Source organism: Marmota monax, unplaced genomic scaffold (assembly GCF_021218885.2).
Source record: "Marmota monax isolate L192 unplaced genomic scaffold, Marmota_monax_Labrador192_F-V1.1 WCK01_AAM20220418_F8-fsc00548, whole genome shotgun sequence".
Taxonomy (NCBI): domain Eukaryota; kingdom Metazoa; phylum Chordata; class Mammalia; order Rodentia; family Sciuridae; genus Marmota; species Marmota monax.
Window position 1 is genome coordinate 43,187 of NW_026692888.1, and position 60,948 is coordinate 104,134.

Below are 60,948 nucleotides of genomic sequence, written 5' to 3' on the forward strand. Positions count from 1 at the left end.
TTCCATTATTTTCTGGATTCCATTCTTTCTGTTGAAAAGCAACCATAACTCTTATTCTTTTTTGAAAATAAGGCACTTTTTCCTCTCATCAGTTGAAAGCTTTTCCCTTTATCTTTGGTTTCCAGCAAGTTATTCTTACTATTTAAAGGCTTATTTTTATTTGCCTATGTTAGGAATAAAGTTGAGTTTCTTGAACCTATGTTTTGTCTTTAATTGGTTTTAGAAAGTTCTCTGTTATTATGTTTCCTTTCCTGCATCCTTTATCACTTCTTTTTAGAACAATTTTAATTATATTAGACCATTTGATAATGACCCACATATGTCTAAGCTCATTTCCTTCTACTTTATTTTAATTTATGCAAATATATTATAGTGATTGATGTCATCTAAAATTGGGGTTAATGTCTTAGTGAGATTAATGTATACATGTTATTTGTTTCATTATGTAATATGAGCCAGGTAATATTCTAAGTTAGATGGTAATGAATTCTCCCTAAAGGGAAAAAAAACATAATTGAGGGAATGAATAGGTATGGCTAGTCTCATATATACTATTTAAACTGAGACTTTAATTACAAGAAAAATTCAATTATTCAAAATCTACAGCAAACCACTCCAGTCAGCAAGAACAGTAAGTGCAATTCCTAAAGCAGAGACCAACTTTGCATGTGAGAGCAACAAATAGGGGGACAGTATAGCTAAATTAATTGGGATACAAAAAGAAGTCTATGTCATGAATGAGTAAAACCATAGAAAAAGACATAGTGAAGGAAGTTACTTGGATTACTCTGTTATTTTCTGAAAATTCCTGGCCACAGCTGACTGAAAGGGACACTGTGGTAATTGCTGACTTTTCTCCACTGAAACCAGAACTTTTGGTTTGAGAGATGAAAAGGGAAGAAGGCCATCATTCATTAAAGAAAACAAGTCATAAAAATATATTAAAATAGAGCATAAGACACAGGCAAGTCAATTATTTCTTGTAAAGAATTATATTTAAATTAATGTTCTGTGAGTTTTAAGGAAAAGATTAACTTGAATTTATTGTTTTACTTCGTTGGAGTGGTTACTGTTACATTAAGTAGAAAAGGCCTATTGGGCCAAAAAACCATTGATTTGCACATGATCTAATCTGTAATAAGACCATCACTCATAATTTCCATGGAAGAAGATTTGATCTGAAAATTACTTATGCTACTAATAGAAGTGAAAAAAAAAATTTAAGAGTGCCCTATTCCCATATGCAGTGGGTTGGAATAAAACACCCCTCAACCTCTTCCAGTGCATTCATCCTGACCTCAGAAGGTGCAACATTGAAGATGACACTTCCTGGGTAAACTTTGGCATCATTTAGATTGACTAATCAGAAGCATTCTGGTGAGAGTTGAACATGATTAGATATTCTTTCAGCTGAAATGGTACCTTATTTTTCTGTGTTGGAATGAGGAGAGATCCTCATATCTGATAACTCACTTTAGGGATGTAAAGAGGCAATACACAGGCAAGTCCCCCTCACCAGGGCAAATTGATCAGAGCAGTTCACTAAATGGAGGGGCTTCCCCATGTGGCTGTCCCAACCAGTGTGGTTCCATGGTTAGAGAAGAGGGAGTGGCTTCTTCAGTGGCCTTATTCAGCTCCTTCTATTCCCCTGGTAATTCTATGAGCTATATTAAGCCTGTAATAAACTCTTATCTTCCTAAAATCAGCTACAAAATTTTACTCTGCCATTGTTCTTTTATCAATATTCCATGTCTATCAGTTGAATAGAAGAAAAAAATCCTTGATGGCAATTCAGCTCCCTCTTCTGCAGTACCTATGACTTTGAACTCCTTTGTTGACACTATATTAAAAACGTGGTTTTGGGGGTTTTGTCTGTATCAGTGAATGAAAGACTTCAGCAACATTGAAGAATTATCCATCCTTGGAGTTCACATAAAATTTAAATTAAATAATGAAAAGAATATTGTAGAGAACCCCCTCTTTTTAACATGCTTTCTCTGATTAATAGAAATTAGAAAACAATCATTTTTCTCTTGCCTTTGGCATAATCAAGAGAAAGCCTTAGAATAAGAACTTCAAAATAGACTGATTTTGAATGAAACAAAAATCGCAGCTACAGCAACACCCTCTTGGTAGTTTACTGAATGTGTCTCCCAACATTACAGAGAGTTAGAAAAGGAGACAAAGCTAAAATAGCAGAATAGGAAGAAACAAAACTATCTTTTAACAGTACAAATGTGATACAGGAAATGCAAACAATTCTAAAGATGGCTCATGAAATTTATTTTTATAAGAGTTTAGCAAAATTATTGACTTCAAATCTTATATGATGAAGCATTCTATTTCTGTTGAAAACACAGTATTGAAGATTTTATTTTTTCTTCCTACCAGGGATTAAACTCAGCGGCACTTAACTGCTGAGCCACATCCCCAGCCCTTTTTATATTTTATTTTACGACAGAGTCTCACTAAGTTATTTAGGGCTTGGCTAAATTGCTGAGGACGGCTTTGAACTCGCCATCCTCCTGCCTCAGCCTCCCTAGCCGCTGGGATTACAGGAGTATTGAGGATTTTTTTAGATAAGGTTATTGCAGAATCAGTTCTGGCAGAGAGGGTGGTGAGAAACTGAGCAATACCTGCTCCTGGGGCCCTCTGCCCCAGGCTGGCAGATGAGCTGAGTGCCTGAGACAGGCCTTGGCCTCTGCCCTGCAGACCCCAGAGCTCGGCAGCGCCTGCGCACTGGCTGACCCAGGCTGTAAAGTACCCCCTGGCTGGAGGACCTGAGGGTGGGAGCGACTTCTCAGACAGGGACCCTGAGTGCTGCCTGGTCTGCTGCCCCAATCCTGTCATCCCAGGCAGAACCGCCACTGAGGACCTGATGCCTTTGGGTGGCAGCGGGTGGGGCTTGGCGAGAAGAACAGAGGTCCCCCAGTGCGGTGGAGGCCAGTGAGGACTTCGAGGGCCAAGAAGGCGAGCAGACGCCGAAAGTTCGGCCACGCCTTGGACAGCAGAGAGCACAGACCAGGGCCCCCTGAGACCCCGCACTGCCGGCTCCTGGCGACACCACCTTGTAGGACAAGGCAGAGGTCTTAACGCCCTGGAAGGTGATTGAGGCACCGGTGACCAGGGTGGACCCATTAGGCCTGGCGCTCCGTGTTCCTCCTACACAGAGAATCTGCAGAGCAACAGGCCGCAGGTGACCCACTGGAAATGACACCGCCCTGCGGGAAGATTCCATGGCCATTTGTAGAAGCCTGTGTGTACAATATGAAAGGCCGCTCTCAACTCCCCACCTTTAAAGCTAGTGCTACGTCTGGCCCTTGTAAATGTAAAGAGGTTGCCCACGTGTGATAGAGGTAAACTGTGAGGTCTGTAAATGCCCGTTTTAAAATCTCAGAAATGTCTTCTGGAAGGGACTTTGAAATGGATTTGTTAGACCAGCTGTAGGAGGGACACTTGTCCACGTTTGTCCAGTGGGTTAGAGGACGTGGAGAAGCCTTTAACAGCGAGACGGGGGAGGTCCCAGGCCAGATGGGTTTTCTGTAAAAGACGTTTTTCATAAAATAACAATTGTTTTCTGTGCATTTTATTCCTCATTACTGTATATATAGTTGAAAATGCTAAGTACTTGTTTTGAAATATCTAGACTTTCTAGAGGTTCTAAAGTGCCTGATATATGTTAAAAGTAGAAATGGTAAAATGTAGCACATTTTGTAAATTTTCTTTTGAAATGATTTTGGGGGAAATAGCCAAACCCCCTGTTGAGTAGTGCTGATTGTGAGCTGCTCCTCAGGAGCACCATGCCAGTTTGGCAAGGGTTGTTTCTGTGTCTGTGGGTTTTGTTTTACTTTGCTCTTTATGTAGCGTATATAAAGGACAAATGAGTCCTAATCTAGTCATTTCTAGATGTTAAAGAGGTTGCCAGTATATGACAAAAGTAGAATCCATAAACAAATTGTGTATATTTTGTGTTAAAATTCCTAGGAAAGATTGTCTTCTAAAAATTTGAGCATTACCGCCCACTGGGTCAATGAAGGGGCAGAATGCTCACATTTTGAAGACATTTTCAAATTGGAAATATTTTTACATGTGTGCAGTTTATTCAAGACTATTGTGTACACAGTGAACAAATTGAATTCTTACTTGAAATTCCTAGTCTGTCTGGATGTTTAAAAGTGCCCACTGTATGTTACCTATATAGGTAGTAAAACATCACTTTGTAAATATCTTTTTTTGCTAAAACTCATATGAAATATTGTCTTTTGGGAATGGAACTGCACAACCACCTCTGTGAGCAGGATAGTACTATCTGAGTGATGTGGAGGAGGGCGGGAACAATTGCAAAGGGTAATATGATAATATGTTCATACTTAGACATGTTCAGACATCAGTTTTCAGCATGTTTTGTGCATTTTGTTTTGCTATGTATCTAGTGACTATGATGGACAAATGAGAACTAATTTTGCAACATCTAGTCTCTAGATGTTAAAGAGTATATGATCAAGTAGTTAGTAAAATTAGCACATTTTGTACATTTTCTATTGAAATTTATAGGAAAGCTTGTTCTCTATAAATATAAACTTTTGGATATGAATTTGTTCAACCAGCTCAAAGCATTACATATGCTTCTACTTGTCTACTGGACTGAAAGTAGAGAAAAAAAGTGAGAATGGAAAAGTTCAAGGACAAAACATAAGAAGATACCTCTGATTATAACCATTGTTACATGTGCAATTTTATTTACCAGTTCTGGGTGCATCATGGACAGGTTCTTATGTGGAATATCTAGTCCTATTTATAAGTGCTTGATGAACTTAGAAGTAGTAGGATGAATCTTTTTGTAAAGAGCTTTTAAAAACTGATGGGAAATACTGTGTTTGGAATTGTTAAACTTCACTGTCTGTACTTGTTCACTGGGTTAAGGGAGGCAGGAGGGAAGTTGCAAAAGGTGTTTTGTTAGAGTGTGCTAGACAATTTTAGCTTACCCATTGCCCTGCAATGTGCATTTCATTTAACTTTGCTGTTCTGTATATATTGTGTATATACTGGACAAAGGAGTCTTAATTTTATATTATTTAGCCTTTAGATATTAAAGAGGTTGCCAATGTATAACAAACGTAGAGTTAGTAAACTAACACATTTTGTACACTTTATGTTAAAATTTATAGAAAGGCAGTCTTCTGAAAAGATCTTTCAGAAGTGAAATTGTAATATCACATTATATGACACTCAGATATGACACATGTGACATAGGAAACAGAAGTTGAAGAAATGAAGGATTCTAGGCCAGAATGATCCTACTTAGAAGACATTTTCAGACATAACCATTGTTACATGTGTGTAGTTTATTCAACAGTACTGTGTACATAGTGGACAAATTTAAGACCTTATTTGAAATATGTAGGATTCCTAGATGTTTAGAAGTGCACAACGGATGTTAAAAGTAGAGGTAGTGAATGAAATATTTTGTAGATTAAAAAAATTATTGCATATTCCAAAACAGGAAAATATAAAAACACAAAAGTTAACACTGAAAAATAAAAAATAAAATCCTGCTGAATGGAGATATCCCACCATCACTACCAGTATATGTGTCAATGTGACAAAATAGCCAAGACAATTTTGCCATCATGAGTGAGGGAAGGAGACACTACAGCCATCAAAGTGTATGATAAAAAATGTATACAGAGAGAAAAGTAAAAGTATTCCAGGAATAGGCTAACCCACGAAACAGAGGTCTTCATGGGTAACCAGCAAGTATTTACTAAGCACTTACTGAATACCAAAGGACACAGCATTTCAAAAGTATGTGATCTGATTATTTAAACATAAATAATGCAGAACTCGCAGAACCTGGGCTACTCCTGATCTCCTTTTAGAAAAACCCAAGTATCAGGACATCCTGGGGATCCATACTGTAAATATTTACCATCAGACTTACATGGGCAGAACAAATCTCAAATGTATCAATACCTGCCCCAACTTTGACAACTTTATTTTCCCTGAAGACCTCTCCGAAGTAGATAGTAGCAGCAGACATATGTTGGAAATGAGTGTGGGGATGTTCTATTATATAATTCCAGAAGTTACTGCATTTATATCCCAGTGGCTTCCCTCCTCCTCATCTGGTAATAGGTCGCATAAATAAGCAATGGGGACTGGCTTCACCCAGAATATCAATACCACTTTTTGCTGAGTAAAAGTGATTTTATTATTATTATGCTATTACTTCCTCATGTTTTGAAGGTAAATGAGCTTATCCTTTCACCATCATTTACAGGGTCAATAAGAACCACCCAAAGCAAATAAAGATAAATTCATATAACCAGAGAGCTTGGATTTGGAGGTTGATATGATTTGAAATTCTCTTTCTATAATGGCATAAATGAAACTTCAGTTTTATGTAAACTACATATTATACTTGAAGCATCATGGGTGTGGGGACTGAAGATCAAACCCAGGACCTCATGTATGCTAGGAAAGGGCTTTACCACTGAGCTATTCCCTTGACAATAAACTTTTAATGGGACAAAAAGAAACAGAGAAGGAGACTTCATATATAGAGGGAATGACAGTTGATATTACTATTATTGTATTATCATTATTACTGTTATCTATCCAGCCTTGATTTGTTTTTCATAATTTTCTCTTTTTGAGGAAAAAAAATCTGCCTTTCTGCCACAGAAATTGATTCAAAACTAAGGCCTGACTTAGAGTCTATATCCCATGGCTAAAATGATTGGTTGAGAAATTGGAATGTCACTCTATCAGGGATTTCTCCAGATGGTTAAACTGGAGTTGACATGTTTGATCTCTTGCTATTCAGGTGATAGGCTGAAAGTTTGAGATGTTCCTCTACATACCCATATTTCCAGAGGAGAAAATAAGAACTATCAGGAAAAGCAGTACTCAGACAAACACAGAGAGCACTAGGAAGAGGGAAAGAAACACACACAAAGACAGATAAAGAAAGGCAGCGAGATAAACACAAAGAGAGAATGCAGACAAGGAGAAAAATACTGGACTATAGAAGGACAGAAAGAAATGACGTGTGCACCATGAGCACAGTCCAATTGGTGGATTGAGAAAGAAAAGAAAAAAGAGGTAGACAGCTAGACATTCTAATGCAGGGAATAAATAAAAGATATGTGAGAGAGAAGTTCATGGAGGAACACGAATGGAAGAAAGTTAGAAAAACCATATAATATATGAACAGAGAGAGGATCCTTCAGATAGACAGAGATAGAGAAAAATAGATGATAGTAAGAGACAGCCAGGCACAGTGGTGCATGCCTGTAATCACAGTGGCTCAGGAGGCTGAGGCAGGAGATTGTGAGTTCAAAGCCAGCCTCAACAACAGTGAGGCCCTAAGCAATTCAGTGCGACCCTGTCTCTAAATAAAATACAAAACAGGTCTGCAGATGTGGCTCAGTGGTTGAGTGCCCCTTATCAAAACTAGATAGAGAGACAGACAGATGAAGAGCTACAGAGTAGAAATAGAAGAACACTGAGAGAAGAGAGTAAAGACAGGAGGAAAAGGTCAGAGAGAAAGGAAGGAGCTAATAGAAAAAGGAGAAAAGAATATCATATTAGTCCTTGATCTAAGCATTTTTCAGAAGCCAAATTCATTTATGAACTTTTAAATTACATGTCAAAAATTAATGTTTTCCTTAAGATGGTATTAGTGGAGTTTCCATCACATGCAATCAACATATTACTTTCTAATAAAACTCCCACTGGCAAGTATATAATCTGGTAGTTCAGACGCAACCCACAATCATTGTCTTTTGCCTCCATGTACATAGTCAACAAGGCCAGGAGACATTTGTGTGGCGAGGTTGGTTAACTTATAGTGTTAGGTGTTATTAGGCAACATGATGGCACAAAACAATTCCAATAGCTCAAATATATAAAACGCATCAGGCTGCAGCAGAAGCCAGGAAAGACTGCTGCACACAACCCCACTTCCAAGCCCCCGGATAGTGGACAATTGAATGTTTTCATACCTTTTCACATTCTTATATGGCACCTGAATTAGACCAGGTATGGGGACCCATGACTTCCCCTAGTCTCCTCTCTTTGGGGCTTCACTGAACTAGCCCTCTAGAATGTGGTCCTATCTGTGTCAGTATCTCCCACCACCACTTTTACTCAATCAGAATCAGAAACACAAGGGACTCACAAATCTATTTAATTTTGAAAAAATATATATTGAAAGATAAAGGAGTTTGACATTAAAATTGTGGGAAGTCTGCAGACAGAGGACAAGATCAGAAATGTGTTGAAAATACTCATGGCACAAACAGATGTGGCCGGCAGCACAGGGAGCGGAGCTCCCAACGTCGGGTGGAAAGCAGTTACAGAAATTCAGGAAAGACCAGAACAAGAAGAGGGCCAGGGGCCTGGGGTTTTGGCTCAGTGGTACAGCCATTGACTAGCATGTGTGAGGCACTGGGTTTGATTCTAAGCACCACATACAAGTAAATGAATAAAATAAAGATCCATCACAACTAAAAATTGTGTGTGTGTGTGTGTGTGTGCGTATGCAAAAGAAGAGGGCCTGGCATCTGCGCTCAGACTCTGTGGGACTCAGGTCTTGATGGGGACATGGCTGGCAAAAGTGGATTCCTCACAAGCCTGAGAGAAGGGAGGCTAGGAACTGGGCACAAGTGTGAAGAGCACAGTAGACCATGGAAGAGAGGTAACAGGAAGAAACATGTTGGAATAAATGCATGAGCCCTGAAGGAGAGAGAAAAAAATAAGTCATAAGTTAAATCCCTAGAGAAAGTCAGCCCCCCTGCCCAATACCCCTGGGGTCTCTCTGCAACTCAGAACACTAAGGGTGATTTTTGTACAACCACCCATTCCTCACCATCTCTCCTGGTATCTGATTAAAGAGGATACCGTCCTAAAGTAAAAAAAGCTTCCACAGAGGCATGTGGAAGAAGGCTCCACTTCCATCACCAGTCTAAGTGCTTTGGTGAAGCACAGGTCACGTAATTAACTGGACAGGTAAGAATTGTAACCTCCTGTCATCTCACCTAACATCCAGCTCAGCAGCACTCTGTAATCTGGGGGTCTGGGAGCATCATACAAGCCTCACTCAGTGCCAAAGGTTGGGGATTCTTCTGGAGAACAATTCCTGAAATTTCCTGCAGAGACCATGTGTAATGTTCCAAAATTTTCCTCCAACCAAACTCACATGAGAAAGAGTGTGGCATGAAGTCAAGAACAAAATAACTGAAGTGTATTAGGGTGTCCAGTCAAACCCAGCCAACATCTTTATCTATCTTACATGTGTCACATTTCTGGGCAAGAGGAGTAGGGCTCTGTCTTGTGGGTGGAACTTTGGGTTGTTCCATCATCAGCAAGAACAAAAAGAGAAAGGGTCAGAAAAGCTCCTTAACCTGGGCAAAGGAAGAGTTGCTTCTCTTCCTTTTTCCCAAGTTCCAAAAGAAAATTCAAAGAATTTTCCTGATTACTCTCTCTCCCACTCTAGTCCATGTGCACCCTTTCACTGTCATCAAGTGGCATCACCCCAAAGTCACTGAGTCAGTTACTGAAGGTAGTGAGCAAAGACACTGCATCTTTAAGGAAGTCACATGTTAACAACTGCTTGGCATAGGTAAGGATGGACTGTCTTCTAAAAATCTCTGTCTAAATATCACCCTCCACACTGTCCTCTCTGATGAAGCAAACTTCACTTGGGACAAGGAGAACTCATGGCCTCCCTAATTTCTGCAATCTACTTCTATACCTACTTTGGCTCCCCCTTTTTACTGTGATAAGAAAAGTTACAACAGAAACACTTAGTCCTAGCGCCAGTCTACAACATTTCCTCTAAAGGTGACTTACCTTTCTTATTCCAAAAGTGGACAACAAGGCCCAAGCCAAGAAAAATCAGTCCAGGCACAAAACTCCCAATTCCACTCAGCATCTTGTTCTGGGCAGATTCTGACAGTGCCCCTGGGAAGTAGAAGCTTGTGCATCAGTGACTGTCCCCACATCCCACAGAGTCCTCATCAGAAAGCCTGGAGTCCAACCCAAGATATAAGAGACACAGGTGCCCCACTACCAAACAGAGGAGGGTCAAGGGCATGCAGAGACCCCAGGAGAACAGTGGATGGAAGAGGGTTTGGGGGAGTGTGAGTCCCCAGGGTAGGTCCATCTGAAAATCCAGAGACTATCCCATCTGCAAACACCAGCCTTAACGTTAAAGCCCAGAATTTCACCACTGCAGAAGATATACTGCCCAGCTGAACCTCAGCCTGGAGATCAGGTTACATAAAGCAATAATATCTTGGAGCGAAAAGAGGTCAGTACTCAGCATCTGAATTTTGACTTGAGATCTCAGGCCTCCATGACTCTAGGCACAGAAATGACACCAGGAGTTGCGTAGGAGAGAAGGTATGAATGTGTCCAACAGCAGAGGAAAGGAGGGACCCCAAGCTCACAAGACCCAATGTCCTCCCTGCTCCCTGGTATCAATGAAGTGGCCCTTACACCATTCTATAGTGATGGGGCTCTGGAGGCTGGGGTGCTCCAAGTGGCAAGTGTAGACATCTCCAGGCTGGGGTGTTACTTCCAACATCACAAGAATCTTGTAGGTCCAATCTCCATTCTGAATAAGTGGTGTGGACACAACTCCAGAAGTCTCTTCCTCTTTATTCCGGAACCATCTGACTTTAACTTGTTGAGGATAAAAATTTGTCACTGAGCAGATCAGCAAATTGTGGTGGTTTAGGGGCTCTGTCCTGGCTGGAGAGATGGTGACTATAGGCTCCACCAGGATGAATGACAGCAAAAAATAAAGTCAGAGAATGAGGCAGCGAAGAGGCTCTCGCCATGGGCTTAAGTTCCTCCTTTGAAACGATAGTGGAGAAAACATACCAAAGGTTTCACCCATTTGTGGAAGATTTTTTTTTAAAAAGTTGATCACATAGAAATAGAGAATAGAATAGAAATCAATACAGCTAGGAAAGGAGGGTGAATAATGGGAATCAAACATACCTTGAGGGGAGCACTTATAATGTTATACAGCTCCACAAAGGATACTCTACAATAATTAATTACACACTTTGTAAAAACTAGAGCATAAGAGTTTGGATTGCCAATAGACACAAATGATAATATTTCAGAAAATGGAAATGTTGATCTCCCCAGTCTGATTATGATCATTGTGTTGAATTACAACACTGTACCTCATAAATAAGTACCAATAATATATGTTGATTTTTAAAAGAAAAACATAATTAAAATGTATCTTTTATAAATATGTATGGTAGCAATGAATATACCATCATGGTCCTTTAAGATATTCAGACTAATGATGTCCTAGTTTTCTTGCTTTAAGTACAGTCTGTGATTTTCACAGAATGCAATTAACTAACAATGCTCTCCTCCTCTGTATTTCCCCACTATGTTGTGCTACTTCATCATGGGCTCAAAATCATTGCTATCAACCAACCATGGACTAAACTGTGAATCAAAATAAACCTGTCCTTTATTTAAGTTAATTATCTCACGCACTTTATTACAGTAACTCAAAACTGACTAATACACTATTCCAATGCTCTCCTGCCAAGTCTTTCAACAGATTTTCCTTGAATTCAAATGCCCTCCCAAGCTTACCAAAATACTAGGAATCCCAAAAGTTGCCTTCCCCACAGGCCTTCCACACTATTTCAGAGGTGAGCGCACTTTGATTAGTCCTAAACTCACCTCTCAGCTGAACAGTGAAGAAAGCTGTCTGGTAATAGTTGTGTCTGCACAAGGTGTCTACATGGGCCTGATACTCAGCCAGGAGGTCCTTCTGGGCATTGCAGCTCTTGGCACTTGACTGCCTCAGCTCTGTTACAACCACAAACACCCCCACATCACTGTCAAAGCTCAGGATCTCCTCCTTGTTGTAGATTTGTCTGGCCATGAGCCTCACTCGCTGAGTCCCATTGGTGAAGTAGCAGGTGCCCTTAAACTGGTACACAAAATCCTCTGCAGGAGAACCAGGCCATGTTAGATTTAGCCCAGGCTTGCATTCCAACCAACCCTGTGTTTGGTTTAGGGAGACACAGGGGGTAAAGTGACATCACAACACAGACCAGTGACTAAACAAAATCTGCTCTCAGCCCTCAGAATTTTATTCCCAGGATGAATGAAGTGATTTCTCTACCTCAAATCCTGCATTGATCATTTATTGGAGAAAATAAAAAATGTCAAACAAGGAAGATAATGAAATAATGTTTGGAATACAGAAACAATATTGCCAACATTTTCATATACTGTATCTGTAAATATCAAAAATCCAAAATAATCCACTAACTAAAAGAATTTAAAGTAAGGGAGAGTTCAGCAAATGGCTGGATACAAGATCCATTTTCAAATATTCTACATGTACATGAGTAACAAATGTGAAGTCAAATGTTAATTACATCATTTATAATGACATAAAAAATTATGAAGAAGTTTTATACTTATATACAAGAATTCTAAAAGGGAAATAATGAAATTTATGAGATACACCAAAAGGGTCCTAAATAAACACAAAAATACACCTGTACATGAATTGGAAGACTGAATATTATAAAGAAGACATTATCTCAAATGGTCTTATGGATTCTGTGGGTATAATTTAAAATTCCTACCAATTTGTGATTACTCAAAATTTACAAGCTGATTCTAAAATGCAATAAAGGTTCATAAGGCAAAGATGGTGATTAAACATCATATTTTTGGCACAGACATAAACAAATAAATGGCATAATGTATTCCAAAATAAGTTTCATGAATCTATTTAGACTAAATTTACAACAAGGGTGGCACAATAGGTGGTCAGTGAGGAATGAATACTTTTGTTAATAAATGATGTTCTAATAAATGGGAATACATCAGAAGGAGCAGAAGAAATTGGGCATACTTCTTGCACCATATGTAACATAGACCTAAGTATGAATGAAATGCTACAAATCTGTTAGGAGATAAAACTAGAGAATATTTTCATGATGTTGGAGTTTGATAGATTTCTTAAATCATTAAAAGCACTAAAGATAAATAAAAAGTTTGATAAATTCAATTCATTAAAATTAACAGCTTCTGCTCATCAAGACACGTCATTAAAAGACTTACACAGGGCCAAAAGTACAAATATTTGAAAAACACATACTAATGATGGGCTTGATTTGAAATATATTTTTTATCTTTTTGAAATAAATGAGAAAAAGATAAATATGGAAAAGTATAGAAGTTCCCATAACACTATACACTCACCAGACAGGGAAACATTAAATAGTCTAAGACACTAAAAGCTGTCAAGAATTGGATTTTCTTATGAATAGCTCATGAGACAACTAATGTGAATAACAGTTGGACTTTCTCTTGTCAAGCTGAAGATAGGCAGACGTTGCAATTGAAGTATCTATTTCAGTCTAGAGAAATGCAGACCCAAAGGTTTCAGGATTCCCGGATACATTTTCTTTTAAGTAAGACCAGCTCAAACTTCCATCCACATAAGAACAGGTTAAGCACATTGCTCTGCCCTCATAAAATGGAATGTACTACCCAACAAGGAAAATGGATGAATGTTGCATCAGAGATTTGTGGCAAGTCTTCTCAGACATAATATTGAGAAAGGAAGCAAGACAGAGCACAGCATTTATAGAACATTTGGAGAAGAAAATATTAATCTATATTGTTTAAGGAAACATTCATATATATGCTAACAGAACAATGAGCAAAATATTAGGATTAAAAGAGTCACAATGGAACTTATTTCTGGAATGTAAAAATGGGTACCTTTGGAAAGGAGTATACAGAAGTCATTTGGAGAATTGGTAATATTCACATATGTTCAACTTGATTAGTGGTTATTTGGATATTTCCTTGGAATTTTTGTTATGTGTGTGTGTTATGATGTCTGTTGTGTTATTTTCCTAATAATTAGATAAAAATACACTATAATAATACATACCCCGGAGTCATCAATTTGTATCTGTGTGTGTGTTTTAGAAAGACCAAGTGAGACAGTTGATGTAACACTATCACTACAGGCTTGGGATTTAATGGGTGCAAAATAAATATCAATTTTGGAGTTTTTTTTCACCATTGTCATAGCCCCCATACACCATCAATACTGAATAAAGGCCCTAATTAACCCAGAATTAGTAACTGCTTGTCCTTATCCCATTCTTCCTCCCAAGTCCCACAGTGTCATCTCCATGACCCCACTGCTTATCTCCAAGGCATGGGTGATTAATAGTGCTCTACAGGTATTGAAGCTCCAGAGACTATAGCTCTGGTCTGAATTTGTCTGATCCCAAGCCCCAAAATAGATGAATACTATTGGGCCCAGAAAATCCCCAGAGTGGCCAGTTCTTTTAACTTACCTGATGCTTCTCAAGTACCTCATTTGCATTTTGTACTGTGTCTGGTATAGAAATGAACTTTGTCTTTTTCTTCAAATTCTGAGATCCCAAAGTCCTTTAGAGATATTAGCCTCCCTTCCACTGCAGAGGTTGAAAAAAAAGGAATCTAGCAAAACTCTAAGAAGGAGAAATCAGGACTCTTGTAAGAGTCCTTCCAAATTCTACCTGTGGATTGTTGAAAATACAACACACCAAGCTTAAGCTCCAGAGCCCCCAAGAAATTATTTCCAAATCTGGGCTATGAATAGCAGCTGTCCTGCACTTACTTGGGGAATCTCTTCTGTTAGCCATGGGAGTCCTCAGCACCATGAGAACCACCATCAGTCATATGATCTGCCCAGATTGAGTCAGGAGGATATAGACAACCTAAACAGACCAATATCAATTGAGGAAATAGAAGAAACCATCAAAAGACTACCAACTAAGAAAAGCCCAGGACTGGAGGGGTATACAGCAGAATTTTACGAAACCTTTAAAGAGGAACTAATACCAATACTTTTCAAGCTATTTCAGGAAATAGAAAAAGAGGGAGAACTTCCAAATTCATTCTACGACGCCAACATCACCCTGATTCCTAAACCAGACAAAGACACTTCAAAGAAAGAAAACTACAGACCAATATCTCTAATGAACCTAGATGCAAAAATCCTCAATAAAATTCTGGTGAATCGGATACAAAAATATATCAAAAAAAATTGTGCACCATGATCAAGTAGGATTCATCCCTGGGATGCAAGGCTGGTTCAATACACGGAAATCAATAAATGTTATTCACCACATCAATAGACTTAAAAATAAGAACCATATGATCATCTTGATAGATGCAGAAAAAGCATTCGACAAAGTACAGCATCCTTTTATGTTCAAAACTCTAGAAAAACTAGGGATAACAGGAACATACCTCAATATTGTAAAAGCAATCTATGCTAAGCCTTAGACTAGCATCATTCTGAATGGAGAAAAATTGAAGACATTCCCTCTAAAATCTGGAACAAGACAGGGATGCCCTCTCTCACCACTTCTGTTCAACATAGTTCTCGAAACACTGGCCAGAGCAATTAGACACATGAAAGAAATTAAAGGCATAAAAATAGGAAAAGAAGAACTTAAATTATCACTATTTGCAGGTGGCATGATTCTATACCTAGCAGACCCAAAAGGCTCTACAAAGAAACTATTAGAGCTAATAAATGAATTCAGCAAAGTGGCAGGATATAAAATCAACACGCATAAATCAAAGGCATTCCTGTATATCAGCGACAAATCCTCTGAAATGGAAATGAGGACAACCACTCCATTCACAATATCCACACAAAAAAATAAAATACTTGGGAATCAACCTAACAAAAGAGGTAAAAGACTTATACAATGAAAACTACAGAACCCTAAAGAGAGAAATTGAAGAAGATCTTAGAAGATAGAAAAATATACCCTGTTCATGGATAGGCAGAACTAACATCATCAAAATGGCGATATTACCAAAAGTTCTCTATAGGTTTAATGCAATGCCAATCAAAATCCCAACGGCATTTCTTGTAGAAATAGAGAAAGCAATCATGAAATTCATATGGAAAAATAAAAGACCCAGAATAGCAAAAACAATGCTAAGCAGGAAGTGTGAATCAGGCGGTATAGCGATACCAGACTTCAAACTATACTACAGAGCAATAGTAACAAAAACAGCATGGTACTGGTACCAAAACAGGCGGGTAGACCAATGGTACAGAATAGAGGACACAGAAACCAATCCACAAAACTACAACTATCTTATATTTGATAAAGGGGCTAAAAGCATGCAATGGAGGAAGGATAACATCTTCAACAAATGGTGCTGGGAAAACTGGAAATCCATACGCAAAATGAAACTGAATCCCTTTCTCTCGCCATGCACAAAAGTTAACTCAAAACGGATCAAGGAGCTTGATATCAAATAAGAGACATGGCGTCTGATAGAAGAAAAAGTTGGCTCCGATCTACATACTGTGGGGTCGGGCTCCAAATTCCTCAATAGAACACCCATAGCACAAGAGTTAATAACTAGAATCAACAAATGGGACTTACTCAAACTAAAAAGTTTTTTCTCAGCAAAAGATACAATAAGAGAGGTAAATAGAGAGCCTACATCCTGGGAACAAATCTTTACTCCTCACACTTCAGATAGAGCCCTAATATCCAGAGTATACAAAGAACTCAAAAAATTAGACAATAAGAGAACAAATAACCCAATCAACAAATGGGCCAAGGACCTGAACAGACACTTCTCAGAGGAGGACATACAATCAATCAACCAGTACATGAAAAAAAAATGCTCACCATCTCTAGCAGTCAGAGAAATGCAAATCAAAACCACCCTAACATACCATCTCACTCCAGTAAGATTGGCAGCCATTATGAAGTCAAACAACAACAAGTGCTGGCGAGGATGTGGGGAAAAGGGTACATTTGTACATTGCTGGTGGGACTGCAAATTGGTGCAGCCAATTTGGAAAGCAGTATGGAGATTTCTTGGAAAGCTGGGAATGGAACCACCATTTGACCCAGCTATTCCCCTTCTCGGTCTATTCCCTAAAGACCTAAAAAGAGCATGCTACAGGAACACTGCTACATCGATGTTCATAGCAGCACAATTCACAATAGCAAGACTGTGGAACCAACCTAGATGCCCTTCAATAGACGAATGGATTAAAAATGTGGCATTTATACACAATGGAGTATTACTCTGCATTAAAAAATAACAAAATCATAGAATTTGCAGGGAAATGGATGGCATTAGAGAAGATTATGCTAAGTGAAGCTAGTCAATCCCTAAAAAACAAATGCCAAATGTCTTCTTTGATATAAGGAGAGTAACTAAGAACAGAGTAGGGACAAAGAGCATGAGAAGAAGATTAACATTAAACAGGGATGAGAGGTGGGAGGGAAAGGGAGAGAGAAGGGAAATTGCATGGAAATGGAAGGAGACCCTCAGGGTTATACAAAATTACATACAAGAGGAAGTGAGGGGAAAGGGAAAAATAATACAAGGGGGAGAAATGAATTACAGTAGAGGGGGTAGAGAGAGAAGAGGGGAGGGGAGGGGAGGGGAGGGGGCATAGTAGAGGATGGGAAAGGCAGCAGAACACAACAGACACTAGTATGGCAATATGTGAATCAATGGATGTGTAACTGATGTGATTCTGCAATCTGTATATGGGGTAAAAATGGGAGTTCACAACCCACTTGAATCAAAGTGTGAAATATGATATATCAAGAACTATGTAATGTTTTGAACAAGCAACAATAAAAATTAAAAAAAAAATAAAGTTTAAAAAAAAAAAACAACAATTCCAGCTTTTCTCCAAGTGTTCCTGGGGATTATCGAATGCTGAGAGCCACAGCCGAGTCGGAATGGCCCCTGGCATTTTGCCAATAGTATTGGTTGACAGGCAAGCCACTAAGATGATTTTGGATTGATTCAATTGTATATTAGACCTTTACTGTCCACCTCAGCCCGCTACTTTGGAGTTCTCGAGGGGATTCCTGGAGAGTTCCCATTGGTTGAGGAAGTGCCGGAGGAGGGATTTCCGGTTGATAGTTCCTGGAGGAGCCGCTTGGGTGGTTTCAGAGAGTTCCTGGGGAGTGTGTGTGGAGTGTGCTGGTGGAGTTCAAAAATAAAGTTTGTTCCTGCTTCAGTAGCTCGTGATTTGTGCCCAGCCAGACTGCGGCAATCGCAGTCATCTTTTCAAACTTGGAACAGAAGCAATTTAACAAAAGCACTTGGCATTCAGCACAACTGCTACCAATTGACCTGACATTTCACTTCACAGAGATGGAAAGTAGGAAATCTCCTATGAATTTATTTTCGGACAGTTCCTAAGGAAGAAATAATCAACCCTATGACTTAAGTCCTCATTTGTCTCTAGGTAAACATTTTTAATGGAAGTTCTCAACTCAAAAAATATCCATTGTTAAATACACCACCAGTAAACATCACATCGTGTACAACCTCAACAGTGGGATCCTAATTAGAATAAGTTATATTCCATGTATGTATAATATGTCAAAATATACTCTGCTGTCAGGTATATCTAAAAAGAACAAATTAAAAATTAAAAACTAAATATATAAAAAATAAAACAAAATAATTGTAGAAACATTATCCATTGATCATCTACTTAGTGTCTAGTGGTAGATCATCTTCAAATATTACTGAACTTTGTAAAATGTTGAAGATATGTTGGGAAGACTTAGAACCAAGAACAGGACTCAAGGCAAGTCTTCTTGTGATATTTATTTAAATTTTGTTTCTGATGTTTGGGGTTTGATGGTGGCTAAGGATGCCAGAGGGCAGGAAGAAGTGGAATACTATTCCTTGGGACATAAAATTATTATCTAAGAGCTCTTCATTTTTCCTTCTGACTTAACACTACAAGAACTAAGATACAATATGAAAGGAAACAGATTATAAAGAAAATATATTTGTATCACGGTTGAAGAATTTATTGATTTTTTGACTCAGTCATTGTACCTTTAACAGGTAGACACTTTCTCTTTGACACCATCGGTGTTCAGACAAAATAAAATTTTATAGATATGACATATTAATTGCAGATCCTGGCAAAGAGCTAGAACCCCAAACAAAGCCATGTTATGCATTTTTAAAGGGGACAAAACAGAGACTGTGATGAGAAAATAGTTGAGAAAAGTTCCCTGGGTTATTTAATCAACTGAGTTATTTATCAACACATGTATTTTACAATGCATTCAGAGGAGGCCCTTCAGGAAATAGCTGCACAAGGATGACTTGACCCCTCTGAGACTATTGATACCCCAGTTCCAGCAGCAACCAGAGATGAAATAGATAAACAGGAAGTAGGTCAGGTTAAGCTGAAAGTTAATAGGAGTTTTTCAAATTCTAAATCTAATCCAAGAAGAATAGACATGAAATTATTATTACAGTTATAACAATTCTTCCTAATAGTATAAACAATAATAAGTATCATTTTTCAATCTTAATATATGCCTGACATGGCACATTTAAAATATCTTGACACAAGTAACCTGAACAGACTCTAGGGTGATTATTATTATCTAAATTTTCAGATAAGGAAACATGCTTCAGTCTGAGTAACTTGCCCAACATCACAGTTTATCATTTGTCTTAAAGATGTGCCTTTGATCATCAGTCTTAAACTTCAGGCAAATACTTTAGTCATTTATATTAATAATGTTTGAGCAAAATATTGAAACAATGAAATCACATAATTTCAAATAACACAGCTTGTGTAAATCCATCAAATACATCACCAAGAACAAGCCTGAGGCCTATCAATGGAACTGGAAGAGTGACAGTGACCACAATACACTATAATTGTCCTGCAAATAACAACAAATTTTAATTTCTGATAATATTAATATCAAATATGAATTTAATTAATGATAGTTATTAACTGATTTAAGTGCTTTCAAAGCCAAGTGCACCCACCTGTCCTCCCAGCCACTTAAGAGGCTGAAGAAAATGGCTTGAGCCCAGAAGTTCAGGACCAGCCTGGGCAGCATAGGGAAGAAAATAAGTGCTTATACAGTACTGATAATGTTTGAAAATAAGAAAAACATTCATATTTTAACCCCCTCTGGTGCACTCTCCTAATGAATTACTGAGTAATTACTTTAAATTTATTTAAGCAAATAAAATCTTCATGTCAGTCTTTGAATTAATTAATTTGGCAAATTTATACATGCTTTATATATCTCATATGGCAAAGAACTGGAAATCCACTGAGGATAACAGAGAACGCTCATTAATCAGACATGTTCCTTTACCCTATTGTATCTGGATAAATTTGGGGTTTACATAAGGAAATCTTGTCCATAGTCTGCTTTGGTTTTGCCCCCTCCCTATTACCTATAGCATTCTGATTTTCTGTTTGTTTCAAACTTGAAATGTTCAAAAATCAGTCGAAAGCATTCAATATGGATTTAATAACAATGTACTGAATGCCTAAAATATGTTTCTCTACCTGCTGAAAATATAGATAAAGTAGTTCCTCTGCTGTGTATGTATTCCATTGGGATATGCATGCTACAATATTTTTCAAATAAAATATTTGTCCTCCCATTACCACTCTACCAGGGGTTACAAAGTAACATAGAAGAAAAACTGGCATGGTCCATGCCTCATGGAGCTTAGATTTGAACAGATGTGACAAATAGGTATCTTTAAATTGTGTTAAGATCGCAGAGAAGAGCATTAGAAGCAAGAGAGGTCTCCGTCGCCATCTGTTGGCCAAAATGCACCATTGCGTCCCGGAGCAATGACTGGGAAGTTGCAGAGCAGAGCAGGACTCAAGTGCAAGATTCGGCTTCTGAATTTTTTTTTTTTTTTAAGATGTTGGCGATCCAAGCCAGGCATGCTCGGCAAGAACTTCGTGTGTTTAAAGAAAAAGGAGAGTGTGGTTGGAACAGAGTAAGTTGGTTGGATAATTGTAGGGAACAAGGTGGGAGAGGCAAGCAAAAAAAAAAAAAAAAGAAAGAAAGAAAGAAAGAAAAAATTATGTAAGGCATGTAACTCCCATTAGGAGTTTCCATTTCTTCCTAATGGTAATTAGATCAAATATCTACCCTAAAACATGGCTGTCACATTTCATAAAAGTCATAAAGAAATATGGAAATTTTCACAGCATTTTTTTTCTGATTTTGTTGTTGTTGTTTCTTCTAAGAAAAACTATGTATTTTTTTTCTAGTTTTCCCCCCATTTTCTCCATTTTTTTCTGTTTGTTTTTTTTTTTTTGGGGGGGGGGGTTATCTGTTTGTTTTGATTAAACCTGGGGGCACTTTATCACTGAACCACATCCGATTCCCATTTATTTATTTATTTATTTGTTTATTTTTGAGACAAGGTATTGTTAAGTTGCTGCAGATCTCACTAAGTTGCTGAGGCTGGCCTCGAACTTGAGATCTTCTAGCCTCAAATCCATAAATTGCTGGAATTATAGATGTGTGCGACTGCACCTGGCTATATTCTCAATAACAAGGAGATAGCACCCAAGAGTAAAAACTGAAGAGAAGTAAACCAGGGGGAAAGAAATCAGGAATAAAAAATCACCATGCATTTCCCTTTCAAGGTCCTGATCTCCACAGCATTCATGTCTCCCAAACTGAATCACATCATCAAGAAATTTCCTCTATGTAGTGTCCATTCTGTTCCTCAAATCACATGCTCAAAACATTTCCTGAACCAGAGACAAATGGAAAATTCTGACCCCGACCCCACCTTTTCCTATAGAATATGCAAAACATATTTTGTCAGAGAAGATAAATGATGGTCATCCCTCAGATTGGTAGGATTCATACTCTAAGAGTTAAGAAAACCCTTAAGGAATCAACCAAATTCTGTTACATGCACGTATGAATATATCACAATGAATTCCACCTTTATGACAAATTGTAATGCAAGAAAAAAGAAGAAGAAGAAAAACCTTTGGACATGGACACACACACACACACACACACACGCACGCACACACACACACAAACTTCCGGGTTAAAGATAAACATTCAGATAAGATGTAAAACCTGAATTCTTCATCTGGGGAAGACGACAGCAAAGGATAAAGGGCTCTTATGAATATGGTCAAGATGGAGGAAAGGAAAAATATATAATTCAGGTGAGACCTTTCCAAAAACAAACAAACAAACAAAAAATACCCTGTGCAGTTCTCTGCTCGCTAACTGCTCTAAGGAAGGATGAAGTCTTTCATTCAATAATTAGGACTAAAAGAGTCTAAATGGAAATACGATGGGTGTATACAAACTGGTGGAAAGAGAACCAAATCAGAAATCAAAAGCCCTGAGCTCTAGACCTGGCCCTGCCACTAAGTGCCTGAAGGAACCCAGATAAGCAATATAGAGGAGCATGGCCTCAATTTTTCTACTTCACTCTTTCATTCAACAAATATTTATTCAGTGGGACCGCACTAAGTGATGATAATACATTAGTGGAGAAGATGTCGGGGGTCGGGGTGCGGGAGCGGAATTCCGGGGTGGAGCTCACCTCTAGCTGGGATCACAGTAGGATCTACAGGATGCGCGGACTGACCCAGATCGTCCACTTGTCCTCCAGCCTGACGCCCTACAATTGGGTCCCCCGGAAGCAGGAGGGCTTCAGGGTCTGGTCTGGAAAGCTGCCCATCACCCCTTCTCCTGTGCCTGGTTTTCCATATCCCACCGTCGCCGCTGTCAGAACCTCGCAGATTGATGTAATGTGAGAAAGAATAGAGAGGCAAAGGCTGCGTGGGGAGAGCCCCTGCGAATAGTCGGGTTTCCACGGGGATTTCCGCCGCTGCAGAAGGAAACAACTTAAACTTCGGTCTCTGTCGCCATCTATTGGCCAAAGTGCACCATTGCATCCCGGAGCAATGACTGGGAAGGTTGCACAGCAGAGCAGGACTCAAGTGCAAGACTAGGCTTCTGAACTTTTTTTTTTTTTTTTTTTTTTTTTTTTTTTTTTAAGATGTTGGCGATCCAAGCCAGGCATGCTCGCCAAATACCCTGCCACCGAGCTACACCTCTAGCCCAAGTTTCTAAGCTTCTTTCATCAGGAATTTTATTCAATATTTCATCTAGCATCTTGACTGTGCCCTTCATTATGACAAGGAAAACCGTCTTCTCTATGCCATGTAAGGATACTAGAGATGAGATCTTTATACGCCCCCAAACACCACCCACAGAAGACCTGCTACTGTCTCTCCTCCACCTTACCTTCCCCCTCCCCCGGCACATTCTGGGTCAGAAACCTAACAGGTCCCCACATCTCCCTGGGATAATGATGAAAATGAAAACTTCTTATGAAATAAACTGACAGAGTGCAGCTTCAAGCCGAATCCTGAACGACATCTTTGCTCTCAGACGCAGTTTACAGAATCTTATTCTATCTGGTGATGTATTAAACACCAGGATGACAGGAAAAGATAGAGGACTCTAATGAATGTGGTCAAGATGGAAGAAAGGAAACATACATAACTCAAGTGAGACCTTTCCAAAAACAAAAGAAAATACCCTCATCAGTTCTCTGCTGAATAACTGCTCTAAGAGAAGATGAATGGGCAGTTTACAGAATAGTTATTATGTTTAATACTGAATATGTATTTAATACTAATAGTATTAAACATTTGGATAAGATGTAAGAGCCCTCCTGTTTTGCATGGACCTAATCACCAGGCATAAGGGCTAGAAAGGCCAATGTAGATGACCTAGGTCCACCCACACATTATTCAGATTGTGATGTAAATCAATCACTGCTGAAGAGCAAGAAACCTGGTCTTGGAGACCAGGAATTCCTATCACTGTCAATCCACCAAAATCATGCCTCAAAACTGTTACTGGTGGGATGTCCAGATGAGGCCCAGGTTCTTGGCTTCCCAATCAAACAAGTAACCAAGAAACACAGAAATGACAGAGCATAGATTTATTGAAAGTGAAAGGGAAAGTAACACTCCTAAAATAGAGCAGAATGGGTCAAGCTAGAGCACGACCCAAGGTCTCAATGTCTGGTGAGTTTCTCTTACATGCTGAGCTGTGCCTTGGTCCCCTCTCTGCACAGGATGATTGAAGAATATGTCCTGCTGGTTCCCAGTGTTTACTGTATTTGTACCTAATTAGAGTACAGAACCTGTGATGGGAGTTGCCATGGGCAATAAGCCTCCAGAGCAGAGATTGTCATGGTAATGGGACTTATTGCCATAGGGCAGCCATACTGGACTCCAACCCACATTTTTCTTGTACCTTCCACTATGTTAACACCCCTAAACTCCTACCTCATTTTCCCCTGAGAGGCATGATCCCAAAATTCTTTTGGGGTGGCTGAGGAGCTGGAGGTCTCACCTCCTGTAGTTGATTCAGGCACATTGGGGTCCTTCTCCCTGCCTAATTGGGGACCATGACCCTCTCACCCTATCTGTCAAAAAGAGACAGCGGGGCATTTGGGTCCATTTGTGGGATTCCTTTGAAGCCCTGCTGCAGCACCAGCTGGAGTTTGACAGCCTCTAGATGAGAAGAGATCAACCGTGACAGTAGGTTTAACAGGAAGGGTCCAAGCAACAGAGCTAGAAGGAGCATCAGAAAGGATCCTACCAAGTCCTTGGCCCATTTGTTGATTGGGTTGTTTGTTCTCTTATTGTCTAATTTTTTGAGTTCTTTGTATACTCTGGATATTAGGGCTCTATCTGAAGTGTGAGGAGTAAAGATTTGTTCCCAGGATGTAGGCTCCCTATTTACCTCTCTTATTGTTTCTCTTGCTGAGAAAAAACTTTTCAGTTTGAGTAAGTCCCATTTGTTGATTCTTGTTATTAACTCTTGTGCTATGGGTGTCCTACTGAGGAATTTGGAGCCCGACCCCACAATATGTAGATCGGAGCCAACTTTTTCTTCTATCAGACGCAGAGTCTCTGATTTGATATCAAGATCCTTGATCCATTTTGAGTTAACTTTTGTGCATGGCGAGAGAAGGGGATTCAGTTTCATTTTGTTGCATATGGATTTCCAGTTTTCCCAGCACCATTTGTTGAAGATGCTATCCTTCCTCCATTGCATGCTTTTAGCCCCTTTATCAAATATAAGATAGTTGTAACTTTGTGGATTGGTCTCTGTGTCCTCTATTCTGTACCATTGGTCCACCTGCCTGTTTTGGTACCAGTACCATGCTGTTTTTGTTACTATTGCTCTGTAGTATAGTTTGAAGTCTGGTATCACTATACCACCTGATTCACACTTCCTGCTTAGCATTGTTTTTGCTATTCTGGGTCTTTTATTTTTCCATATGAATTTCATGATTGCTTTCTCTATTTCTACAAGAAATGCCGTTGGGATTTTGATTGGCATTGCATTAAACCTATAGAGAACTTTTGGTAATATCGCCATTTTGATGATGTTAGTTCTGCCTATCCATGAACAGGGTATATTTTTCCATCTTCTAAGATCTTCTTCTACTTCTCTCTTTAGGGTTCTGTAGTTTTCATTGTATAAATCTTTCACGTCTTTTGTTAGGTTGATTCCCAAGTATTTTTTTTTTGAGGATATTGTGAATGGAGTGGTTTTCCTCATTTCCGTTTCAGAAGTTTTGTCACTGATATACAGAAATGCCTTTGATTTATGCGTGTTGATTTTATATCCTGCCACTTTGCTGAATTCATTTATTAGTTCTAGTAGTTTTTTTGTAGACCCTTTTGGGTCTTCTAGGTATAGAATCATGTCATTTGCAAATAGTGATAATTTAAGTTCTTCTTTTCCTATTTTTATGCCTTTAATTTCTTTCATCTGTCTAATTGCTCTGGCCAGTGTTTCGAGAACTATATTGAATAGAAGTGGTGAGAGAGGGCATCCCTGTCTTGTTCCAGATTTTAGAGGGAATGCCTTCAATTTTTCTCCATTCAGAATGATGCTAGCCTGAGGTTTAGCATAGATAGCTTTTACAATGTCGAGGTAAGTTCCTGTTATCCCTAGTTTTTCTAATGTTTTGAACATAAAAGGATGCTGTACTTTGTCGAATGCTTTTTCTGCGTCTATCGAGATGATCATATGGTTCTTATCTTTAAGTCTATTGATGTGGTAAATAACATTTATTGATTTCCGTATATTGAACCATCCTTGCATCCCAGGGATGAATCCCACTTGATCATGGTGCACAATTTTTTTGATGTGCCTTTGTATCTGATTCGCCAGAATTTTATTGAGGATTTTTGCATCTATGTTCATCGGAGATATTGGCCTGTAGTTTTCTTTCTTTGAGGTGTCTTTTTCTGGTTTCGGAATCAGGGTGATGTTGGCCTCATAGGATGAATTTGGAAGAGCTCCCTCTTTTTCTATTTCCTGAAATAACTTGAAAAGTATTGGTATTAATTCCCCTTCTCAGAGGAGGACATACAATCAGTCATCAAGTACATGAAAAAATGCTCACCATCTCTAGCAGTCAGAGAAATGCAAATCAAAACCACCCTAAGATACCATCTCACTCCAGTAAGATTGGCAGCCATTATGAAGTTAAACAACAACAAGTGCTGGCGAGGATGTGGGGAAAAGGGTACTCTTATACATTGCTGGTGGGACTGCAAATTGGTGCGGCCAATTTGGAAAGCAGTATGGAGATTCCTGGGAAATCTGGGAATGGAACCACCATTTGACCCAGCTATTGCCCTTCTCAGACAATTCCCTGAAGACCTTAAAAGAGCGTACTACAGGGATACTGCCACATCGATGTTCATAGCAGCACAATTCACAATAGCTAGACTGTGGAACCAACCCAGATGCCCTTCAATAGATGAATGGATTAAAAAAATGTGGCATTTATACACTATGGAGTATTACGCAGCACTAAAAAATGACAAAATCATGGAATTTGCAGGGAAATGGATGGCACTAGAGCAGATTATGATTAGTGAAGCTAGCCAATCCCTAAAAAACAAATACCAAATGTCTTCTTTGATATAATGAGAGCAACTAAGAACAGAGCAGGGAGGAAGAGCATGAGGAAAAGATTAACATTAAACAGAGACATGAGGTGGGAGGGAAAGGGAGAGAAAAGGGAAATTGCATGGAAATGGAGGGAGACCCTCATTGCTATACAAAATTACATATAAGAGGTTGTGAGGGGAATGGGAAAATAAACAAGGAGAGAAATAAATTACAGTAGATGTGGTAGAGAGAGAAGATGGGAGGGGAGGGGAGGGGGGATAGTAGAGGATAGGAAAGGTAGCAGAATACAACAGTTACTAATATGGCGTTATGTAAAAATGTGGATGTGTAACCGATGTGATTCTGCAATCTCTATTTGAGGTAAAAATGGGAGTTCATAACCCACTTGAATCCAATGTATGAAATATGATATGTCAAGAGCTTTGTAATGTTTTGAACAACCAATAAAAAAAAAAAGAAATTCCATAACAAATTTCTACTCTGCCGCCCAAAAGAAAAAAAAAAAAGAATCCCACCAAGGATGGCACCAAAACACCCAGCTATAATTTTGACCATGATCCTTATGAATCTGATGGTTGCTGCCTAATCCAGGAGTGACAGTCTGCTAATTTCTTTGTTACATCTCTAACTATACCAGATTGGTTTATATAAAATTGCCATCTTTCTTCCAGGAAGAGACATAGTCTCTTAGTAGTAAATAGATCTGATTATCTCCATTTTAATTATTAACTTTTGATTGTCAATGAAAATGAATGCTGATGTTTCAAGCCATCTTTTTCTGACAAAGAAAAACCTTAAAAGCACTGGACACAATACTTTAAACAGTTTATAGAAACCAACACTCTTGACTGGCTGACCACCTAGAAAAACATGTGGATTAGTAATTTTTAAGACATTTTTACTTTTATATTTCTGGGTAATTTATATTGACCTTTTGTTAAAGGTTTATTTAAGTCATTAGAACTAAAAATCATTTGAATCAATTTTTTAAAAATTTATCTATAAACCAGATTATATGTCTATAAGCTAGTTTGGGTACCATATAAATGATGCATAGACACACCATGTGTGTAGACGTAGTATATAATACACAGGTATGCACAAATCTACATGAAATCAAAGAGGAAATAGGGATTGCATAGCTTTTTGCCATGTATATGCTCCCCACAGGTAAGAGACAAAAGAACTACAGGTATTTATTACACATTTTCTATCACATTTAACCCTTCAGAAATTAAAACAAAACCTGTTACAAATGTCCTCAGTGTGACAGTGATCAATATATTGTAGAATAAAGGGCATAGACCTGGAGGAGCCCTGCACAGGCGGAGATGGCTGGGACAGGGTCCATCAATCACACCTGGACACTGAATCAATGGTTCAGATGGCCACTTGTCCAGCCATGAGGTAGATCTATGTCAATACCATCACTGTTTATTCTCTGTTTTAGAACCATGTGAAGGGGTCCTACAGGGGTCTTTCCTTTTCTGGTGTATTTGAGAATTCACCTTTGAATAATTAGCCTCTGAATAAAGACAGAAGTATAACACATAGGACTAAAAAATTTCAGTTACATTAAAACAAGACTAATTAGAACAAAAATATATTAATTTGGGTACATCAAATAAAGGTGAATTTACCAAAAAAAAATGAGTTTAAGCAAAGACATAAAAAATAACATGCCTGTAATTACACTAGTAAAGAGACACATGGAACATCCATCAGACCAGGGTTCTATTTGAGTTAGAGTCATCCAAATACTTAAAGACTGTAGAAGCCCATGAAGTCCCAGGAGAGGGTGGACCTCAGAAAAAGGTTCTCAAGAAAAAGAAAACTTGCACAGGTGGAATTTTTCCATTTTTATTCCCTGTACAATCATCATTTAGGGAAGAACTTAATGAGACAGCAGAGTCCTAGAGTACAAGTAAAGAGAAAACAGCCATTTAGGTCCCACAGAAGCTTAAATTGAGAAGTGACACTTTTCCCCCTCTGGTCTCAAACCAGTTTTTCTTATGTAGCTGACACTCCAGATGCAAGCCTTGGAGGGACAGAGTATCAGGCAGGCAGCTAAGGAGTAAGGAAAGCTGTTGTTTAAACATGAGAGACAAACAGGCATTAAGTAGGGCATCTTGACCAGAGATGGAGGGCACCCCTGTGACCCTGGAGAGTCCCATGATGTTCTGTGTTCTGGAGATACAGATAAGTAGATAAAAGGAATAGAAGTCCTTCTACTAATGGGCACCATGATCCAAAATGTCATAATTGCTGGGCTTAAGTTTCTACGGCGTGTCACCCTTGCCAAGAATCTCTTAACTTCCAGTGAAATCTTTGTTTCCCCCAAAAGGCTGAGGTGAAGGCCTCAATGCTTATACCTAAGGGCTGCAGCATCTGAGCTTCAATCAAGAGATCTTTAGATTTTTACCAGAGTGTTCTCTAGCCAAAACCCCATCAATATCTCAAGATTTCTCCTCTTTGGCTGTGGTTGTGACTCAGTGGTAGAGCACTTGTCTCACATGTATGAGGCACTGGGTTTTATATTCAGCACCACATAAAAATAACCAAATAAAGTGAAGAAGGAAGAAGAAGAAGAAGAAGAAGAAGAAGAAGAAGAAGAAGAAGAAGACTTTTCCTCTAGTCACCAAGAATCTGGGGTGGAATATAGAGGTTCAGAAAAGGCTAAACAGAGAAAGTGGCCAGAAAAGAATTGGGGTAACCAATGAGAAGCAGATTGAGAACCCCAAATATTACAGAGCAAAAGACCATCGCAAAACTGAGGCAGTTGTGAAGGTCCCACTACTTGTACGCTGTGGACTCAGGATGTTTGAGGAGGAAGGGGCTGGCGAGCTAGTTCCTCTGATGGGGAGTGTGGAGGGGGTTGTTGGTGTTCCCCTGAGAGACATGGGGGTGACTCAGCAAAGAGTCATCTATGGGATGGTCAAGATGGTGGATTAGAGGAAGGCTGCATTCCTTGTTGCTCTGTGATTGGCATTCACACAACAGGAATACTGCTCTTCAGTCAGATTGGTGAAAGAAGGATTTCAATAAAATTCAATATTATACAGTCAGAGTGTCTCAGACCCAGAAATTTGGTTACATTAAGCAGAAGGTGTCATATGTTGGAGTTACACTTGTTGTGACAGTGGTACTGATAGTGGTACTGGTTCACCACAGAGGGAGGAATAACAAAGAAAGAAAGTCAATGGACAGATTTGGTGTGGGAAACATGTATCTAATAACTTAGAATTATATAGTAATATATAATTACATATAATGAATCATTGTCATCATATTTCTTTTTCTAGGAAATATTCTCTGAAATGCTCTCATGAATCTGCATACACACTAGAAGTCATAGATAACCTAAATGGCTCTATACCTTTTAGCAAAATGAAATTCATAGTAGAAATTTGTAATACCACATCAACTGGTAATCAGATACAAACCCCATGAGGTATATCCATACTATGCAATAATATTCAGCAATAAAAAGTAATGAAATACTGGGACATGTATAAACCTCAAAACATTATGGTAGGGCTGGATGTAGCTCAGTAGTAGAGTGCTTGCCTAGCATTGTGCAAGAATTTGGGTTCAACCCCCAGCACTGTGCATGTATGTGTGAGCATGCATGCATGTGCGTGTGCATGAATGTGCACACACACAAACACAAACACAATATGCTAAATGAAAGAAGCCAAACAGAATAGACCACAGACTATATATTTCCATTTATATGAAATGTCAAGTGAAACAAATCCATAGAATTCAAATGAAGATTTGTGTTTGCCTCACTATGGAAGTGGGGGCAGGGCAATGAGCATGAGCAATTTCTTAGGGTAATGGAATTATTCTGTAATTGTACTGTGATGATAGTTTCATACATGTATACATTTATTTGAATTTTATATTGTTCACATAAGAAAGTAGAAAACTTTGGACTAACATTTCTCATGAATCCACAACATATCAGCAAATCAAATTTAAACATTATGATGAAGTTAGTTTTATCCTAGACTATACATTTTAATAAATATTTAATATCAATACTAATTTACTATATTAATCAGATAAGGAGAATAACCACAGGACCATCTCCTTGAAGAAAAGGCATTACATAAACTCAAAACCTAATCTTGATCCAATTTCTTAGCCAACCAGGAGTAAAATGCTGCTTCTTCAGATGAAGGGCATCTCTAAAAAATCTACAGCTAACAATGTATTTTGTCATGAAAGTGCTTTTTATTTAAGATATGGTGATATTTTTATTTAAGATATGCTGTCAGATTTGTGTTGCTGTGAAAAAACACCTGAGATTAATCAACTTAAACAAGGACAGGTTTATTTTGGATCACTGTTTCAGAGGTGTCAGTGCCTAGTTACTTGGCCCCATTGCTTTGGGCCTGTGGGGGCACAGTACCTCAGCACAAGCATGTGGCAGGAAGTCCCTTCACCACATGATTCCAGGAAACAAAGAGAAAGAGGAGGGGACCAAGGTCTCTGTCACTTCTCCAAGGGCACACCCCTAATAAACTAGCCTCTTTACATGGGATCCCACTATTAAAGGTTTCATCCATTAGACTGTCACCAATTCTTTGGCATATTGGGCCTTTGGGGGACATTCAGGATCCAAACCATAACTCATGGGCCAGTGTGTTGACTCCCATCTCTTCTATTACACACTGTAACTCAACATCTCAGCCAGAATCTTGAGGCAAGAGATAGAAATAAAAGGAATATAGATTGAAAAGACTATGTTTCAATTTATAGATTATGAAGTGTCTTAATTTGCAGATGATATGATTGTATACATAGAAAATACTAAGGCAAAGAAAGTTCCTTGAACTAATAAATGAATTTAGAACATGGTAAGGTCTGAAGTCAGTTGTATTGGCATGCCCTGGCATTGTAATATTTTAGGGGGAAAACCCTAAATTCCATTTATAATAACATTGAAATAAAACATTTAGATACTCATTCTTAAAAACCAGGCAATTGTTTTAGTCAGTTTTTTTTTATTGCTGACTAAAGTATCTGACAAGATCAATATCACATGATGAAAAGGTTATTTGGCAGCTCACAGTTTCAGAGATCTCAGAACACAAAGGGCTGACTCCATTCCTCAGGACTTGAGGTGAGGCAGCACATCATGGCAGAGGGTGCAATAGAGGAACTGGCTCAGGACATCACATCAGGAAGCAGAGAGAGAGAGAGCAAGAGAACTCTGCTTAACAAAGATAAAATATATACCCCAAACACACACTCCCAGGGACCCATCTCTGCCAGCCACACCCTATGTGTCTACAGTTACCATCTGGTTAATCCCTATCAGGATTAATTCATTTGTTAGATTAAGACTCTCATAACCCAATTATTTCACCTCTAAACCTTCTTGCATTGTCTCACATGTGAGATTTTGGGGACATCTAATATTTAAACCATAACAGCAACATGTTACACTAAAATCTATAAGCCATCATCAAGAGAAAATAAATAAGAACTAAATAAAAGTGCCATAGACAAGGATTTTAGTAGTTGATATTGACAAGTTATCAGTTCTCTCCAAATTGATCTATTGATTCAATGTATTTCCAATTGAAATCAAGATGCCTATTTTTTAGAAACTAGCAAACTGAAGTCTATAATCAGTATGCAAGTGAAAAAAAAACTTTGAATTGTCAAGATATTTTTTCACTTTGAAAATGCACACTATTTTCAAGATTTACTTCTGCATTCAAGTAATAAAACAAAGGCCTGGCTCAGGATAGTCTACATCACTAGCATAGAATAAAGATGCACAACTAGAAATGTACATCCAAGCTGATGGAAAGGGACTCAAGGAACCCAAAGGGAGAGGATCATCCTTTTAACAAACAGAGGCGACCAATGAGACCCAAAGAGAAAAACAACACCATGTAAGAAAACCATGTGAAATGAATCACAGACCTGAACATAGAAGATATAATTATCAAGCTCCTAAAACAGAGCTATCCAATAAAACTATAATTTGAACCACAACTATGAGACCTAGATGCAATCTTAAGTTTGCTAGTACATTTTAAAAGAAAAAAATAATAGATGAAATTATTATTTTATTAAAATTAATACATTCAAAATACAATTTCTACTTGAAACCAATAGAACACAGTAAGTTCTAAAGTCAGTTGTATTAGCATGCCCTGGCATTGTAATATTTTGGGGGGGAAATATTACAAATTTAAACAAGATATTGTGCATTGTTCTCATACTTAGCCATTATTAGTGTTGCTATTTGGAGAATCTTAGGGCTACAAAGATCTCTATTTTATATCATGCCAGGTGGTAACTATTCTCCCACTCCAAGGTGGCATTTGCTGATCATGTAAGATTCAATTACACCTCAAATTCAGTAGGCAATCTTCAACAAATGATCTGGGGAAATTGGAAATCCATATGTAGCAAAATGACATTAGGCCCCTATCTCTCACCCTTAAGAAACTCAAAGTGGATTAAGGACCTGGCATTAGACCATAGACCCTGCACCTACTAGAAGAAAAAGAAAGCCCAACTCTCCTCCATGTCAGCTTAGGAATTGAATTCCACAACAAGACTCCTAAAGTGCAAGAAGAAAATCAAGAATCAATAAATGGGATGGTATGAAACTAAAAAGCTTCTTCCCAGTAAAGGAAACAATCAAGAATGTGAAGAGAGAGCCTATAGAATGGGAAAAAGTCTTAACCACCTGTACCTCAGATAGGGCATTAATTTCCAGGATATACAAAGAACTAAAAAAGCTTAACACCAAATAACCAACTACCCCAATCAATAAATGGGGAAAGGATCTGAACAGATACTTCACAGAAGAAGAAACACAATTGGTAAATATATATATATATATATATATATATATATATATATATATATATGAAGAAAAAATGTTCAACATCTCTAGCAGTTAGAGAAATGCAAATTAAAACTACACTGAGATTTTATCTGACTCCAGTCAGAATGGCCATTATCAAAATTACAAGAAATAAGAAATGTTTTTGAGGATGTGGGGGAGAAGTTACACTCATACATTGTTAATAGGACTGCAAATTGATGCAACCACTCTGGAAAGCTGTATGGAAACTCCTCAGAAAACTTGGAATGAAACCACCATTTGATGCAGTCATCTCACTCCTTGGTCTATACCAAAAGGACTTAAAATCAGCATACTAAGTGACACAGCCACATCAATGTTTATAGCAGCTCAATTCACAAGAGCTAAGCTATGGAACCAACCTAAGTGCCCTTCAACAGATGGATGGATAAAGAAAATGTGGTACATATACACAATGGATACTACCCAGCCATAAATAAGAATTAAATTATGGTATTTGCTGGTAAGCAGATGGAACTGGAGACTATAATGCCAAGTAAAATAAGCCAATTTCCAAAATCCAAAGGCTGAATGTTCTCTAGGATATGCAGATGCTAACTCACAATATGTGGGAGTGGGAAGGAGTTCATTGGATTAGACAAAGGGGAATGAAGGGTAGGGAGGGGGCATAGGAATAGGAAAGACAGTAGAATGAATGGGACATTACTTTTCTACATTCTTATATGACTACAAACCAGGGTAACTTCACATCATGTATAACCACAAAAATGGGAAGTTATACCCCACATATGTATGTTATGTCAAAATAGACTCTATTGTCATGTATAACTAGAAAGAACAAAAAAACCTCTGTAGGCAAGAGAAGACCACAGAGATGGAGTTGGGTGTGAACCCCTCCTCAGCTTGCTCCCTCCTCTCCCAACCTTCCTCCAAATACCAGGAACTTCAGTGTCCCCAAACTTCAGGACTTCAGGAAGACTTCATGAGGCACAATAGAGAAGCTGTCATGGAATCCAAAATATTCTGCCCAGAATCACAGATAGGAAGTCCTTCCTGAAGTCTGCCCATTATAGGATTTTTACACAGAGAACCAGGACACTAGACTTTCAGCAGGAAGCAGCGTTTATTAGTGCTGGCACTGGCCCAGAGCATTTGCACCCAAAGGCTGAGCTCTGAGCGCAGTGAAGAGTTGCCTTATATGCCTTCTGTTAGCTCCCCCTTCACGTGTTAGCCTGTTTGTCTCCCCATGTGGTGACAAACATTCTAGAGTGTTCTATGGAGTCACAAGTGAGCTGTACCAGCATTGCACATGCACACATAAATACTGATTGTGTCACATCGTCTTCCCTTTGTCCTGGGAGGGATCACTCCTATTCCTGCTGCAGCCTGTTGGTGCTCAGTACAGCCCAGAATGTGCAGGCAGTAACCAAATGTCACCTCTCAGGAAACCCTACTCTGAGGACAATAATTAAAATAATTACAACCATCTCCCTTATCCCTACTTTGTTCTTTTTCTCTAAATCACTCTACTTTCTGATGCTCCTTTTACTGCAGTCACTTCATTATTTATTAACCCCATCTGAAGGTTAGCTCCTTGAGGAGAATGAATTTTGCCTGACTTTGGTTTAATGTATTGTAAGAGCCAGGCACAGAACAGAAGAACACTTTTTAATGAATCAGTATATCCAAGGAAAAGATCTCCTGGGAGCCCAGGAAAGGCAGGTAGTTTTCCTGGATGTGACTGGGGGTCTTCTTTGTGCATGTGTGAATGACAGGGACTACTCACTACTTTATTCCCAACTGGAACCCCTCACTCAGCAGCCCTACAGCACCCTCCACACTGTGGACATTGCACAAAGAAGTTCATGACCAGGGAGGAGTTCTGACCACTAACTGTGTTGACAGCCTCTTGGATTCAGGAAGAGGATCCTAACCAGGCACAGGATGACCCAGCAGCCTAAGCTCAAGAATTCACTGCTGCTTCCCATCTCGCAGTCCTGCCCCAATTGCAGACTGTGGATCCCTCAGGAGACTCCCCAGAACAAAACCTCCAAACTCTGGGGGCACATGGCAGGGATCAAAATAAACTCAAATCCACAGGACCATTAATTTGGAGAAATGGTGAGGATAAGGTGTTAGGCTTGAGGAAAGTAGCAACAGGTCTTTTTCTGCTTAGGTCCTAAAAAAAAAGAGATAGGATGTTTGTGTCCTGGACTCTCGCAGTTGTTTAGAGATGGTCCTCTAGGCTCCAAGAGGGTGCCTGATCTGGTGTCTTGGAGAAGGGTCCACCCTTGACATCTAGAGGATGGTAGTTGGACACCTGAACTTGAAGGTCTGGAGAAGTAGAGAGTGACCATCTAAGTATCCAGGGGAGATAACAGGTGGACACCTGGGCTCCTACTCTTCACAGGTCTTACAGTAGCCCCCTGTGGTCTTCAGCTACTGCCACACCTATTCTTGACCTTCTGTCTCCATGGCTACCAGCTGTGTAGCCAACTGCCAGCCCATAGCCCCCTGTTCCTGCAGCAGCTCCTACTAAACCAAGACATCCAGGTAGCCAAGGCTTGTTGCAGGATGACTGGGGTGGGCTTAGAAAAGACCATGATATTGGAGAATAATAAGTGGGACCCTCAGAATCCGAGAATCAGGGACGAGAGCCTGGCACTTCACTTTGAGGCACAGGCCTTCTCTTCCCTCCTTTCCTTGATGCTGCCTGCCACCCCAGCATTCGTGAGTGTGGCTCTGGAAGTGGGGGATCCCCTTAGTCAATTATCCTCTTGCATCTGCTTCTTTTCACATTTCTTCCCTGTGTGTGTGTGAATTACTCTATGCATGTAACACAGAAGACTGTCCAAAACATACAGTGGCCTACTGATGACGGACAGCTAATACCTGTGTAATGACCAGCCTAGTAAAAAATGGAGCCCTCCTTCAGCACCCCAGCCAGAAGACCCTGAACCTCTCCTCAAACAGACCTATGCTCCCTCACAGTGTTCCCTAGGTTGGCCCTTCCCAGGGCTTTTTTTTTTTTTTTTTTTTGGTCTGATTCATTCTCCTCACTTCTTGGGCCTTCGTTTCCTTAATGTCCCACTTTCCTCCCCATGTTCACCTCTTCAGGAGGCTCCCTCACCACCCTAGGCCAACACTTCAGTGGCTCCTCTCACTCCTGCCCCATCAGTGTCACAGTAAATGGGGAGCTGAAGCTCCAGGCCTCCATTCTTGTGCCCCATTAAAGAAAATTTAGAGTCAGACATGAAAAAGAAAAGCAAGAGAATTTTATTATAAGTGAAAGTAAGGCTCAAGCAAAGAATGCTCTCAAGGGAGAAAGAGAGTGAGTCATCCATCTCTCTGCAGAGAACACAAAGGGAACTTGATACTACTTCCAAACACATTAAGTTTGATGTTTACCAGGAGAACAGTGGTCCACCTTCTGCCATCTTCATTAATCTGAGCAATGTATTGTTTTACCCTAGTTGATCCTCTTGGTAACTGTCATGGTGACCATCCCATTTAGGGGGACTTCATCCACAAGTGAATTCTATGTTAATATAGGAGATGGGGTCCACAACCAGGCAAACTGTACCTTAGTGCACCTGTGCTACTAAAGTCTCTTCTGATATACATTGAGAATCCTGTGGCTATGAATCCTAACTTTACAATGATCCTGCAAGATTCTGTCAGGAACTCCCCATAGATCTTTCCTTCTGGACTTATTTCTTAATTTGTCCCTTTGCTTCCCCCTGTTTATTCTCAGGGTTAGTACACCTTTTTTATGAGTTACTCATTTATATATTAGGTTTTTGTTTTGTTTTTGTTATCAGACATTAAACCTAGGGGTGCTTAACCATTGAGCCACATCCCCAGCCCATTTTTTAGTTTTTATTTTGAGACAAGGTCTCACAAAGTTGCTTAGGGCTTCCATAAATTGCTGAAGCTGGCTTTGAACTTTCCATTCTCCTGCTTCCCCTTGTTGCTGGGATTACAGGCATGTACCACCACTCTGGCAGTTCATTAGTATTAAAGGCAGTTTAAAGAAAATCACATGACCCTATGTCTCACAGGGGGAAAATTGCCACTTATGCAGTCAAGGGGAGAAATAAAGAATGTTCATGCACTTCTGCCCCTTTCAATGTTTTATTCACTCAAATTACTCAATACAATTTCACTCTATGGATTCTTAATCAAGACAATGACAATCCTTAATGTTAGGCACTGCAATAGACATAATCAATTCACAGTAAACAATTCTATATTGATTCTAAATACTGCAAAACACATTTAATCATGACAGGCTAATGACAGACATTTCCTCTGCATGCTAAATTCAAAAGTCTTAAGCCTTAGGCTTTATGTCCAGCATATGCACACTCACTCAGACCGTGGTGACTAGGTCCAGAATCAAGGCAGGCTTTTCCTGACATGGAGTAGATGACCTGTTGAGGAGAGAGGTCATAAGGAGGAGTTGTAGCTCTCACCAAGGTCCAGACAAGGCAGAAGAGTTTGAGAGTGGTGAAGATCATGCAGAGGCTCAGGAAACAATGAAAGTGATGGGATGTCAGGCCCTCATCAGGCTCTCCAGCTGGAGTGCATCCTTGTTTGGGCTGGCTGAATCCGTGTTCATTTGCTCTATCATTTACACTAAATTTGGGGGCTTTTGACACCCCTTTCAATCTTTATCAGCTACCACCAGATTTCTTGGTGACATCATTTACCCTGGGGTCAAAAACATCTGGTCTGCTGGTCTCCACCCTGATCTTTTTACCTTTCCCTCTTATCAGGCCAGGACAGCCTGCCAGGGGCTTCACTCTCTTTATAAGGTGAGGGAAGTAACTTGTTTGAGGCCACACTGGAGGGCTCTGTGGGTATGCCTAGTGAGACTGCAGGTTAAACTGGAGTTTTTAAAATGGAATTGCTTAGGCTCAGGCCTAAGGCCATCCTAACACCCTTCTACCTTATTGTTTTGTATTCCACTGCTCATTACTAATTACCACCTAACACTAGGGTTAAAAAATCTGGCCCAGTAAAGGAGGACCCTTGAGCCTGGAACAAGTCTCAGGGATTCAGTGGTACAAGGCTCCATTCAGGAAACTGAGGACATGCATTTTGTTCATGGGGTTCATCCATAACCTGAAAACTTGCCTTTTATGCCATAGAGACCTGGAGGCGCCCTGGGACAAGAGTTCACTGTAGATCAACTGGGAGGAAATATATTTTATCTTATATTTTCAGTAACAGTTGGAAATCCCAAACCTGACAGGATGAAAGCGCCAACTTGTGCACACAGCCCGGTACAATTGCTTCAAGCCTAGGAAGACCCAGGACTCCCAAATGAGCACAAAAAATGGCAGTTCAGATCTTTAGTGCTCAGCCACATGGCCACACAGAGGCGCTGCTGTGCTGCCCTGCGAGGCTGCCAGAGCTTTCTTGAGAGGACCAGGCTGTGGAAGGACTAGGGCAGAGATGGCTGATCTAGAGATTCCTCTTTATTCTGGTTTTGTTTGTTTGTTTGTTTGTTTGTTTTTCTGCTCCAGCTTCTACATAGGAAAGAAAATTTTGCTCATTGACTTTCTGAGTCTGGTGTGTTTCACTTGGCATGATATTCTCCAGTTCTATTGGCTTATTAACAAATGACATTATTTCATTCTTCTTTATGGCAGGGTAAACCCCCACTGTGTACATATAGCACATTTTATATACATTCATCTGTTGACAGACATCTAGATCTGTAGTATAACATGGTTATTGTGAATTGTGCTGCTGTAAACATTGTTGTGCATATCTCAATAGAGTATGTTGATTTTAGTTCTTTTGAACAAATATCAAGCAGTGGGATAGCTGGTCATATGGTGGTGCCATTCCTAGCTTTTTGAGGCATATCCATACTGATTTCAAAAGTGGCTGTATTAGTTTGCAGGCCCACCAACAATGAACATTTACCCCCATGTCCTCCCCAGCATTTATTATTTGTGTTCATGATGATTGCTCTTCTAACAGTAGTGAGAGATAAACTCAGTTTTGATTTGCATTTCTCTGATATAGATAGATAGATATAGATATATGTATATATGTATATATGAAATGCCATTTACATTTCTTCTTGAGAAATGTCTGTTTAGTTCTTTTGTTCATTTATTGGCTGGGTTACTTGCTTTTCTTCTAGCAGGTATTTAAAGTTTTTTATACATCCTGGATATTAACCCCTTGTCAGATAGAATCCATCAAAGGTTTTCTCCAATTCTTCAGGCTCTCTCTTCATGCTCTTAATTGTTTCCTTTGCTGTGCAGATTTTTTTTATTTGATGTCCACTTATTGATCCCTGGTTTTATTTCTTGAGCTGTAGGAGTATTATTAAGGAAGCTGATGCCTGAGCTGACATGTTGGAGTGTTGACCTGTTTTCTTCTAGCAGTTGCAATGCTTCTGGTCTAATTCCTAAGTCTTTCATCTGCTTCCAGTTAATTTTTGTGCAGGGTGAGTGATAGGGATCTAGTTTCATTCCTCTACATATGGATATCCAGTTTTCCAGGTACCATTTGTTTAAAAGCTATGTTTTCTCTAATTTGTCTTTTTGCCACCATTGTCAAGGATCGGATGACTGGATCTCTGTAGGTCAGTCTCTATACCTTCTATTCTATTCCACTGGCCTTCATGTATGTTTTTATGCTAATACCAAGCTGGTTTTGTTACGACAGTTCTGCACTATAATTTTAAATTGGGTATTTTAATGCCTCCAGCATTGCTCTGATTAATAGCTAATAATTGCTTTGGTTATTCTGGGTCTTCTCTTCTTCCATATGAAATTTAGGACTGTTGCCGCAGTGTGGCTGGGCAAAGTAACCAGGAGGTGACAAGCAACTTGAAGGTTGAAGTGGGAACTACTTTATTAAGAGTGAACACAGCGGGAACTGAGTGAGAACTCAAAGTAAGTTAGGTAGCGGAACCGCTTTATTGTGGGACAGCAGAGGTATATATACCTAACTGATTACACACAGCTTGACTCAATTAACATCATCTAGATACAGCAGTCAGCCAATAAGGAATCCTCACCATCTTAATGGCTCCCTTGCGTTGCTTCGCAAACCACTCCTCCGGGCAAACTGCCAGGCGCCATCTTGACTTGATTTGCATCCCCAACAGACTGGTTTTTTTTTTTCTTTGAGAACATCATTAGTATTTTGATGGGGATTGCAGAGAATCTGTAGATCACATTTGGTAATGTGGGTATTTTGACAAAATTAATTCTGCCAATCCAAAAACATGGGAGGTCTTTCCATTTTCTAGTGTCTTTAATTTCTTTCTTCAGTGTTTTATAATTTTCACTGTACACATCTCTCATCTCATTGTTTAGATGTATTCCTAGTTTTTTTTTATTTGTTTGAGGCTATAATGAATGAAATTTTTCTGATTTCTTTCTCAGCAGCATCATTATTCGTGTCTAGGATAGCTTGACTTTTGCTAGTTGATCTTGTATGTAGCTACTTTGCTGAATTTATCAGCTCTAAAAGTGTGGGTTTTTTCCTTGGGTGTGGGAGGCCATTTCTTGCATGTGATTTGAGTTACCTCCCTGGCTGGGCCAGAGGCACTTAGGCACATCTTGTGTCCAGAGCTTTCCCCACCCTTCTCAGGTCCAAGGCCTCGTCCTAGTGGAGGCATGTCTGGCCACTGACCTGAAGACCCAATCGTCGCCCCCGACCTTGGGATTCTGCCCCCCTAAATCTTCATTGGATGGGATTTTCCCCAGAATTTTTTGTTCCCCAATAAAAGTCCACTCCCTGGCATGTTCTCTCTCTCGCTAGCCTCTTCAGTAAACCTCAGTACCATAATAGGTGGCTGGATGCTGGAGCTAAGAGGAGCCATCCTGGAGCTAGTTTAAAGGTAATTAGAGTCTTATCTCTTTAATTCAAAACTCCCTACAGATTTCTCACGTTTCGAATCTTCATTCATGAAGCCAGAGCTGGTCTCAGGCTAAATTGGAGTCTACTAAGTATAGAATAATGTCATCAGCAAACAGGGATATTGAATCCTTTTCTATTTTTATCTCTTTAATTTTCATCTCTTGCCTGATTGCTCTGGCTAGAGTTTCAAGTACTGTATTGAATAGGAGTGGTGAGAGTGAACATCTGTGTCTTATTTCTGTTTTTAAAGAAAATACTTTCAATTTTTTTCCACTTAGTATGACATCAGCTTTGGGTTTGATATATATAGCATTTGCAATGTTGACACAAGTTTCTTCTATTCCTAGTTTCTTCAGTGTTTTTAACATGAATAGGTACTGAATTTTGCTAAAGGGTTTTTTTTAATAGTTAGTGAGATGTTTATGTAATGTTTTTTTTCTAATTCTATTTATGTGATATATTGCATTTACCAATTTTCATATATTGAGCCAATCTTGCATCTCTGGATGGAACTGATCTTCTTAATGTGTTTTTGAATGTAAATTGCTAATATTTTATGAAGGATTTTTACATCTATGTTCATCAGGCATACTGATCTATAATTTTGTTTCCTTGATGTGTCTTTATCTGCTTTGGTATCAGGGTGATATTGGCTTCATAGAATCAGAACACCTTTCTTGTCATTACCTAATGTATGACTCTAATGTATATTTGATACAGAAAAATTATGAAATCTTAACCATAATAAGCTACAAGTTAAAATAATCCATATGCCTAGACCAGAAAAACTTGTTGCATTTCATTCTAGTCTGGTATACTCTACCTCCTGCAGACTGAATGCTGCACATTTCTCCTTCTCTCCTCTGTTTCCCTCAGATGATGAACACAAGCTTCAGTGACCCCCTGCACTGCTCTCTCCAAATGCCATTTTCTAGATCAGTTGGCTCTCTGCCCCCAAAAATGCATTTGTCACTTTTTCCTGCCTTCTTGCATCCCATTACTACATCCCCATTCCTCACCCCTAGAGGATGAAATTCTTTCTCTTTTCACATGAGAAAAAAGTAGGACTCAGGTAAGGACTGCCTCAGAATCCCCTCAGAGCCTGCACATTTGAAACTGTCCCACCAGTGATGGTGGATGGTCTGTACTCTACACCTGGGAACGAGGTTGGCCCCTCACTCCCCTGCACCTTCACTTTCCACTCTCTGGGGCTTACTCATTCCTGCATTAATCATATTGCAACATCTCCCATTAAAACCAACATAATTAACTTCATTATTTTAAACAAAATCGCTCCTTAAAAAATCACCACCTGACCCTATGTCTCCCTCTCATTACTGCCTCATTTCTCTGATACACCTTATAGAGTGACATCTGAGTTCTTTCTCTCATGTTGTCTTTTTAAATATTGATTTTTTCCTAGTAGAATCATGGCAGCATTTCCAAGTTCAAATGTTTCTACAAGGTTTGCTATAAAGACAAATGGCCCCAGTCTTCCATGTAGCCCCCATTTCCTAATCCCCAGAAGTAGCCTGCTTTACTGTTTTGCCTGGTGCTGTCATTGCTACCTCTGTGCCTAAATAGAATGCAAATAAGACTCATCTTTAATTTTTCAGTTTCAAGTTGCACTCTTAGTGGACAGCTTCCATTCACAGGCACCATTCTCTCAACAATCATTCTATCATTTTGATTAGATCGATGTTATTTATATTGACTATGCAAGTGTTATTCACAACTAGACTTGTAGCTTTCATTACTTTGTTGCCTTGAACTGAATTTAACTTCCCTGCAGTCAATAAAAATGTTCTTCCTTCATTTGTTTAGTTTCTATTGTTCTCACTCCTGGAACATTCTCAAACTCTCCCCTAGAGTCTCTTCTATGGTTTGAATATGTGCTCCAAAGTTCACATGTTGGAAACTTGATATTCAAATGTGGTGGTGTGGGGAGATGGGGCCTAATGGGAGGTGGGTATGAGGGTCCCGCTGTCATAAATAGATCAGTCAGTACTGTTACCTTGGAAGTAGGTTGGTCCCTCCTTACCACTCTTGCTCTCTCTCTTGCCCTTACACCTTATAATATGAGTATACAGCAGGAGGGCCCTAGCCAGATACCAGTGCCTTAACCTTTGACTTCCCAACCTTACTAATGGTGAGAAAATAAATTTTTATTCTTTAAAATTTACTCAATATGTGGTGTTCTCATGTAGCAGCCCAACAGACTAAGACAGTCTCCATGAATATATTCAGGTATATCTAGGATTCCTCTAATTCGATCTTTGTTAAGACACCAGTCCTAAAACTCTCAGTCCTGACAGACCTGGACTGGATGCCTTCACAACTGGATAGAGGCTGACTCCCTGGATCTCCTTCACCTCAGGGGGAACACACTTGGCCTCCATCTCTTGTGCTGGCTCCTTTTAACTACGTTTCACATATCCCCTTTTCTTGGTTTTCCTCCATTATTTTTGTTTCTCACTTCAGTTGGCCATATCCTAGAGAAATATAGAAAAGAAAATATTGAAACCCTAAAAATCTGAAATATCTTTAGGACACCCTAGCTCTTAGTCCAACTTTAACTTAGTACAGAATTCTGTGTTAAAAATATTTTTACATTGAATGCATATGATATTGCTTCAACATTTTCTAGCTTTCCAAAGCTGCTTTTCCTGCCTCTTGAAAGGTTCAGGGTTTTTTCTTTTCTACCTGCTTTCTGAAATTTCATTGCAATGTATCTTTGCATGGGTAAGTTTTCGTTTGTTATCAGGCAGTTCAAATGTAATTTGGGGGGATTGTAAACACTGAGTCATTTTCTTAAGATTTGAAAATCATTGTTTACTCTTTACTATTTTGGAATTGATATTGTTCAATTGTTGGAAATCCTTTATTGACAGGCTTGTTCTCTTATAAAGTCTTCCTTACCACTATTTTACTAGGTGTAAGACTTCTTTTCTGGTACTAATTTAGTTGTCCAAATCATCTATAGACTTATTCATTTCTGTGACCAGTTTTAAATTTTTAACAACTTATTTTTGTTTTTTTCTGCATATAATTATGTATAATTCCACTACTTGTTCACAAATACCATATCTTTCTACATGTTGAAGCAATTATCTAGAGTAGTGGCAGTGAATCAAGGGAAGAGGATGGAACCAGTTGGGGTCTCTCCACAGTTTACTCAGAGCAGCAATTCTCAAAGTGTGATTTGTGGAACCCCCAGAGGTGTTTAGACTATTGCACAGGATCCATATTATCAAAAATTATTTTTATAATATCACTAAAACATTGTTTAAAATAAAGTAAAACTCAGAAAATTGGAAGTTATGGTACCAAACTGCAATAGTAGTTATTGTGTTCTTGAACACTTTTAACTGTAGAAGGGAAAACATTCCAGTTCACTTAAATATGTCCTGAAGTATTAAAATCGTTAAATTTATTAAATTGCCATTCACGGTGCACGTTATAAATATACTTATTTGATAGAATGGAAATACACATAAAACACATCTGCTACATTCAACCATAGGGAGTTTGCATCAACAAAAGCCATTTGTTGAGTTGTACTGGCCTCAACTTTATGGAATACCATTCGTGCTTAAAAGAATGAACGACAGGGGAAGTATTACTTACACTTCAATATTCAGCCAATATTCTAAAAAATTACCTCAACATGTCCCTTTGAGATAATCCACTGACATCAATATATTCAATAATAACATGTATGCTCTCAAGAGGAAAAGAGAATCTGAGCAAACCTGCATCCACCACTATCAACCTGTAGACATCCAAGTACTTGCAACACTTTCTGGGGAAATTTGTGGTTATATCAAAATAATCAACATAAGACCTATTGGTTAATTTCACTTAAATCTGTTAACACTAGAAGGTCTATATAGCTTGGTCAAAGGATGCATGACTTTAAAAAATGTCATTCACTAGCACAAGATCGATTCAATGTGCAAGACACATCCACAGACTTTAATGGATAGAATATGAACTATTCAATGACAATGTTTCATGGTCCTTGTGGCAAAAAACTTTTAAGAAGCTAACATTTGTGTCATTTTAGTGTAGTATCAAAGACGAATATTGGAAACGTTATTAAAAACATTCCTCCTATATATTTGTGTGAGGCTGCCTTTTTTTGTTTCAACCAAAGTCACAAATTAAGGGCTGAAAATATGAATATCTAGCATTCTCTGATGACAAATAAAAATGCTTTCCAAATTGTAAAAAGTAAAATGATGCATTTTTCCAATTAAATATTTTAATTTGAGAAAAGTTATTTTTCTTTGAAACAGTAATTTTTCTTTGGTGCTGAAATTTTTCATGCAATTAGTTAAGTTAACATGCAATTAGTTATTAACATTCAGGAGAAATAAAAATATCTGAAAAAATGGCATTAACTTCTAATATGCCAAATATTGATAGACATAACCCACATAAATCTACCTACCTCTGGAGTGCACACTACTTTCTAAGAGCATATAAAGATCCTGAAACCAAAATGTTTGAGAACTGCTGATTTTACACCCTGAGGCAGAAATCAAGGGATGGTGAGACAAAGAATGATTAGTAAGGAGGAGGGTTCAGGGCAAACTCCCAGCCCTGGGCGTGGCTCTCAGGGTCTAGAGCTGTGTCTGGGGTGTGGACAGGGAGCGCTGAGGATTCCCTGTCTTCTCTGAGTTTCACTTTTTCTCCTTCCAACCTGGTCCAGGTCATTCTGCCTGGGCACTCCTGACTGGTCCACAGTTCTCACTCCCATGTCGTCTTCTCCTAAAGAAGCCAATCTTTGTCACTGCGGTTTGAATTTTAAAGTCCACAGCGACCTCCCCCCGCCCCCACTGCAAGTCGCAGAATCTCCACATTGCTGCAGGATGAGGGTGCTGGCGCCTCCAATGCTGCTCCTCCTGCTCTTGGGGGCCTTGGCCCTGAGGAACACTTGGGCGGGTGAGCACAGGATTGAGAGGGAAATAGCCTCCAGGTGGGAGGAGCGAGGGGACCATCCAGTGAGCACTAAGGACCTGGGGAAGGTGCGTCCCGCCGCCCCCAGCCCAGACCCTCCCCATCATGGCGCGGTCCTTCCCTTCCCTCCCCTCCCGCCCCTATGTCCTGCCCTTCTGCTCCCACAGCCCCCTTAGCGACTCTGGACCCCGCTCCTCTCCTCCTGGGGTAGTCAACCTGGGACCTGGTTGGGTGGTCTCAGCGGCTCCCTTCCCCAGGCTCCCACTCCCTGAGGTATTTCGACACCTCCGTGTCCCGGCCGGGCGGGGAGCCCCGCTTCATCTCCGTGGGCTACATGGTCGACATGCAGTTCGTGGGCTTCGACAGCGATGCTGAGAGTCTGAGGATGGAGCCGCGGGCGCCATGGATGGAGAAGATGGGGCCAGAGTATTGGGAACGGGAGACACAGACCTCCAAGTGCAACTTACAGAGTCACCAAGTGAGCCTCAACACCCTGCGTGGCTACTACAACCAGAGCGCAGGCGGTGAGTGACCCCGTCCCCTGTAGGAGGTCGCGACCCCTCATGTCCCTCACAGAGGATCCCGAGTCCTCAGGATTTCCGGGCCGAGCTTCACCCCAAGGCTGAGGGACTCGCGGGGACCCTCTACCCAAAAAGCACCCTTGGGCACTGTGACCGGTTTCGTTTTCAGTTTAGGAAAAAACCCGCAGGGTGGGCGGGGATGGGCCATGGCTGACAGGGCCGGGGACAGGCTCTCACACCTTCCAGAGGATGTATGGCTGCGACGTGGGGACGGATTGGCGCCTCCTCCGCGGGTACCTTCAGGACGCCTATGATGGCGCGGATTACATCGCCCTGAATGAAGACCTGAGCTCCTGGACCACCGCAGATGCGGTGGCTGAGATCACCAAGAGGAAGTGGGAGGCAGCTGGTGACGCAGAGAGCTTCAGGGCCTACCTGGAAGGAGATTGCTGGAAGTATCTTGCAGGCTACCTGGAGAAAGGGAAGGAGTCGCTGCTGCGCACAGGTATGAGCAGCTGCTGAACACCTGCCCCATCTCCTGTAGATCTCTCTAGCAGTTCCCAGGAGGAGGGGAGGAGAATGGTGCCCACTGTAGAGCATCTCCCTGCTCATAGTCCAGAGGGGAGGGTGTGAGCGTGGATTCCCAAGTTCTGTACTAGAGAGGAACTGAAGGCTGCTTTCTCTAAGGACAAGGAAGGGATCTGGTCGCTCTCTCCCTGGCTGGTGGGAAAGGCAATAAATACCTGACCACAGGTTCCCATCAGCAGTCTTGGCATCAAGGATAGACTGTCAGGTTCATTCCAGCCTAACATCCTTGGAGGTCTGACTCCAGCTTTTCCACATGTCCCAACCTCTATCAAGACCAGAATCTGAAGTCTCTGTCAGGGACCTGAAGACTCTTCCACTGGGTATTCTCAATCTGATTCTAGAACTTTCCAAGGAATAGATTGTGCCAAAGCCTGCATCCTGGCTTGTGTCTAGATTTTGTGCTCTCTTGCCCACCTGAATCATGTTGTCTATCACTCAGGATGGTCATGTGATAGTCATGTGAGCACTGCTTCAGTGGCCCAAGAGGAAATGCCAAAATGTCGGAATTTCCCTGTTCTTTCCCTCAGACCCCCCGAAGACACATGTGACTCACCACCCTATCCCTGAAGGAGATGTCACTCTGAGATGCTGGGCCCTGGGCTTCTACCCTAAGGAGATCACCCTGACTTGGCATCGGGATGGAGAAGACCAGACCCAAGACATGGAACTTGTGGAGACCAGGCCTGCAGGGGATGGAAACTTCCAGAAATGGGCCGCTATAGTGGTGCCTGCTGGGGAGGAGCAGAGATACACCTGCCATGTGCATCATGAGGGGCTGCCTGAGCCCCTCACCCTGAGATGGGGTAAGGAGGGATGAGGGCCCAGAGCCTGTTGTCAGGAAAACAGGAGGCTTTCTGGAGACCCTCAACAGAGTAGGGACTGAGAGCTGGGGATCAGGTCCCCTCATCTTAACTTCCCTTCCCCTCCCAGAGCCACCTCCTCAGCCCACCATCCCCATCTTGGGAATTGTTGCCGGTGTGATTCTCCTTGGAGCTGCTGTCACTGGAGCTGTGGTCGCTTTTGTCTTGTGGAAGAAGAAAAACTGGTAGGAAAAGGCAGGGTCTGAAATTTTGTCCCACTGGTGGCTTGAAGTACCTGGTAGAAGTGTGTTTTAGCCCATGTCCCACATGGGCTACAAAAAGCCAGTTCACTAGGGTGAATTGGGCTGGCACGACAAAACACACAAACATTTAGACTTTTGGGGGGCGTTTCAGAATGGTTCTTCTGTCTCAACTGCAAAGCTAACACAAGTAAGGGCAAGAGAAAAGCAAGGGAGGCAGGCAACAGAGAAGGAGCATGCCCCAAACCTTGGTTTTTATTGGGGGAGGGTGTTCAGAAGAACATTTCATCCAAATAAGGCAGAAAGGGTAGTGTTAAAGGAGAACAGGGTAACATCCACTCCCAGAGCTGCAGTCCCCAGGCTAGCAAAGGTGAGGTCCACCAGCTTTTGTGCGCAACAGAAGCCAGTTCCACACCTCCATCCCTCAAGGCTAAGGTGTTGTGCTCAGTTCCTACGTGGCAGTTCCTGATAATGTTCCCTGCCTTGTTAATGGGAAGTAATATCTATATGTGTCCTTATCCAACATGGTATCCCATTTACTCTCTGTAAATTGCACAGAAATTAAAGGACAAATATATCCTTGTTTTTTGTGGTGATAGGGGCCTGATTCCCAGCATTTAGAGGCCAGAGGGGAATTTTCCTGGTGAAGACAGAACTCCAGGAAAGTAACTATCTTCATCCTTACCTATCTGTTTTCTTCTTGTCTCCTGATCCTTTCCTACATCTACAGTCACAGTTCTGGAGACTTCCCCAGTGTCCAGGACTAGGGGGTACCTCTCAGACCTGTTTCCAAGCTGCTCTCTCACAGGCGACTTTCTTCCCACAGGTGTAAAACCAGACACCTATGCTCCAGCTGCCTGTAAGTATGAAGAACACTGATCTCTGAGACACCTGGGTAACTGTAGTGGAAAGCCATGGGGGAGCTGATCCACCCATAATTCATCCATTAGCCACGTCTCCTGTGGACTCTGACCATGTTCTGTTTTTGCTCTGCTCAGGTAATGAAAGTTCCCAGGGCTCTGATGTGTCTCTCACTGGTTAAAAAGGTGAGACCTTGGAGGGCCTTGAGGGAGAAGAGTTGAGGTATGGGGAGACTCTGAGTTACAGGGACTGTCCCAGCAATTTCTGATATTTTAAGTATTTAATGGGTTGTTCAGAGTGTCTTCATTGCAATGACTTATCTGAATTTGTTCATAATACTTTCTTTTACAGTATTTTCTTTCAACTGAGTAATACAGGATTTCTTCAGTTCTCTTCCTGCTCCCTGCTGCAGTTTCAAGAGGTCCCAACTTCTCTTTGTGCAGCTGGCAATTAACTGTGTCTATGTGTCTGTGTTCCTGTCATCAGATTATAAGGAAATGGAGACAGGCGCTCGTCTTTGATCACCAAGACCCCTCCCTACACTGTCCTGTTCTCTTCCTCAATTAACTTTCCTATGAAGCAAATACAGGTCTGGGACGTCTTCATTCCTGGTAGCTTTATGTTGCCCTGGGCTCTAGACTTTTCCTTGCCTTTTGGAAAAGAGAATGTGTATATTGATTTGTATTTCACATTTGTGCCATGAATTATGGTTGTGGGTTAATTACATGAAAAGAGGATTCCTCAAATTTCTGAGAGAAAATAAAACCCCAAACCTTCCAGAATCCACATGTTTGCTGTGCTGACTCTGCCTCAGGTGGGGACAGGAGAAAGATGAAAGGAGCTGAAGGTGGACAAAGCAGCACCCAATCTGTGATAGTCTATCCTGGGTTTGATGTGGTCACTCCTCAGCTGGATCATCTTCCCTGGTCCTTAGACCCATTCATTCAACTGAACCTCATCCCACCAGGACCTGTGATGACAGGGGCTCAGGCATCACCAGGGCAGGTCCTGTCTCCAGGACCATGAGCAGGGAGGGCATCACATTGAGTGGGTTAACGTAGGCTGAGACCTGAGTCTGACCTTGTGCTCCCATCTTTTTTTGTTTCTCAGTTTCTATGGAGAATTATCCCTATTCTTATTATTAAGTATGAGTTCTGGTCTCATTCTTCTTTGGGTGTCTCTCTTTGAGAGCAGCAGAAATCCTTTCTCCTGTCATTGTCCCACAAAACCCAGGGCAGTTTTCTGGATTATATTTTCCATCATTTCTGCAGTATTTTTAAAGGGACCAGATATGAGAGTCCCAGAGAAGAAGGATCTTATGATTTCTCATCCTAGATAAATTCCTCTTAGGTTTTCATTTTCTCCATCCAGCAGTTTCACTGTCCTTAACAAGATTAATTCTAGAACTTGCTCCAAAAATATGCAAAAAGCAGTATATATCTGTCCATGGTGGTTTTATCATGTCATGGGAAATTAAGGTTGGTCTTTTGTTTTACAATAAAACAAAAATCCATATCACCACATTAACAGAATGATGGTGAAAATCATAAGTTCATTCCAAAGGATGTAGGAAAAGCATTTTTTTTAATTCAATATAATGTCAAGTTAAAATCTCTAGGGCTCTGAGTATTGAAAAGAACATTCTCAACAAGATTAGGGAAAGTAAAAAAATTCTACCATTAGAATTTGTTTCAGTGATAAAAGGCTCAACACTTTCTTTTTGGGATCAGCAACTGTGGGAGGCCATCCTTGCACGTGATTTGAGTTACCTCCCTGGCTGGGTGAGAGGCACTTAAACACAGCTGTGTCTGAGCCATTCCCCACCCTTGCCCAGGTCTGAGTGTTTGTCCGTACAGAGGCATGCCTGGCCACTGACCTGAAGACCCAATCATCGTCCTTGACCTTGGGATGCTGCCCCCCTTAACCTTCATTGGATGGGATTTTCCCTTGAATTTTTTGTTCCCCAATAAAAGCTCATTCCCTGGTGCTCACCTTCTCTTGCTAGTCTCTTCTGTAAACCTTTCCACTGCCACCCACTGCAGTAGGTGGCTGGAGGCAGGAGCTAGGAGAAGCCATCTGGGAGCTCTGTTAAAGGTAATGAGAGTCTGTCTCTTTAATTTAAAACTCACTAGCAATTTCTTATGAACTGAAACTTCTTTCATGAAGCTTGCACTCCTGTGGCAAGCAACAAAGTTAAAGTGTTGGATCTCAGCATTTTTTATGTAACTTAATTCTGGATCACAGCCAGCACAACATCACAAAGGCACAAAGGAGCCCCTGGTATACAGCTATGTTTAAATATGCTAGGCAAATGCTGGAGGTTTCTTGATTAGAACTCAGTTTTAGTTCTCTTCCCAGAATAGTTTGATTTCTTGGTTCTACACAGTGAGATCTGTTTTGCACTCTTGGTGATCCACTATTTTTATCTCAATGAAATGCAGTCTGTGTTTGCAATTCCATAAGTTCTTCACTGCTTCTTGCTCAGAGAACTAGAGGGCTCTATAAGTATCTTTGAATTTTGCACTGTCTCTGTCCCTTACATTGAAGTTCTGTTTCTCCTAATCAAGTTTCTCCTAAAAAGCCTCTTCAAAGTCCTTTAAGGTATACCCATTGCCCTGTTCCAATGCTACTCTCCGTCCTTTAAAGTTTTTGTTTTTGTTTCTGTTTTTTTTTTTTTTTTTTTTTTTTTTAAATGATGGGACCACAGTTGCTTGGAAATGTCTGTTGTAGATACTTATTGCTTGAAAAAATCATAACAAAATATTTTTTCAACCTTTAAAAAAGAGAAAAATTTTAATTTGCAATAACTGGATGATTCAGGAGGACATTATACTAAATGAAATAAGCCAGGTACAGAAGGAAAACCCCACAACTAGGCACATAGGGGTTCTTTCTCCCCCTCCCTCCAATGCTTTTAGAATGAGCATTGGCCTAGCAAAATCTACCATGGTCACATGTGCCCCATCCTCAGAGACCAAGAGCTTTGGGTGAGCAGTGACCAGATCCAGGATCACTTCTCCTACTGAAGAGAAACCAAGGACACGAGCTCTGTAGTAATCTGTTACCCACTTTTCTCCTCCATGTGATAGGAAAATTCCTATGATTATTAACAAACACTATATAAACAACTTAAATTCTCACAGCATCCTGCACTATACAAAGAACACATTTAAATGCTGAAGGCCACTGTGAGCCACAAGAAGGCAAAGTCAGGAGAGAAAGCTGAGCCTAGGAAGATGAGGGGGTTTGTGTTGGGTCATAGCTACCTTAGATATAAGAACAGCTCTAAGGTGACCAGTGGAGGGCGCCCTGACTTTTCCTGTTTCCTTCATTTTCCACTTGAGGAAAGAGGGCTGTTTCTGTATTTTTATCCTTTAATTTCCCTCATTCAGTTTCTGTGCCTGCAGCTGCAGAAGCCATTACTGACTGATGTGGATACCTCCCCCAACAGCTCACAAAACCCTGGCATCTTAGGTCTCTCTCCCAGTCATGACCATGTCCTGTGAAATACACACAACAGTTTAAAAAAGTCACATGTCTGAATAATTATTGACTTTACCAGAGTATCTCATTTTTATGTTTGTGCTATTTTAACCACAGTCACTTATTTAACCAAGTGAACATTCAGTACAACAGTCAGCGTCATCCCCATTGTATACAAGATGAAGCAGAGACACGAAGGGCTCAGAAACTTTCCCAGGGTCTCACAACCCACAAATGATGGAGCCAAGATCCAAAACCAAGCAGTCAAACTCTAGAATTCCCATAGTGAGCCAGGATCCTGAGCTGTCATCAATAATTGGTATAATTCACCAGTAAAGTCATTTGGAGAAGGGTTTTCTTTGTAGGTATTTTTATAAAATATATTATTACTAATTCAGTGTCTTCACTTGTTCTAGTTATATTCAGAATGTCTATTTCTTCTTAAGTCAACATTATTAGTTTCTTGTCTATCTACCATTTGTCCATTTTATGTATGCACTCTAATTTTTTGGCACCCAATTTTTCACAGCAGAGTTCAAATTGTTTTTATTTTTGCAAAGTAAGTAATATTGCATCCTCTCTCTTTTCTGATTCTAATTCTTTTATTATTCTTTTATTTAGTGTATCCAGCTAACAATTTGTCAATTTTTGTTCATCTTTTCAAAGTATTCTTTTTGGTTCCATTGATAGCTTCTCTGTTCTTTATTATTTTCTACTATTTCTTGGTATTATATTCTGCTATTTCTTCACTGTTTTGTTTTCTATACCTGTTTGGGGTTTAGTTTGCTCTTCCTTTTTAATGCAGGCATTTACAGATATAAATTTACTGCTATGAATTTCACTCTAAGTGCTCCTTTATTAGTGTCTCATAAATATGATGTATTTTTTCTTTATTTTCATTAATTTCAGAGTGTTTCCTAGCTTTATTTTAATTTTCTTAAGCCATTGACTATTCTGGAGTGTTTTTAAAGTTTCCATACATTTGTGATTTTCCCTACTTCTTGTATTATTTGATTGATTACTAATTTCATTTTATTGTGGTCAGAAAACATTTTTGTATTATTTCTTTTTTTCCATAAATGTATTAAGGTAAAATTGAAGTACAATAAAATGTACATATTTGAAGTATGCAATTTGATCAGTTTTGACATCTATGCAACCTATACAATCAATATAAAAAGCATTTGCAAAGCTTTATTAAAAATATGAAATTGGGCTGGGGATGTGGCTGAAGTGGTAACACACTCACCTGGCATGTGCGGAGCACTGGGTTCGATCCTCAGCACCACATAAAAATAAAATAAAGATATTGTGTCCACCAAAAACTAAACTAAACTAAAATAAAATAAATTCTCTCTCTCTTTAAAAAAATATGAAATCATGCAGACTGTGTTTCCTGCATGATTTATTACATTAAAAACCAATCACCTTAAGATCTGTAGAACCCCACCCTTACAGGTCAACTCTCTTCAAAATCATACATCACACTTATGAATATCTCAGAGGTCAAGGAAGAAAGCAGAGAAAAGTAAATAAAAAGTGCTTTGAACTAAGTGATAATGAAAGCTTAATGTATCAAGATTTCTGGGATGAAACGGCACTCAGATAAGCATTTATAACTTACAGTATTTGTATCAGAAAGAAACTAGCTTAATAATCAGATTATTTTCAAATTATATAGTAGGGAGGAAAATTTAAGAGTAGGACCAGAAATATATAAACTAGAGAAGAAATAATACAGCTAAAAGTTGATAAAAATCAAACAAGTCTAATCAAGAAAAAAGCAAGAATGCAAAAATTAATATCAATGGAAAGAGAGCTATCAAAATCACCCTACAGATGCTAAAAATATGTTGAATTAATATTATAATTGCATGCAAACATATATGATAGCTTACATAACATGGTCTGTACTAGAGAAGGATCCATGTGCTACTGAGAAAAAGGTGTATTCGCTGATGATGGATGAAATATTCTATATATGTCTGTTAAGTCTAAATTATCAATTTTATTTTTACTTCTATATCTTCTTCATTTAGCATTTGTTTGGAGGAGCTGTCCAGTGGTGACAGAGGCATGTTAAAGTTCCCCAGTATTATTGTGTTATGGTCTATTTAATTCTTGAAATTGAGAAGGGTTTGTTTGATGTATGTAGATGCTGATGCTCCATTGTTTGCAAAAATATTTATAATTGTTATGTCTTGTTGATATATAATTCCCTTGAGCAGTATAAAATGGCCTTGTATGTCCCTTCTGATTAACTTTGGCTTGAAGCTCACTTTATCTGATATGAGGGAAGAAGCCCCTGTTGTTTATACATCCTTGTGAAACTTGACTTAGTTTCTCCTTTGATTGACATTTCCTTTAGTGTAGTTCCTCCCTTTGCTGGTTTTCAGTGGTTTTTTTTTTTCATTTCCTTCTTATGGAATATTTTGTTGAGTATATTCTGTATTGCAGGCTTTCTAGTTGTGAATTCTTTTAACTTTTGTTAATCATAGAAGGTTTTTATTTCATCTTCAAATCTGATGCTTAATTTTGCTGGACATAGGATTCTTGGTTGGCATCCATTTTCTTACAGAGCTTCAACCATGTTGTTCTAGGACCTCCTAGCTTTAAGGGTCTAGATTGAGAAATAAGCTGAAATCCAAATTGGTTTCACCTATATGAAATATGATATTTTCCCTCTCTCAACCTTTAAAATTCTATCCTTATCCTGCATAATAGGCATTTTCATTATATTGTGCCTTGGTGTGGGTTTGTTGTGATTTTGTACATTTGGGGTCCTGTAAGCCTCTTGTATTTTATTTTCTATTTTGTTCTTTATGTTTGGGAAATTTTCTAATATTATTTCATTGAAAAAAAAATTGTTCATTCCCTTGGTTTTTATCTCTGCACCTTCATCTATCCTGATAAATCTTAAATATTTTCATGTTATCCCATAGATCTTGGAAGGTCTATTCATGGTTTCTCAACATCTATCTATGGTCAAATGAGATTTCATAACCCACTTGAATCAAATGTATGAAATATGATATGTCAAGAACTATGTAATGTTTTGAACAACCAATAATAAAAAGTAAAAAAAAATAAAATAAAAATTTAAAAAGTTTGCTCCTAAGAATAGAAATATATTCAAAATTCAAAAAAAAGATTATATATTTTGTATTTATTGCATGAGTTTCTGTCTTTGAAGTGCTCTAGTCTGTTGGTGATGCTTTCTAATGAATTTTTAATTTCCTTCATTTTGAGATTTCTACTTTTTTTCAGAGTCTCTTCCTCTTTATTGAAGTGATCTTTTATTTCTTGTATTTTCTCTCTGATTTCATTCCTTATAACATCCTTTACTTTACAAATCAGATTAACTATATACTTTCTAAGCACCTTTCCTAACATTTTTTCCACTGTGGTGTCAATGGATTTGGTTATTGGAGTATCTTGGTTTGTTTGGGGTGATTTGTTCCCTTAATTATTCATGTTGTGTGTGTGTCTACCTAATGGTATGGATCTGAGGTGATAGAGTTTCTACCCTATGGACTTATAGTGTCACTGAAGATTTCTAATACCTCACTGTTTATGGGGAGAAAATAAATAACAACAACCAATGCAAACAGTTTACATCATTAAACAAAGTATTTTTTACTAGGATGTCTACATTGTTAATTATCACAATAAACAGAAATGATATGACCAGTTTATGCCTATAATAAAAAACAGAAAGTTCAGAGCTGGGGCTAGGTCTCAGTGGTAGAGAATTTGCCAAGCCCAGGTGAGACACTGGGTTTGATCCTTAGCACCACAAAAATAAATAAATAAAAAATATTTTAAAAAACTTGCAAGTTTGCAAAAATGTTTACATTTTCAAGTAGTGGACAGGGAAAGAAAAGAAGTGATATTGGATGTGATAATTGTGAGGGAGGAGGAAAGAGGAAATAACAAATTAAAGAAGAGTGAAAGAGAAAAACAATAGAGATTGGCTGTTAGCAGAAGAAAAGACCAAATTAAGGAAAACTGGTAGGAGAAAAAATATATAACAAAATTTTTTAAAATTTTTAAATAAAAGAATATTTTAAAAACCTAAAGTATGTTAGTTCAGAAAAAAAACTAATCATGAAAAATAACTGGCTTCAAAAACACTAGAAATGAGAAAAAACATTTATAAATATGTATAAATGTCTTTGTACCATTAAAGTCATAATTAAACAGAGAAAAATGAAAAATAAAGATTTTGATGAAAAGTTAAAGAATTCTTTCCATTGGAGTTCAGAAGATTCTCAGCTTCTCTTCTCAGTAGTTTTAGATGGGGTCATCTGGAGCATGATTCTCCATTCTGTGGATTGCTGGAGTGAGAAAGGTAATCCCATAGGCTGAATTCCTGGAAGCAGACTTTAGGCTTAAGTGGGCTCCAGGCTCTTCACTGAATGCCAGTTGATTTGGAGATTTTAATTCCGTGCACCTCCAGTGCCCAGTACTTGCTGGTCCATGATGGAAGATTGTACCCCAGGGATCTCCCCTGGGTTCCACTTTTGTGGTGGGAGAGTTAATTCTTAATCCTCTACATCACCTTCAGACCCCGTGTTTCCTGGTCTCCAGTTCAGTCTCCAAAAATCTTTTCCACCCCTGCCTTCCAAGTTCTCAGTCAGATGCATCTTTCCCAGCTAGTTCTGTAAACAGTGGAACTGGAGGGGGAGAGGTAGAGCCAGGTGGGCTTCCAAGACCTGTTGTCCTCTGTGTAAATCTCTTTCCATGTTTGTTGTTCTCCTGGTCACTTAAGCACACTCTATGTTGTGCAGTGTGTGTTTACCTGCCTGTATTTTGTGCCAAACTCGGGTTTCCCAGGAATTGGCCCCTTCAGCCCCCAGTCTCCATGCAGCAACTGCAAAATTGTTCCTTCTTTGTCTTCCACATGCCACCTGAAGAGATGGCAGCTTCTTTACCCACACATTGATATTGGGCAGCATTTCTTTCAGGTTTGCAGGATAATGTCCTTGATCTCTAACACTCCATACCCAGAAATTTCCTGGGCCTACCCAAAATTCGGGTTCTTATAATTCCCTTATCCCTCCACTATGAGGATAAAGAGACCACTCTGCCTGGTACTTCTGGCCCAGCAGCTGCAGTGGCTGTGCCACTGGGGATTTCTTCCTCATCTTATTGTATCCAACTTCCTGAGTCCCCAATCTGCTTTGAATGTCCAGTTTTAAATTCCAGGAAAGTCCCCACACTTTTTTTTTCACCCACCTTGCTGAGAAGCTGCCTGTCTGCTTTCTTGATTTCGCTCCACAGAGCAGCCAGGAAAGTGATCTATATTCCACCATCTTGAAAACCTCAGTTGTATTTATTTCTATGGTTTAAAATGGATTAATATTTCTCTTACAGAGTAGCATGTGGTGCATCCTGAAGAATGTTCCACATGCACTCTAAAAAATATGTATTCAAATGTTACTGAGAGGAGTGTTTACAGAAGCCCTCTAGGTTTAGATGGCCGACAGTGTTGTTCAAATTTGTTTTTATCCTTTGCTTAGTAGTTTTATTCATCATTGAGTGTGGAATATTGAAGAGGTCTTCAACTAGTATTTCTGGATTTTGCATTTCTCTGCATTTCCACCAAGTTTGTTGTTCTGTATAATTTTGTGTTGCTTACTGACAGGAATACTGAGAAATACATTATTTAGTCATTTCAGTATTATGTGGTATCTTAAAGTGTACTTATACAAACTAAGAGAGTCAGAATGTTGCTAGGTTATATAATTTTATAGGAATATTATTGATCAAAATCATTATTATGTGATGTATGGCTATATTTTAGTCCTTGTTTATTAGGTGCACATATATTTTGCATTGTTCTGTCTGTTGAATTTACATTTTATCATTTGCTATGGTTTATATAAGTGTCCGCCACAGACCTGTGTGTTAAAGGCATGATCACTACTTCATGGTACCATAGGGAGAAGGTGGAGAAGGTGGAGCCTTTAAGAGTAGAGTCCTGGTGAGAGAAAGTCCCCTTCTTTGGGTCATGCCCTTGATGAAAATTTAGGGACCCTGATTTTTCTTATTTTTCTCTATTTGCTCCCTGGCTAGTATGAGGGGTTCAATTTTTTTCCACCAAGTGTTCCCTAGTGTGATGCTTATTAGGCCACGGGTTACAAGGCAGCAGGACCAGCTACGCATGGAATGCAATTTCTGAAACTGTGAGCCAAAAGTAGACTTTCCAATTTATATATTGATTACCTTAGGTGTTTTGTCACAGTGATGGAAAGCTGCCTAATGCATCATTTCAAAATGTCCCTGTTTATCACTACTCCCATTATAGGCTATTTTTTTTTAATATTTGTTTAAGTACTCCAGGTTTATCATGGTTGCTGTTAATATATCAATGAGATTTTAATGTACTTGTGACTGTGAAGTATGACTCCTCCAGCATAGTCTGGTCTTATTCGTTTGCCTAAAGCAATAATCAGGCCTTGTGATTGGCTTGGTCATTCCACTTCCACTTAATGTTAATATTTATACAGTTGAATTTGTCTGTCATTTAACCATTTGATTTCCATGTGTCTTATATGTTTTTATTCTGTTCTCCCTAACATAGTCTGCATGTGTCACATGGATATTTTGTAGTATGTTAATTCTCTTAATCATTTTTTTCTAGAGTCTACTTAATGGTTGCTTGAAGGATCTAGCATATACATCTGATCTTACTAGAAACCACTTTGGAAACTACTAACTCAATTTCAGTGAAATGTAAAAATGCCACCTCTATAGTTCTATTTGCTCTTCTTCCTCTTTGTGTGCTTAATATTAAACATATCCTGACTGAATGTTATCCACAAAAATACATATAAATATTATACCTTTATGTATTTAAGGGAATATTTTATTTAGGTGCCTTCAAAGACACTCCTCTGTTGTACAACACAGAGTCTACCATCACCAGCATATTCTACATCTCATAAGTTTCATTCTTGCAAATTTCATTTTTGTTTTTTTGTGTATCTTTCATGTCTCTTATGTAAATTACTGAATATGCTGTCACTCATTTTTCATTTTAAACTTAATGTCAGTTCTGGGCTAGACTGATTGTTTTTATCTGCTTTCTGAATTGCATTTTCTCGTTTTCATTGTATTCTTGGTGGCTTTTAATTTAATGTCAGACATTCTGACTTAACCAAGTTAGGTACCAATATTTTTGTATGTCATTTACATTTTTCAGCATTTATTACTGGGACAAATGAAGTCATTCAAGACCTGTTTGGTTCTTTGTGTTCTGTCTTTTATCATTTTTTAGGTAAACCAGAAAGTGTTTAATGCAGACTAATTTTTTACCAGTTTGGACATGAGATCCTCCTGAATATTCTGTTCAATGCCCGGAAAAGTATGAGACTTTCCAGTACTGCTATTGAAAACAGACACTCTTAATTGGTGTTGTGTATCCTTAGGTACCTTTGTTAGTTCTAGTCATTTTACTCATTGCAATTCTAAATTCTCTGTCCTGTTTGTTACCAGGTCAACAAGATACATTCAGAAATGGTGAGAGTAAGCAAGTAAGCATCTATCTTACTTTGTCCATGTAGGTAAGAGACAAGAAAAGGTGTGCACATATGTCAAGTCCTTGAATCTGCTAAGAACAATTTGGACAGCAACTGTTGATACACCAGTTTGGGTAGCAAGGCAGCAATATAACCAGATCTTTTTGGACTTCTGTGGACAGGTAAAAACAAACAAACAAAAAAAGTAGCAAGCAGAAGAATTAATGAATGGTATGAATACTCTACCTAGAAATATTACCATGTACAACAAAATATAAAAATTAATGTTAATGTTAAACCATGCATGGATTCTTTGATGTTCATAGACCCTCAT

At 39.3% G+C, this 60,948-nt stretch overlaps 2 protein-coding genes and 1 pseudogene across 2 annotated transcripts; 1 reads left to right on the forward strand and 2 right to left on the reverse strand.

Moving 5' to 3' along the window:
- LOC124096654 (eukaryotic translation initiation factor 4E-like) overlaps positions 1-2,363 on the reverse strand; it is a 7,421-nt pseudogene extending 5,058 nt beyond the window's left edge.
- A 7,611-nt stretch (positions 2,364-9,974) lies between these two features.
- On the reverse strand, positions 9,975-12,079 carry LOC131424407 (HLA class II histocompatibility antigen, DQ beta 1 chain-like; the record flags this gene model as incomplete). The annotated part of the gene is made up of 2 exons (XM_058581378.1): positions 9,975-10,780; positions 11,699-12,079. Coding segments are annotated over 2 exons (711 nt in total), but the record flags the coding sequence as incomplete, so codon positions are not given.
- Positions 12,080-46,351: 34,272 nt separating this feature from the next.
- Positions 46,352-52,218, forward strand: LOC124096652 (patr class I histocompatibility antigen, A-126 alpha chain). The gene is made up of 8 exons (XM_058581375.1): positions 46,352-46,563; positions 46,836-47,102; positions 47,329-47,604; positions 48,215-48,490; positions 48,618-48,731; positions 49,571-49,606; positions 49,746-49,793; positions 49,960-52,218. Exons 1-7 carry the CDS (start codon positions 46,377-46,379, stop codon positions 49,787-49,789), a joined length of 1,200 nt encoding a protein of 399 aa, XP_058437358.1. The 5' UTR covers positions 46,352-46,376; the 3' UTR covers positions 49,790-49,793; positions 49,960-52,218.
- Positions 52,219-60,948: the final 8,730 nt, after the last annotated feature.

Bases quoted from the DNA above. Each gene is read 5' to 3' on its own strand.
- LOC124096652 (XM_058581375.1), top strand. From the start codon at position 46,377: ATGTCGTCTTCTCCTAAAGAAGCCAATCTTTGTCACTGCGGTTTGAAT. The intron at 47,605-48,214 runs GTATGAGCAGCT...TCTTTCCCTCAG, and splicing joins GGAGTCGCTGCTGCGCACAG to ACCCCCCGAAGACACATGTG. The intron at 48,491-48,617 runs GTAAGGAGGGAT...TTCCCCTCCCAG, and splicing joins GCCCCTCACCCTGAGATGGG to AGCCACCTCCTCAGCCCACC.